Source organism: Helianthus annuus, chromosome 7 (genome assembly GCF_002127325.2).
Source record: "Helianthus annuus cultivar XRQ/B chromosome 7, HanXRQr2.0-SUNRISE, whole genome shotgun sequence".
Taxonomy (NCBI): domain Eukaryota; kingdom Viridiplantae; phylum Streptophyta; class Magnoliopsida; order Asterales; family Asteraceae; genus Helianthus; species Helianthus annuus.
The window spans coordinates 103,434,972-103,507,060 of record NC_035439.2 but is presented as its reverse complement, the minus strand read 5'-3'; the positions used below and the strand labels follow the sequence as shown (position 1 = coordinate 103,507,060).

The window sequence follows — 72,089 nt, the reverse complement described above, 5'->3', positions numbered from 1 at the left end:
ATATTATACCTATCTGCCGCGGACAACGCGGTAGGTGCGGTATTGATAGTGGAGCGGGAGGGGGTTCAAACACCCATCTATTACATCAGCAAGATGCTCAACGACCCAGAAACAAGGTACTCAATAATGGAAAAATTGGTGCTAGCATTGGTGCACGCTTAAAGACGGTTGCGACGCTACTTCGCAAATCACGTGATCACAGTGCTAACCAATTACAGGATCGGCCCGATCCTATCCAAACCTGACATTTCTGGGAGATTAGCAAAATGGGCAATAGAGCTGGGCGCGCACACGTTGAACTACAAACCGCGCCCCGCGATAAAAGGCCAAATCTTAGCTGATTTCGCTGCCAAAGTACCGGTGAATCGCATCCAAGAATGCGAACAAGCACAAAACCCTGCACCAACGCCATCTTCCTCAGAAACTTGGGCACTATTTACCGACGGTGCCTCCAACGAGGAAGGTGCCGGCGCAGGTCTGCGACTCGTCAGCCCTGATGGCCAAGAACTTACATATGCCATCCGCCTCGATTTCAAAAGCACAAATAACGAGGCCGAATATGAAGCCCTACTGGCAGGACTACGTTTAGCAGTCAAACTCGGCGTACAGCATCTGGAAGCACACGTCGACTCTTTGTTGGTTGCAGGACAAATACGCGGCGACTATGCCGCAAAGGGGGATATCATGATCCTCTACCTCGAGCAAGCCCTGCAACTAACATCCAAATTCGCTTCGTTCAATATCCGACATATTAATCGAAGTGAAAACAAGTCCGCGGATGCACTATCAAAACTCGCATCCACCAGCTTCCAGCACTTGGCAAAGGAGATACGCATCGAAATTCTGCAAAATCCTTCGGTACCCCTGCGCCAAGTCAACGTCATTCAATACGGTACAACATCATGGATGACACCTATTATCGCATATCTGCAATCAGGTGTGACCCCCGAAAGCAAATCAGAGGCACGCAAGCTACAATACAAAGCGTGCCATTATCAAATGGGAGACGGTATCTTATACCGCAAATCATACCTAGGGCCACTACTACGATGCGTCAACCCCCAGGATGCCACATACCTCATCCGAGAGATACACGAGGGCATATGTGGCATACATGCTGGACCACGCATGGTAGTGGCCAAAATCATGAATGCCGGGTATTACTGGCCCTGCATGCACCTGGACGCCGTCAAAGAGTTGCGCAAATGCATCGACTGTCAACGTCATGCTCCAAAAACTTTGCGGCCAAAGAACAAATTAGTCCCCGTCACAACCACATGGCCCTTTCAGAAATGGGCAATTGACGTTGTGGGACCTTTCCCTGACGCTCTGGGTGCGGTCAAATTTATCATAGTAGCGGTTTATTACTTCACAAAATGGGTAGAAGCAAAACCGCTCGCCTCAACCACTGCTATGATAACAAGAAAATTCATTTGGGAACACATCATCTGCCGTTTCGGTTTACCAATGTGCATTGTCACCGATAATGGCACCAACTTTGCTGCTGACGAATTTCAAAAATGGCTAAAAGAACTACACGTTGAACATATATTCTCATCCGTGGCACATCCGCAAGGAAACGGCCAAGTTGAGAGTATCAACAAAAGCCTAGTCGAGGGCATCAAAGCAAGGTTGGGAACAGCCAGGCGTGGCTGGGTCGATGAACTCCTAAGTATCTTATGGGCTCACCGTACAAGCCCAAAAACAAGCAATGGGGAAACACCCTTCAGCCTAGTCTACGGTTCAGAAGCGGTGATCCCCGCAGAAGTAGGTCTCCCCTCTCCTAGAATGTTGGCTATTGAAAAACTAGACAACATCACAGAACGCAGGATCGATTTGGACCTCTTGGAAGAAAGGCGCGAAAACGCTGCCATCAACGAGGCCAAATATAAATCTAAACTTGAAAAGTACTACAACACGCGCGTCCGCGTTTGTATTTTCAATCCGGGAGACTACGTCCTACGCGACAACGAAGCATCTAATGTTGAGCGCCCAGGCAAACTTGCCCCCAAGTGGGAAGGACCCTACCTCATCAAAGAGGTTTTAGGGAAAGGCGCATAAAAATTACAAACGTTAGAAGGCGAACCTATCGCACGAACATGGAACGCACAACAGCTTCGACGCTGTTATATGTAAGCCATGTTCCTACATTTTCTATGTAACATACCGGGTCGCAGGCCATTGGCAAATAAATAAATAAGCAATTTTATACATTATTGTTTGTTACTACTATTACAAATGCGTGTTCCACTTTGCGGTATCCCAAAAACAGATCGGCAAAATCTTCATTCGCGATACCTATACAAAGTGGTAACCACACACAAATATTGTAATAGGCCAGCAAAAGGCAAAAAGCCTTGCATATTTATCCGGCCGGATAAACAAGTTTTTGTTAACACTTAACACAATTCCTGAGCCCAAAAAGGCAAACAATGGAATTGACGCGTACTCATACGACAAAGGTATGGAGTATACTCGACCCCATTCACAAATGGGTAGAGTTCCGGATATATAAGTTTTTACAAAGCTTACACAATTCTAAAACCCTAACGGGGTAAATAACAGAATTGACGCGTACTCATACGACAAAAGTATGGAGTATACTTGACCCCATTCACAAATGGGTAAAGTTCCGCATACATACGTTCAAACATGCAAGAATTAAAAACACTTGTACAAACTGAACAAAAAACTTTATATTCAAAAAATTCAAGCACCCACGCGATGCTTAATGGATTTACATAAAGTTCCTAGTATATACAAGAGGAAAACAAAAAGGGGGCACACTTGCCAACCTAAACCCTATTTCGTACCGCTGGTACCCGCGTCATCTCCAGCACCACCAGCGGGATCCTCTTCTTCGGCATCAGCATACAGCATCCGCAGCCGATCAACGTAATCAGCAGCCTCTAAGCAGTCGTCCAACTTCTCCACACAAGAGAGGGACGTATCATAAAAGGAGGCTACGGCCGCATCCAGGCGACCTTCGGTATCCACGTCCCGAAAGCCGGATCGCTCTTCGATAACACCGCCTATAGACATGACGTTCATATGGGAAATGCAGCGGTTATAACCAGCTTTAAAACCAGCGTCACGAGCACGCTGCTTGACCAAGTCCAAGCCAGCTGCGGTTTCAGGAGCATCCATGATGGCCTGAACAATCTGCAACACAAGGATAATAAAGTCAGCATATGGTCAACTTTTGGCACAGATATCACAACATACTTACATTCACGATACCATGCCTCCGCATCCATTCACGGTCAGCCTCCAGTTGGTTAAACGAAGAGGTCAGAGCATCTCTGGCCTCAACGGCAACATTGGCCCGCTCTTCCGCTGCAGCCATGCGGGCTGTGAGGTCAGTGACCGCGACCTCCCGGGTCTGAACCTCAGCCTGTCAAAGAGCAGAAAACAGTTTACTCAGTAAACATTTTCAAAAAGCAGGGAAATATAAAACAAAGGTAACAAGTCATACCTGAAGACTGGCAACAACTTTATCCAAACGAATGCGCTCAGCATTCGCCTCTTCAAGAGCCTTGGAAGAACGGCTCTCCCTCTCTTCGGCCACCTCCAGGGCCTTCGCAGCACGCGCCCCGGCTTCCTTGGCCTCTTCAAACGCCTTTATGGCCCCGGCCTCCGCCTGCTACGCTTTAACCGCAATTACCTCAGCTGCAGCTTTCTCTTTGCCTAAGGCAACGTTCGCTGCCTTGGCGTTCGTCAACTCCTGCCGAGCACGGAACAAATTGTCATTCTGCTTAGCCCAAGATTCATTCCACTTCTTGCGCTCGTTGGACAACTTTTCGTTCCAACTCTTGCGTTCATCAGAAAGGAGTTTGGCAAGAGTACGAACCTGTTTCAGCTGAGCAGTGGCAGCCCACTCCGAGGTCTGCTTCTGCTTCTCAAACGAAGCTCTATCCTTCTCAAGCTGCTCCGCACCCGCACGAGCAGCCTTGATCAACTCTTCCGCTTCGGCCCGCATGCGAGCAGCTTCATCCTCTCTGCGGCCTAACACCTTGTAGTCTTCCAAAATGGCGTTAGCCACTATGGAACTTCCTACTAGCAAGGTGGAGAGTTGATTGATGCGCAACTCACGGGGGGCGGCACGGGCACGTTCCACTTCAAAGGGGGTGCCCAAACCACCCAGAATCTCCTTACACGCAGAAGGGTCGTTGGAAATATCATCCCCCTGCATAACAGTCCAGGGGGGTCGGTGATAAACAGTACTTCGACCCTGGGTATAGGTGCGGTAATAATACTCCAATTCACTCCCCAGGCTGAATTGGAGGCCCATCGTAACCCGCACCACCGGCAGACGAACCGGTACCCTTCTCACCAGCAGAAGACTTCTGCGGCTCAGCATCATGCTGCCGCACCTCAGCATCAGTTTTTTGCGGCTCTGCATCAGACTTTTGCTTCACAGAATCAGAAAACCGCAGACCCAAATTATCACCCTCGTTTGGAGAGATCAGATTGTTGGACGAATCAACGGTATCGAATATCTGGGTCGCGACCTTCTCTGCGGTACCCTCCGTTTGCACGGTCGAATCAGGCACCACCTTGACAAAGGGTGCCGAAGGTTCCTCTGACGCACCCGCACCTGCACTAGTGGCATGCGGGGGTGACAACGGAGCATCAAAAATAGAAGAATCTTTATCTTGAAGCTCTACAAAACAAAGCAAATAGCTATCAAAACACAAGTTTTACTTGACACTTGAGACAAGCTATACAACACTTACCAACAGTACCCGCAGGTTTCTTTGGTGTCGGACCAGTCCTCTTAGACTGCAACCTCCGACGTTTCGGTCCACCGGCACCAGCGGCCGTCTCTTCTACTTGCCTCTTCCCAGCACCAGACTGCGCGCCCGCAGCTGTACCCAAACCCTCAAGGGTATCAGATACTATCACATAATCCAAGTATCTACGGAAAGAAGAGTGAGAGATACCTGCCGCCTGCGGCACCAGATGAGGCACAACGGTGACCTCCGGTATTTTCTTTTGGCGAAAGCGCACGCCTTTCACCGTTTGCCTCTTAGGCACACCCTTCGCATCAGGGTCCCCTAAGGCCCCAAGATCACCTGCATGAAAACCATCCAAGAGGTGAGTCAGTGCAACCATTATTGTTATCACAAGAATAAAGGATTCCTAAACATACCTTTGCCCCGCGGCAACTCAACTGCTAATGCGGCCTCAGTAGGCACCCGGAAGTTATTTCGAATGATAACATTAAACTCCTCCTCGCCATCCGCACAAACAACTGTTTCAACCTGACCCTGGAAATCCGGGGCAAACATCCTCCATAACGGAGCATCCTCTGATAGCAAACGCACAAGTCAGTAACGCATACGGGGATAAGAAAGTTAAACAAATGAAAAGTACGTACCACCACTTTTCTCCCGCACCACGGGCTTTGACTTCTTGTTCCTCCTTGTCAGCATCATGCGCAACACCCACAACTGTGTGTTGCTCAGCTTCACCGACTCAATGGTCTGCAACTGCGGAAACCACTCCACCGACTTCATGCTAGGGACTGCAATGGTCTCTGATATGATCGTCTCAGTCACATTCCGAAACGTCATATTTGCAACAATCGCAGCAGCCTTGATGTAAAAGAACTTCATTTTCCACTTCGTCATCCCCTTGGGAGGAGTCATCAGCTTGGGACTACCCTCTCGTTGACGGAAAGAAAAGAACCCCAAAGACACCGTCATTTGATAAAACCGTCGGAAATCTCCAACGGTAGGCTCGATGCCAAGAGCACGAAAGGTGAATTCAAAATTTCGAATCCGAATCATACCAAACGGACTCAGTTGAGAAATGTGGACCTTGTACCACTCCAAAACCTCAACAACAAAAACAGTCAAAGGTAACCGGAGATTACAGTCACCAAAAAAGTCTGCCCACATGGTCACATAACCGGTCGGAGCATCGGCACCGGTGTCACCATCCGATGGGTAACAGGCCCCATATTCAGGGGGCATTTGGATATCACGAATCAGACGATCAAAGGTCTTCTTGGTCCACTTTAACACCGGTAAACCACCACCGGCGGCTCCCTCCTCTTCTTCCTCCGCCACCACCGGCGATGAAGGCTCCGGGTTTTCACCCTCCACATTGTGTGGACTTGATGGTTCAGCCATCGGAAATTTCGAAGAAACGAAAGAAAGTGAGTAGAAAAACTAAACTCAACCTCACCGGAAGTTCAACAAGTATCGTCGGAGAAGACAAAGAAATGTTCTCTCACCGGCAAATTTTTGAAATTTCGAACAAGTGAGGGGAAACCACGAACGGTTTCCCCTTATATACCCATCGCAATTAATGAGGAGGGAGAAAACGAATCATCACGTTCAAAAAGAACGAATTACGCGACACCACGTGTCAAGCGCCGTTTCCGCTGACGGTTATCACGCGCGCGTGGCCGCCCACGCGCCTGACATAGGAGACGTTTACACTCCTTGCTACAGTGCATTTAATGCCTCGGGCAGTGCAAATGTCCTTTCATTTCAGCACATGCCAGAAAATCTCACCAACTTCCACCAACTCACACGTGCGCTCAGCCACGTATGTAACAAAAAGCGACTACCTTATCCAATTACAAGCGGTATGCGGTTTCTCTGATTCCCGCACCATAACCCATACCGCATATCGTTTTTTTTACATACCCCTAAAAATAGGCAAAAATATATGTCTTCACACTATAAGGGGGTATAATACCTTTCCGCACTACCCACGAGCACACGTGGAATATGCGGAAATGACACACACGAGCCCGTTCAGGTGTGTCAGATACTCAGAACCAGTGTTGTTCTTTGGACTGAACCGCATCTCAGAAATAGGTAAACCGCATTGCCTTCATTCTCTTCAATCTTCAAATCCCTCCTGTCCGGTTCACAACCGCAGAGGGTACATGAACACCTTCTTTAACTTGAAGAAGGAAGGGAATGTACGCGCGCGCACATCAGCAACCCTGACTCCTGAACCTTCAAGAGCCACATCCGAGCAACACACCCGTTTCGAGCGAATATGTGAATGCAAAACCGCAGACACTCATGAGTCACTGCAGACATAACCATAGCTTCCGGAAATGGTTGCTACGGTAGAGCCACAACTAACTCCACATCGAGGGACGAAACTACTCCAAGGAAAACTCCTCGGTATTGGAGCGGGAAGGAAGGTGCCTAAGGAAGAGATGCGGACGAAATCCACAATAATCATACGAGCCCTTGTCGAACAGCAAGCGGTCGAACAAGCGGTAACAAGTCTGCTTATGACTTTGTTACCCTACTTGTACGTTGGATAGAATAAACAATGATGGGCATTACCATGCCTATGATCATGTTTATTTGACCGTTATCCAGAATCACATTATTCGACCAAACATGGCCAACAATGACGCAAGTGCCCAACGTTGCTCCCACAACCGTGGCCAACAATGTCAAGCAACGAGGTAACCGCAAAGGACGTGCGGTTACTTGAGAGCTAATGGGAAGAACATGAACACCCCACGAAAGGAATCATCATTAGATATCCAATCATGGGAACAACATGCTCTCTTCTTCATTCACCACTTCAAAGGTTGGGTCGAAGTTTGTGCACACCTTCAACCACATCTCAAAGATTGGTTCGAAGTTTGTACACTTCCTCTAACTAATTCCTACAGTTGGTTCGGCACACCAACAGGTGGCAACCAGCCAAAGGCTGAGAATTTCGCATCAGACGAAACATTTTCACCGGTACGGAAGAGGCGTCAAATGACCCTTCCAGACCTCCAGCTTGATTTACAAACAGAAAAGACCATCCACATGGTCTAGGATCTTCTCCAGACTCCAAACTACCTTCTAAACACCATAGTCCAGTACTCCTCCCACATACAACTTGTACGTGGCAGCAACACTAGACTGGGGGGACTTGAAGGGGTATGGTCCCAGATCTCGCGTCAGCATCGACCGCGAGTGACCATTACCCTTATCAAAACCCCCACTAGCTAACAACCTACTTGTGCCCATGCGAGAACGCGTCGACACAAGGGTTGAATCCAATCTACCTAGTAACGAAGGAGGACTTACATGGAACATGAGAACGGTAGAGTGATGCGACATAGCATCACATCTGGTGTATGAAAACGGAAGTATTCACAGCGATGCGGCCTCACACCGCGTCCAGTGAACACTTCTATCAATACAAGGAAGCTGGATAACAGCAACAGTCACCACAGGCGACGATGCGGCCAGCGCCGCATCTCGCGTATTTCTTGATCACTAGCAAGAGACGCGATAACATCAGATGTTACCGCAGGCAGCGATGCGGCTAGCACCGCATCCTATACGCTCAACAAGTGGGACTGACACCACAGTGCAAGTGGAACCAATGGCAGTCACCTGTCAGGTCTACGGAAGCGACAGACTGACGTGGCGTCGTCTCCACGGCCGACATGTCTGACACACCTGCAAAAGGTGCAGCATGCCGTCAGTCTATCCATCCACCTCCTCCTTCACTCCTCGGCTATAAATACCAACCCCAAACCAGGTTTGAGGTATCTCTTCACAACTCCCTCACTACTACTACAATCTTACTTTGCTTCCCAAGCAAACTACTGATTCTCACGCCGGAGAGTGGTAACAAGGAGCACCCCCACCCCATCCTCCTTGTTACGAGACACGGTTTGTTTCCTTGTGCAGGAGATCAACCCACCGGTGATCCAGCCAGCGATCCTCGAGAGGAAAGGATTAACCCTTCTTGACGAGACCAGTGAGTTAACCCTGCCCGGTTAACCATTGTTTCATCAGTATGGTTTGTGGGATGCAATACTGAAAATGACCGGCTCATTTTCACACTTACTGGAAATAATCTGCCTGTTTATCTTGAACCCAATCTGTGTGACCCTGTCTTCTTGGCAATTTCTAAAAATGCTTACACGTATACACCCACAAGTAGGGGTGCTAAACTAGTCGGGTTCGCGGGTTCAACCCGACCAAAACCCGAAAATTTTAGACGAACCTAAATCCGACCTGAACCCGAAAATCTTGTCATACATATTAACCCGAACACGACCCGAATATTAGCCGGTTGACCTGAACCTAACCCGTTCAACCTGAATTTTGAATTTTTAAACTTTTTTTTTTCACAAATTAATATGTTAAAATTAATATTTGACTACAAAAAACACAAATATATATATATATATATATATATATATATATATTTGACTACAAAAAACACAAATATATATATATATATATATATATATATAATTGCATTTAGTTATAAAACATTATGTCAATCTCTCTTTTTAAGTTATAATTATACATAAAACACACACCCAAATTGATTTATGACATAAAACATATTATAAAAAAATAAAACATAAAGTGGAAAATTATTCAACGTTAATATGTTAAAATTAATATTTGACTACTAAGGTCATATTCACATATTTTGTTTAATAAAGTGGAAAATTATTCAACGTCATTAGTACGTTTAATTACAAACTCGTAACATAATCCGATATATCTAAATAATACGGCAAATGCTATCTAAACAATTACTAAAACTTATTAAACGGTTGTTCGGTTTCACCAAATAAAATAATAATAATAATAATAATAATAATAATAATAATATATTAGTCGTATAATATTATACGGCCCGTATACATTTGTTAAAAACCCAAAAACCTGATAAAACCTCACAAAAAAAAAAACTCATTAGGTCGTATAACATTACATTGCTTGTATATAATTGTATACGGCTCGTATAATATTATACGGCCCCTATACATGTAAAACAAAAAAAAAACATTCCACTGCATCTATTTCTTTGAAACAAGATTCTATACGGGCCGTATAAGGTTATACGGCCCGTATACACCTACGGATGTGAAAATAAGAAAATAGGGGTGTGAAAATAGTACAAGCCTTATTATATACGATTTTGATGAAAAACATAATGCATAAAAAACAGATCTGAAAAAAACGTGAACTAAAGAAAACCAATTTTACATTAGGGAAATTAATCAAAATTCTTGTTTCTAATTTTGATTCAAGTTTAGGAAAACGAAAAAAATTGATTAATCCTCATCTGCTCTAATATCACATGTTGATCAATTCTTTAATATCAATAGAAAACTAGAATGTAAATCACATGTACCTCATAATCCAGTAACCATAGTGAGGGAAGACGACATGTTCTTGAGGATGATACGGTTCCCGTTTAGGGTGTACGGTTAGAATGGCTAAGGTGGATTGATAACCCACGAGTTTGAGAGGGGGGGGGGGGATGAAAATTATGTTGTTAAAGGTGTTTGATTTCTCTCCAATAATCTTTATATATACATCCAATCAAAAACCTTATTTTGATGATAAAGTTAGTTATGCCCATGAAACCATTATCTATTAATCCATAGGGGTATTTAGGCCAATGAGTATTTTATTAGATAAATGATAACTTAAGCCATATTCAATAAATATCTAATCTTACAATTCGATGATCGAACAATCTTGAAGGCCAAGTTCGACAGTTGTGGAGAGCTAGGTGATGTCTTGCAGCGTAAGATCATTCTTAGATCACTCATCTCGTCATCTGGTGAGCTTAACATCGAAGCTTGAATAGAGGGGGGGGGGTGGGTATTAGTAGACTTAAAGAAGTTAACGAGGCTCTTTTAGTCAAATGGGGGTGGAGGTATAGGGTGGAGAATGAAAATCTGTGGAGGAAAGTGGTGGGAGCCTGTCACTTCAATAGAAATCAATGGAACTTTCTTCCGCTTAATGGTAAAATTTCGGGTTGTTGGAAAAACATTGTTTTGTTGATTTCAAAAAAAAAAAAATTAAATGGGAAGGGTATTAATCGTTTGATTGCCGGTAACGTCGGGAATGGTTTGGACATTCGTTTTTGGGTGGACACTTGGGTGGACGATCTTCCTTTCATGGAAAGATGGCCTGTCCTATTCGATCTAGAGAAGTTTAAATTGTGCAGGGTTGCGGATAGGGTTACTTCGGGGTAGGTTTTCGGCGGTCTGGTTTGGAACTGGCGGAGACTGCCAGGTTTGGATGCGGAGCTTAGGGAGTGGCAGGAGTGTCAAAATGTTCTTGATTCGGTTGCCCTCTCCAGTAACAAGGACTCTTGGTTGTGGAAAGGTGATGAGGCCGGAGGGTTTTTGGTGAAGTCTGTCAGAAGAACGTTAATTGACGATAGAGGGACGAACATTTCCCCTAAATTCGAATGGTGTAAATGAGTTCCTCTTAAATGCAACATAATGGCTTGGAGATGCAATCTTGACAGGTTAGCTACGAGAGTCAATTTAAGAAGGGAAGTGGACATCACATCGATTATGTGTCCGTTCTGCGAAGAATATGAAGAAACGGTGGATCATCTTTTTTCCGCTTGTTTGGTAGCCAATAGGGCTTGGTTGGGTTTTAGTGTTTGGTGCAACCCCTCCTATATTTTCTTTTGATTTCAAAGACATTATGGACATACACAATATCTCTCAAAAGTGAAGAAAATTATTCAAGGCTTGGTGATGATCTCTTATTGGTGTATTTGTAAAGGTAGAAATGAATTGATCTTCAAGCAGATAAACCGAAGTGTTCAAGATATTTTTGGGGGAGATTAAATCGAGGGGTTTCGGGTGGGTTAAAAATAGATCTTCTTGTAAATACATTAGATGGGAGGAATGGTGTAGATATCCTTTGTATATGTTGTAATTTGTTGCCCTTTGTTCGTTTGGGTCGGGAATTTGTTTTATTTGGCCTTTTGCCCTTTTAGGTCTGAGGTGTGTTTTAATGAAGTTTTCTTTAAAAAAAAAAAAAAAAAACTCCCAAGTTTGGTTTGGCTCTTGTTCTTATACCTTGATCAAATTTTGTGTCATCGCATATGAGTAAATTTGTTCAATAAATGACACATGATTCAAGCAACCGAACACTCACATCGGTTGAAGGGACCGTATATCTATAATGCTACCTATTTTTTAAGGCTGACAAAATGAGCGGTGTAGGTAACTGGTTAAAACGGGATGAGGTCAAACTAGTTTCACAACTAACACGTTAACGAAGAATGAACCAGGCTGGAAGTTAGACAGGCAACTTATCGATTTAATGGGACGGATTGACCGACCCAATATGATAGTTGGATGGCCAAGCACTAATACTCTTCGTTTTGACTGGTTATTTTACTAGTTTTCTCCGTTTTTCATTCGTTTTATATGGGTTGCGTTGGTTGTTTTACTAGTTTTTTCCGTTTTTCATCTGTTTTATATGGGTTGCATAAAACCATACAGTTTAAATAAGCACAATTCATATGCACGCAATTAGCGGTTGTTGGTGTGTGGTTGAGTTTAAAATCTCAATAGAGATAGGTTAATGTATAAGTATCGAAAAAAAAAACCATAAGGCTAAATTGTGTGGCTTAACTAGCATTGGTTAGTTAAAGCGTCACACCACTGCCACGTAGGCAATGGGGCTTTAACTAGACCATCTGTTGAGTAACTCGGTGTGGTTTAACTAACGGTTAAAAAAAAACAAAAATAAAGCTAAAGAAAAAAAAAAATATGATTGACTGGATCAAAGGTGGCCCCACACTTGATATGGGTAACTCCCGTTAAGGGCTTGGCGGAGCCTCCTTTGGGGGCCCCTTTAACTAGCATGGGGCGGTGTTGGGCGCGTTAACCAGCTGAGTTCGACAGGGGCGCAAGCAAACACTATTCAGCCTAAATGTATAATACAAATAGTCCAATATGTTGATTAAACATTCTAGTTAATAGGAGTATAAGACACGATCAATAAGTTAAAACGCCCATATCATCTACACTAACATGATCTTCTAAGATCTAATATGCTTCTCTCAGGATAGGACGGCCTTAACTTTTTTGACGGCAAAAAAAAAATCAAAGTTACTACAATATTATCCGTGCTTAGACCGACAATAATAAATTTGGAGGTCTTTAATTGGGGAGATGAAACTTTTTTTTTATTTATATGTTTTCTATGTATATCAAATGTATACATATTTTTTTTTTGAACTGTAACTTTTATAAACAACAGCAAACTCCCAAACACAGGAGCAGCCAAACAGAACTACAACAGAGGAGAAAACATATTACATAACGTCAAAAGAACACCACCTATCCCACGAAATAGATCTTTTCCAAAAAAACCGAGGACTTTCACCTCTTGAATCAGGTTGCCGACCTCCAAACTAGCGCTCAAGAACCTTATATCGTTACGCTTTTTCCACAACACCCAGTACCCTACCACGATTAAACCGTGGAAGATTTCTTTAGCATGTGAAACCAACCCGGAAGACTCGTGCAGCTCCAGCAGATCCTTCGTTGAAAAAGCAAAAATAGGTCTGACCCTGCACCATATCGATAACTGGTTCCATAGGACAGCAGCAGTGTAACAAGCGCAGAACAGGTGATCTGCAGATTCAGGCCCATCGCTGCAAAGAACGCACGTGTCATCACCGTTATAACAATTCCTTCTCGCTAATGCATCCACCGTCGGTATGCGACCCATCGCAGCCCTCCAAACAAGAATATTACATTTTTTTGGAATCCATTTTGGCCAGATAAACACAAAATTGTTCGAAAAATCAATGTCGCTCAACATGAACCTCTTAACCGCGATATAGAAATCGAAGTTACTGTTATCAGTTAATGAAATTAACAAGTAAAAAAGAAACATACTACCTACTACAAAATCTCCACTTCTATTAGCTATGTTTGATAATAAATTCACCAAATCTCAGTGATGTATGCTGAGCAACAAGTGGATGCGTTTCAAATGGTTAAGGACTTGGGCTTGGCGGTGGAGATTTCGTTGGATTATAACCGAATGAACAAGGATCAAAAACTGGTGTCGGCGGAAAAGATTGAGAAGGGGATAAGAGAGGTGATGGATCGCAAAAGCACGGTTCGAGCCATGGTAAAGGAGGAGCACTAAGAGCCGAATGGCAATGGAAGAAGGCGGTTCATCGTTCATGAGTTTGAGGAGGCTTGCTGATGATATTGTGTATCATTAACATGGAACAAAGGGTTAGGTGCAACAGTAAGACTACAAGCCCTTTGGTGATTATTATCTACATCCTCAAACTGCGGTTGGCAATACAACACCCCTTCAAAAGAGCTGTAATTACTCAACTGCAATTGAAATACATGAACTAAACCCTCAAATATTTAAGAAAAACTACATTAGATGAATTAATATATTCATTTTGTTGTTATTTAAAATTAGATACCTACCGAAAACACAGATTATAATCGTCAAACAAATCATTAAAGCCAACAAAAGAACTCTAAGAAATCTTTAACTTTGTTACCTTAAATCAAGAATCAGAACATAACATAGCAAAAAGATTCATTAAATGTAACAAAAAACCTCAAATTGTTACTAGATTTATAACAGACAAACAAACAGATCAATTGTGGTTACTTCAAACCAAGAATCACAGATCATAAACAGCATAAAAAAGAAGATTTATTAACTAAATAAATACACAATCAAATCATCAAGAAACTTTCAACTGACAACCAAAATATCAACTTTAAATCAATAATACAACCAGCACCATAATTCAACAAATACAAACTCTGGTGACTTCAAACAAATAATCACACAAAACCCAGATCAAAAACATCATAAAGAATCTTCTATATGACTCAAGAATCAGATCAAGAAACCAACATCTAATATACTAAACAGCATAATCCAACACATAAAGATGAATTAAAGTTGGATCACAACAAAAAAAAAAAAAAAAAAAAAAAAAAACAGTCAAAAGAATGAGAAAAACCTTAAGGGTGCCCTTGCATCTGAAACAAGCCCTATGAGACCCCCGTAGTGGGGCGTTTTTGTTTTTAAATTCAAAAAAAAACGCCAAAACACGCCCCCCACCCATTACACCCGGGCGTTTTCCGGCGTTTTTTTGACAAAATTGATTCCGGCGTTATAAAAAAAACGCTGAAGTGGTCAACTCAAAATTGCATGTGGCCAATGGGAGTGGTCCAAGTGTAAGTTTCATTTTCTTATTTTTTTTTTATCCTTTTCTCTATAAAAAAATAATCTATACTATATAATAAAAGGAACCTGATTTTGGACACGTGTCATTCATTGAAGATGTCTACATTTGTAATTTCCTACTTTTTCATACTTAATATTATTTACCAAATTGACACATTTTTATTTAGCCTACCTTTATCTCTTATTTTATGAAAAAAAAATAAGCATGGTAATTTTCTACATAAAACAAAATAATATATATTATTCGACAAAAATAAAACAAAGAATATCTTAGATTGATTGTTTTGAATTCGTTTTGCTTATGTTCAACGTTTGACTTTAGGTCACCATGTAATTGGCTATTTCATTGAAAACCAATTCTTTTGGATATTTATATAATTTTTTTTCATAAGTAAGGTTCATGTTCAATTCAATATACTGTGTATAAATGGATATATATATATATGGAGTTATAATTTATGAAGTTGATCTTCTAAATTAAAATTCATGTAAACGAATTAGATGTTATTAAATTGTTTTTTTTAGATGTTGATTGGTATACGAATCTATACTATATAATAAAAGAAACCTGATTTTGGACACGTGTCATTCATTGAAGATGTCTACATTTGTAATTTCCTACCTTTTCATACTTAATATTATTTACCAAATTGACACATTTTTATTTAGCCTACCTTTATCTCTTATTTTATGAAAAAAAAATAAGCATGGTAATTTTCTACATAAAACAAAATAATATATATTATTCGACAAAAATAAAACAAAGAATATCTTAGATTGATTGTTTTGAATTCGTTTTGCTTATGTTCAACGTTTGACTTTAGGTCACCATGTAATTGGCTATTTCATTGAAAACCAATTCTTTTGGATATTTATATAATTTTTTTTCATAAGTAAGGTTCATGTTCAATTCAATATACTGTGTATAAATGGATATATATATATGGAGTTATAATTTATGAAGTTGATCTTCTAAATTAAAATTCATGTAAACGAATTAGATGTTATTAAATTGTTTTTTTTAGATGTTGATTGGTATACGAATCTATACTATATAATAAAAGAAACCTGATTTTGGACACGTGTCATTCATTGAAGATGTCTACATTTGTAATTTCCTACCTTTTCATACTTAATATTATTATTTACCAAACTGACACTTTTTATTTGGTTTACCCTTATCTCTTATTTTATGAAAAAAATATATCGATTATTCTATCTCTTATTTTTATATTTCATTTTTTTTAAATTTAGTTTGTACTTATCTTTTCCGTTCAAATGGGACAGAACTAAAATTATTGGGTTTCACATTTGTAATTAATTATTTTTTTATTAAAATGCTATCGTTCTATTTGCTCATGTTCAAAATGATCAGAAAAAAAAAACTCAGTTATTTTTGTTTCTAGGAAATCATAATCCTTTTATTTGATTCAATCATTCTAGAAGTTTTAAAACTAAAATATAATCTATCATAATCAAATTCACATTTCAAAACCCTCAAAATTCAACCATTCAATAATCACAATTACTTACACGTATAAGCCCATATATAATCTAACCTACTTTTAATAAAGGATTTAATTAATTCTACGTGAAATTCATAAAGACTTTTTGTTATTCACTTAATTTCATATATAATCTAATCTAACTTTTAATAATGTATATATGTGTGGACGCTCGGTGGGCAAAAGTGTCACACCCCCAAAATCCCTCACGCGGAGTACCACCGCTTGGAGGCGTGACATGATCAGGATCAAGCCATCAATCATATCAAACATAGCGTTTAAGTAGGAAATGTATTTCATCGTGACATGACTGATGTTCATAACCAAACATTATTTAAGTAGCGGAAGCATAATAATGAAAACCCAACATAAGTTATAAGTTCAAATATCGTTTACGATCCGTATCTCACAACGACCTGCTCCTCCCTGTGCAAGCTCCATAATGTACCTAAGGTCCTGCAAGGCATGCAGCAGATAATCAACAACTAGTTGAGCGAGTTCACAGAAAATAAGTTCGTAATAGTAATGAGTATGTTCATCTAGTTGGGGGCTTCCCATGCATGTATGTACTAATGGTGGGGGTTTCCCATTGCCTTGTATATATATATTACTAGTGGGGGATTCCCACGTTTATCTTTACTAATGGGGGTTTCCCATTATGGTACTTACTAGACTATTTGCAACCATGTGTTCTTCTTAAACCGAGAACAGGAATACGTACAAGGTCACGTAGGATTTACGTGAGTGCCCTTCCCCGAGGACAGTGGTACGCGTGGGGTTTACGTAGGATTTACGTAAGTGTCCTTCCGACCCGGAAGACAGTAGTGGGTATTAGGTTACGTAGGATTTACGTAAGTGTCCTCCCGACCCGGGAGACAATGGTAGATACTAGTTTACGTAGGTTTTACGTAAGTGTCCTGACTATCCTGAGGACGATGGTCTATAGTCTAGTGATTGCGTATGTACGAGTAATCATTCCATATCAAACATTCTAACCCAATTCCCAACCCGGGAATCCCATGCCTTGGCTGTGTGAACTCACCTTGGTTTGCTCGGCAGATACACAAAAAGGTTCCTTGAACTAAAATGGTCAATCTCGTCCTAACAGGGTTACCACACAAGTCAGGTTTTGACTCAAGTATCGCACATATGTATCACATAGACTAGTAGGTAGCGTGCACGTAATAATCATGACAAACACGTAACATAAGTTAACTGTCATAACATATCCAACTTGTGAAACTAGGAGTCGGTCCAATAACCTCCGGCCCAAATATCATAACAAATCAATAATACAATCTCGGCCCAATAAGATTAAACAGTCCAATAATAAGGTGCCCGTGCTCACAGTCTCGAGTCGAGACCAAGCGGTCTCAAGTTGGGCTGGTTCCGAAGTCTCGAGTCGCAACAAGGATGATCTCGAGTTGTCATGGTCAGGTCGAGACTACACGGTCTCGAGTTGCAACAGGACTCGCAACCGTGGTCTCGGCTTGTGCGGTTTGTGCCGGGAATGTGCGGTCTCGAGTCGAGACAGGGAGTTCTCGACTCGCAACCGTGTCGAGACTAGCAATTTGTAACAACTTTTCCTGATTTCATGCAGATCGGTTACAATTATCCAAGTTTCCAAACTTATCATAACAATCAATCAACAACTAACAGTTTCACAATATGCTAATTCTCGATCAAACAAGGCAACTTATTCTTAAATCCATATGAACCCTAACATCATACATATGAACAAGCTTGAACAACAATTTACCACAACACATATAATCAGATTTAAACTCTATAACCTAGCCATATTATCCGAGTTCAACAATATCCCAGCCGGTTAATTCGAGCATCATATGATTAACAACTCTATATCGATCTATAATGCAGTACATGTGAGCCGATTTCATGTCAAGTAACCACATATCATTCGACAAGATCAATCATGCTAATCAAAAATCCTATATCATCATGCATGACTATTATAAACACACGTCAAAACATTAAGCACAAATAATTAATCGTACCAACCGAATGGAGAAGGAATAAGGATTGATCCGAACAAGAGGATGATTCGAACCCTAAGAGCTTCGATGAGGTGGATGTTTTGGCTGCCTTCGGTTCGTGAGAGAGAGAAAGAAGAGCTAGGGTTGTGTGTGTGTGAGGTAATTGTAACAAATGAAAGACCAAACCCCAATGATGGGTGTTTACACGTTCAAGAGGAGTGGGCCGGCCCATCACGGGCTGCCCCTTTTGGTCCGTGCACACAATACGGCCCAATGGCCTTGTGTGATTGATCCATGTAGTGCGTTCGGGTCATTAAATACATACACACATCACATAACACAAAGCATACAATCTTACATTCAATTAATCATTCAAGTTCATAAAATCACATATCGTGCACATACATCACATCCAAGTAGGTCCGAAATACGAGTTGTCACATTATCCCCCACTAACAAGAAATTTCGTCCCGAAATTTGGTATGCACTCACTGAGGAAGCTAGGTACGTTCAATCGTTCACTGGTTTTTCCTAGGGTGTCACATCCTCCCCCTGTTGATCTGGAATTTCGTCCCGAAATTCCGCAGTAGTAGCTTCAGCCTCAGTAGTGGTTGCATTGGTTCCGAATAACTGGGGGTACTTTTCTGTCATCCTGTCTTCGCGTTCCCAGGTGTACTCTGGGCCACGTTTGGAGTTCCAACGAACTCGAACAAGAGGGATTCTCTTGTGTTTGAGGACCTTCACATCCCGGTCCGTGATTTCTACAGGTTCCTCGACGAACTGCAACCGCTCGTCGATAGTGAGCTCTTTCAATGGAATTATTAGGGTCTCATCTGACAAGCATTTCTTCAAATTCGACACGTGGAAAACATTGTGAACTACCCCGAGTTCAGCTGGTAGGTTTAGCTTGTAGGCCACTTTGCCGATTTTCTCAATGATTTCGAACGGTCCGACGTACCGCGGATTTAGTTTGCCCCGTTTGCCAAAACGAACCACACCCTTCCAGGGTGAGACTTTTAGTAAAACCCGGTCCCCGACCTGAAATTCCAATGGCTTTCTACGCTTGTCCGCGTAGGCTTTCTGACGGTCGCGTGCTGCCGCCATGCGTTGTCGTATCTGTGCTATCTTTTCTGTGGCGTCCACTACAATCTCTGGACCCGTGATCTGACTATCCCCCACCTCTGCCCAACAGAGAGGTGACCGGCATTTACGCCCGTACAATGCCTCGAATGGAGCGGCTTGTATGCTGGTGTGATAACTGTTATTATATGAGAACTCCACCAAAGGGAGGTGCTTTTCCCAGCCGTTGCCGAAATCAATAACGCATGCCCGAAGCATGTCTTCAAGAGTTTGGATCGTTCGCTCAGACTGCCCATCCGTCTGAGGATGATATGCTGTGCTCATGTCTAACACGTGAGCCAAAGGATTTGTGCATCGCTTGCCATAGTTCTGATGTGAATCACGCATCCCGATCCAAAATGATGGAGGTGGGCACCCCGTGCCTCGAAACAACTTCTTTAAGATAAATGTCTGCGAGAGTGGAGAACTTATCCGTTTCCTTTATAGCCAGAAAATGTGCAGACTTGGTGAGTCGATCTACGATCACCCATATAGTATCATTCCCACGCTGAGATCTAGGTAGGCCTGTAACGAAATCCGTGGAAATTTCTTCCCATTTCCATTGCGGTATCTTGGGTTGCTGAAGTAGGCCCGCTGGTTTCTGGTATTCGACCTTGACTCTCGCACAGGTCAAGCATTTGCTGACATAAGTGGCAATGTGGGCCTTCATGCTAGGCCACCAATAAGTAGTTCTGATGTCGTGGTACATTTTATCCGATCCTGGATGTACCGAATAGCGAGACTTGTGCGCTTCGTCCATCACAAGTTCGCGTAGACCGCCATAAAGTGGGACCCAAATACGCCCCGTTACATAGTAGGCGTCGTCTGCCTTCTGTTCTAATCGTTGCCTTGAGCCGCGTAAGGCTTCAGCCCTGACGTTTTCTGGTTTCAATGCTTCTGCCTGAGCATCTCGTATCTGTGCAGGAAGGCTAGACTGAATCGTAAGCTGTAGCGCTCGCACGCGCCGAGGTAAAGTGTCTTTTCGACTGAGGGCGTCAGCCACAACATTGGCTTTGCCTGGATGGTACTTAATAGCGCATTCGTAATCGTTAAGTAGTTCAACCCATCTTCGTTGACGCATGTTCAAATCCTTTTGCTTAAGGATATGCTCGAGACTCCTGTGATCGGTGTAAATTGTGCACTTGGTACCGTACAGGTAGTGTCGCCATATCTTGAGCGCGAAAACAACAGCTCCCAGCTCTAAATCGTGCGTCATGTAGTTCCGTTCGTGAACCTTGAGTTGACGTGAAGCGTAAGCAATAACCTTGTCGCGCTGCATTAACACGCATCCAAGACCCTGAATGGATGCATCACAATAAACCACGAAGTCGTCTGTGCCCTCTGGCAAAGAGAGGATAGGTGCACTGCAAAGTCTATCCTTTAGGTGCTGAAAAGCAGTTTCTTGATTGTTGCCCCAACGGTAGGTGACACCCTTCTGTGTCAGTAGTGTAAGCGGCTGAGCAATCTTTGAAAAGTCTTTAATAAACCGTCTGTAGTAACCCGCCAAACCCAAGAATTGGCGTATTTCCGTTGGCGTACGTGGTGCAGGCCAGTTTCTGATCGAGTCTACCTTGGATGGATCGACATGGATCCCATCCTTGTTCACTACGTGGCCTAGAAAGTGGACTTCACGAAGCCAGAAGTCGCATTTCGAAAACTTAGCGTACAGCTGTTCCTTCCGTAGGAGTTCCAAAATAAGGCGTAGGTGTTGTTCGTGTTCCTCCTGACTCTTGGAGTAGATCAGAATGTCGTCGATGAAAACAATGACAAACTTGTCGAGATAGGGTTTGCACACCCTGTTCATAAGGTCCATAAATACGGCAGGCGCGTTCGTTAACCCGAACGGCATAACAAGAAACTCGTAGTGGCCGTAGCGAGTTCTGAATGCGGTTTTGGAGACGTCCTCATCCCGGACTCTTAGCTGATGATACCCTGACCGTAGGTCTATCTTGGAGTAGTAACACGACCCTTGCAACTGGTCGAATAAATCATCTATGCGTGGAAGTGGATAACGGTTCTTCACCGTCACCTTGTTGAGTTCACGGTAGTCGATGCACATTCTGAACGTACCGTCTTTCTTTTTCACGAATAACATTGGAGCTCCCCAAGGCGAAGAGCTTGGACGAATGAAGCCCTTTTCCAAGAGCTCTTGTAGCTGCTTTGACAGTTCCTCCAATTCTGATGGAGCTAGACGATATGGTGCGCGAGCTATGGGTGCTGTTCCTGTGTCACACCCCCAAATTACCACCTAGGGTATGTCCCTATTGGAGGTGCAACGATCCAACAAAGAGCCACCAATCATATCAAACACAAGTCATAATGTATTGAAATACCCAATTGAAATAAATATAACGTTTGAAAAGTTTAACCAAAACCAAAGTATTGAGCGGAAGCATAAAAGTATAAATGTATAAATGTGTCGAAACCCAATCAATATAAATGTTTATCATGACCATAACCACTCCAGCAGCATCAGACAGCAAGTTCCCAAGTTCCTTCAGTAATTACCTACAAGCATGTAAACAAGTGTGTCAGACTACGCTGGTGAGTTCAAGGTTTTGTTAACAAGTTATGTTACCATATGTATGTTAATGCGATTTAACGCTGCGATACAATGTTGCTCATGCTAGATACCCTAGGGAATGTGCCCATGTGTATCCGGGGAGTGGGTACACCTTAACGACCGTTTGCTATGTTGCCTTTGTTAGATACCCTAGGGAGAGTGCCCATATGTATCCGAGGAGTGTGCCTCTAACAACCATAGCCATACCCAGATAATTAGTTCACGCCCGTCCTTACGGCCCGGTGTGAGGTTTCCCACCTAATAGCGCTATCAACTAAATACCTCCATTGCCCTCCAGGCAATAACCAAAACCGATTAAGTTGTTTACCCAATGTTTCCCTCCCGAATGTTTACCAGTTGTCCCAAACCACCGGGACGCATGCTTAGAGAATTGCAATGAACTCACCTTGATTTGCTCGGCAGAATATTTCACTTGTTAATTTATTCAATACTCGCGACCTAGGAGAGTGTTTGGTAATGATCAGTTTTACAGTTTCTTTACACATAGATCACATCAGTGGTTGTCACGTATGGCATGTATAACAGTTAAGCAACAATTCAAGCAAGAACAATAATTATTCAACATCAGATCAGTGAACTAAATAATCCATATTACATCAACCGGCCCAATATTAAACTCAATCCAACTCATATTCACATTACAAGTTCCTTACGTCTATCCATTTAAAGTGCGGCCCAACTACAGACCATGGTCCAACAACCGGTGGGCAGCCCCAACCGTTATGAATTCCCCCGTCCCCTTACTGTCAGCCCATACTCAAGATTATGAATTACAATAAATATGCGGCCCAATATATAATCAGTCCAGTTTCAGGTGTGTGTGTGTAGCCTAATATCAAAATCCACGCCTAACATGTGTGGGTTAATAACAACTACTTCCCCACCTTAAATGCAAACATTAATTATCATTAACACCAATTCCAACAGAGCTCAATCAACATGCTATTTCTAAAAATTAAGTGTCAGTTCATGCGTTAACTTTCGTTAGTCAAATCAGATCATGCACCGTTGTTTTTATGGTTCGAACATACGATTACTTGATCATAACGTCAGTCAATTAATACATCCCTAGATCTAAATCAGAATTAATATCATGTATAAACAACACCAACCATGAACAGGTCATTCAATCCCTCATCATAATCATCATAGTTAACAACCAACTAAACCATAGTATTCAACCCACTTGGTGTTAATTAAAATTACACATAAACAAGTTCGATCAGTAAAGATTAACAGGATCAATAATCAGCAATTAAAACTAACGTAAACATGCTACTAACCAAAAGGGCTCGACTGAAGAAGCTGAGGTCTTCGAACTACCGAATCACTTCGATGGGGAGGGGGTCTCCTGCCGTGCGTGATCTTGAGAGAGAGAAGGGTAGGGTTTGTTTTGGTTTTTAAACTAATTAGAATTTGATTTAGAATATAATACGTATGCCACATCTAGAAGGATTAGGGGGTTGGGCTTATTAGTCAATCTAAACAAACAACCATGAAAGAGTTGGGCCGGTTCCCTTTCCTCAACAAACCGTACACAAACAATAATTGGGCCGGTCCCCTTTTCTAAACAGCCGATAAGATGCTGGGCCGGTGGGTTTGTTTTGGCGAACAAGATATATGGGCCTAACAAGTTAAAGAGTATACGAAGCTTGCTTAGACTTGCTAAAGCCCATAAGGTCCGATTGTCACATACACAAGTTAAACTTAAGTGGGTCGGGCATGTGAGGTCCAACAAATGATTTCGAGTGCACACTTAATAAATGAATTTGTAGGATCGCGAATCTAAGTCAACTAACCTCAGAATTGCGGGTTGTCACATCATCCCCAACTTGAAGGAAATTTCGTCCCGAAATTGGCAAGCGTCAAATGCGAGAAAAACGAAGTGAGAAATCAGGATTGTTGCGGGTTCTGCTCAGTTGTGGCATCATCCCCAACTTGAAGAGGAATCTCGCCCCGAAATTTAGCAAACAGTCATTGAGGAAGCTAGTTCTGTTAAGCGTTTTCGCGGGGTGTCACATCATCCCCAACTTGAAAGAATTTTCGTCCTGAAAATTGATCTAAAACAATGGTTTGAAGTGAGTTCCGACGAACTCGATCTATAGATACTTTACAACGCCTGGGGGGCTAATCTTGTGATCAGTGGAAATCATGGTATGGTGGTTAGCGTGTTGTTATATCAGTTGCCGATCAAAGAAACAGGGGATTAATGAGGTTCGTACAAAGAATCGAGCGAAACAGGGGTCCATTAAACATCTGAAGGATTTGGCCAGCAAATTTGTTGTCTAGAAATAATTTCCAGTAGTGGTGCATGGCGGCATGGCACAACAGGGAGGTTCGTTACATTGCGGTCGCGCGAGTGTATCATTTGTCCAAAACAGAGTTTGGTGGGTAAAGATTAGTGTTGCAAAACGACAAACGCGTGTAGCTGTGACAGCTTCACTTCTAGCGGCGATGACAAGTGAAAGTGATAAGGTTCGTCTACAGGGATGCGTGGGTATAGTTCTCCTAATCCCGTGTTCGTTCGGAAGTTCCATTTAGCGATGCCATCACATGGTTAGCTCTATTGAAACAAAGGTGCACTGGAGGCCCTTGTTTTCGGTCTAATTGGTGCATTTGGTACCGTCTAAGTAATGCCTCCCACTTAAATCCAACGACCACGGTTTCCACCGGAGATTGTAGGTCGTGCAGTTCCTCTCCGTAACACCATTACGCAATTCATCACTCTCTCGTGTTGCATCGGCGTGTAACTGGGACTCTGAATTAAGCCATCATGGTACATCGCTGGATCATCGGTACTCTCGGATAGAAGTGATGCTCCGCGTGTTGTAGGGTTGGGTTTCAAAAGCTGAAAAGACGTTCCGCGACTTTGTTTTCCTAAGGATTCACAGCTCCCGGCTGTGCTAAGGAGGTTGAAGTTGCGAACCCTTCGAAAATCCTATGATGAAGCTGTGATAGTATCCAGCGAATCCAAGGGATTGCTGTACCCCAGAAGGAAATCAGGATTTGCATAAGGTCAATTCTAAAATTCCACCTAACGATGTGGAGGTAAACCAGGTAACTCTTTGGAAGACATGTCAAAAATTTCACGAATAACATGAAGATACTCGATCTTCCTTTCTTAAAGTGGCGAATCGGTGACAGGAGCTAGTATAACAGAGTAGCCCTTCCGTAGGCACTTCTGGGCTTTCACGACTGTGACAATGCCAACAACGGCACCACTACGATGATCTTAAACGGATAAGGATTCCCCACTGGGGAGAGGGAACGCACGATTTTCTTTTTGCAGGGGATTTCTGCTTGATACATAGATAACCAAGTCCATGTCAACGACCATGTCAAAACTTACAAGAGTATTGGGAAGTAGGTCAATATCGAACACTTGACCCACGAGGTCAAGTTTACAACCAAAAAGAACATGAGAAGCTTCTATCGATTTACTATCAGTTAATTCTACTACATGCTTATTTACAACAAAGGTGGGAGTCAGTCCTAACTGACGACTGAACCCTGAGGCACATAACTCCAATCGAAATGAGGTAAAAGTCGAGTATCACATTGAAATCTACAAACTACCAAGTTTACACACAATAGGGCAGACCCTTCTCACGCTCATTAAGCCTCACTGGGATTTGCATGCACCTCGCGCTATTATTATGTGTGCACCCATAATAATAAGGCGATTTGCATGCTTATCTCAGTGCCTCTTAACTTGCGCTAAAAGGTTCCCCGCATTCAAATAGCAAGCGAGGGGTTTTATGGGATCAAGAATCGCAATAGTCGAAGGGAAGTGTCACACTAGCAGTTCACATAACAGGGGTTGGTAATGTAAGGGCTCATGCTGTTGTGCCAAGTGTGCATTCACGTGTAATGTTATACATAAGTGTACACTAGATATACTATGCAATAGTAAATGAGAAACGAACCTTGCAGTCTGGAGCTGAGTGTCATGGTCATCGTTTGGATCAATTCGGTTATAGTCTGGTTTTATGAAAACATTTTAAAACCGAGTTCTCTATAACCAGTGGCTCTGATACCAAACTGTCACACCCCCAAATTACCACCTAGGGTATGTCCCTATTGGAGGTGCAACGATCCAACAAAGAGCCACCAATCATATCAAACACAAGTCATAATGTATTGAAATACCCAATTGAAATAAATATAACGTTTGAAAAGTTTAACCAAAACCAAAGTATTGAGCGGAAGCATAAAAGTATAAATGTATAAATGTGTCGAAACCCAATCAATATAAATGTTTATCATGACCGTAACCACTCCAGCAGCATCAGACAGCAAGTTCCCAAGTTCCTTCAGTAATTACCTACAAGCATGTAAACAAGTGTGTCAGACTACGCTGGTGAGTTCAAGGTTTTGTTAACAAGTTATGTTACCATATGTATGTTAATGCGATTTAACGCTGCGATACAATGTTGCTCATGCTAGATACCCTAGGGAATGTGCCCATGTGTATCCGGGGAGTGGGTACCCCTTAACGACCGTTTGCTATGTTGCCTTCGTTAGATACCCTAGGGAGAGTGCCCATATGTATCCGAGGAGTGTGCCTCTAACAACCATAGCCATACCCAGATAATTAGTTCACGCCCGTCCTTACGGCCCGGTGTGAGGTTTCCCACCTAATAGCGCTATCAACTAAATACCTCTATTGCCCTCCAGGCAATAACCAAAACCGATTAAGTTGTTTACCCAATGTTTCCCTCCCGAATGTTTACCAGTTGTCCCAAACCACCGGGACGCATGCTTAGAGAATTGCAATGAACTCACCTTGATTTGCTCGGCAGAATATTTCACTTGTTAATTTATTCAATACTCGCGACCTAGGAGAGTGTTTGGTAATGATCAGTTTTACAGTTTGTTTACACATAGATCACATCAGTGGTTGTCACGTATGGCATGTATAACAGTTAAGCAACAATTCAAGCAAGAACAATAATTATTCAACATCAGATCAGTGAACTAAATAATCCATATTACATCAACCGGCCCAATATTAAACTCAATCCAACTCATATTCACATTACAAGTTCCTTACGTCTATCCATTTAAAGTGCGGCCCAACTACCAGACCATGGCCCAACAACCGGTGGGCAGCCCCAACCGTTATGAATTCCCCCGTCCCCTTACTGTCAGCCCATACTCAAGATTATGAATTACAATAAATATGCGGCCCAATATATAATCAGTCCAGTTTCAGGTGTGTGTGTGTAGCCTAATATCAAAATCCACGCCTAACATGTGTGGGTTAATAACAACTACTTCCCCACCTTAAATGCAAACATTAATTATCATTAACACCAATTCCAACAGAGCTCAATCAACATGCTATTTCTAAAAATTAAGTGTCAGTTCATGCGTTAACTTTCGTTAGTCAAATCAGATCATGCACCGTTGTTTTTATGGTTCGAACATACGATTACTTGATCATAACGTCAGTCAATTAATACATCCCTAGATCTAAATCAGAATTAATATCATGTATAAACAACACCAACCATGAACAGGTCATTCAATCCCTCATCATAATCATCATAGTTAACAACCAACTAAACCATAGTATTCAACCCACTTGGTGTTAATTAAAATTACACATAAACAAGTTCGATCAGTAAAGATTAACAGGATCAATAATCAGCAATTAAAACTAACGTAAACATGCTACTAACCAAAAGGGCTCGACTGAAGAAGCTGAGGTCTTCGAACTACCGAATCACTTCGATGGGGAGGGGGTCTCCTGCCGTGCGTGATCTTGAGAGAGAGAAGGGTAGGGTTTGTTTTGGTTTTTAAACTAATTAGAATTTGATTTAGAATATAATACGTATGCCACATCTAGAAGGATTAGGGGGTTGGGCTTATTAGTCAATCTAAACAAACAACCATGAAAGAGTTGGGCCGGTTCCCTTTCCTCAACAAACCGTACACAAACAATAATTGGGCCGGTCCCCTTTTCTAAACAGCCGATAAGATGCTGGGCCGGTGGGTTTGTTTTGGCGAACAAGATATATGGGCCTAACAAGTTAAAGAGTATACGAGGCTTGCTTAGACTTGCTAAAGCCCATAAGGTCCGATTGTCACATACACAAGTTAAACTTAAGTGGGTCGGGCATGTGAGGTCCAACAAATGATTTCGAGTGCACACTTAATAAATGAATTTGTAGGATCGCGAATCTAAGTCAACTAACCTCAGAATTGCGGGTTGTCACATCCTGGAGCGAGCTCGATTTGAAATTCGACCTGACGATGAGGCGGTAATCCAGGTAAATCTTCAGGAAACACCTGAGGGTAGTCGCGTACAACTGGAATATCCTCCAGTTTCTTTTCCTTCACTGATGCATCTGAAACGAGTGCCAAGATTGCGGTGTGACCCTTCCGTAGACATTTCTGAGCCTTCAAGAAAGAGATGATGTCAACCACAGCACCACTCTTGTCGCCTTGGACTTCGAGAGGTTCTTGACCAGTACGGGGAATGCGAATGATCTTCTCACTGCATAAGATTTCTGCCTGATGCTGGGATAACCAATCCATCCCAATAACGATATCAAAACTTCCCAAGACTATGGGAATAAGGTCGATCGAGAATGTTTGACCGGCTAAGACGATACTACAACCCCTGACTATCTGCGTGGCTTCTACACTTTTACCATTTGCTAGTTCTACGACATGTTTGGTGTTTAGGGGTGTTGATGTACGTTTTAACAACTTACTGGCTTTCACAGAAATATAACTTGTATCCGCACCCGAATCAAATAAAACAGTAACATAAATATTGTCAAGGAGAAACATACCCATAACCACATTGGGATCGTTCATTGCGTCTCCTCGTCCTAGCACGAAAGCTCGACCCCTTGCCTCGTTGCCATTGTTGTTGTTGTTTCCCCCGTTGTTGTTGTTGTTCCCGTTGCCCTGGTTATTGTTGTTGCGATTCTGGTTCTGGTTCAGTTGAGGACAATCGCGTTTGAAATGACCTTCAGCCCCACACTGGAAACATCCCCGGTTTCCACGCTGTGGCTGCTGTTGCTGTGGGTTCTGTGGAGCGGGTTGTTGCGGTTGCTGGTTCTGATTTGCAGGCCGTGGGCTCCTACAGTCTTTGGCCTCGTGACCCATCTTGAGACACCTTTGACAACGACCCTTGTTGCACTGGCCGCTGTGATGTCTGTTGCAGTTGTGACACTTGGGGTGAAACCCTTGATACCTTCTCTGTCTATGACCACCAGAGGTTTGCTGACTAGGACTCTGGTAATGGTCAGTCTTCTGCTGCTGAGCTTGAGATTGAACTGTTGCTGAACCTTTGCTAGAATCCCCATCCCACTTTCTCTTGTTGTCACTGGGAGTAGCAGAAGTAGTGACAGCAGTAGTGGTAGCACTGACGTGTTTGGGCAGCTTGTTCTGTTCCACCGTGTAGGATCGTTTGCTGACCCGATGAGTCGATCAGAAGAGGTCTTAGACTAATCCAGAGGCGGAATTCATTGAATTAGTCTTCGTAAAGCTTGATTTCACACTTTAACGTCTCCTTTATTGATTCTATAACAGTTTACAAGCACATGGAGACAATTGGACAGGACTTCGTCTTTACACCTTAGAAAACACACACTTCACTTCTCTATCTCCTGGAACCACCCATATGACACCTATATATAGGAGTCAGGAACCACTCATATGGACATGTCCATATGAGCGAACCTACCAGTTGACATATGGGCGGTCCACTTAAATGTCACAAAAGCGGTCCGACTCATTTACCCTATAAGCGGTCCTAATACTCTAAACACATATACAATACGATCAACCCTGTCCTAAGACTCGAACTAAGATGTAGTCGACAGACAACTGCACCAACAGACTCCCCCTTGAATGTTGACGGAATCTTCAGTGAGAGTCTTTGATCATTTCCAGCACCTCAATCTTGTTCGAACTTCTTCAGGAACTCAGCCTGGAATAATATCTTCTTCAGGAATTCCTTCCTGGAATCATATGCCTGGATCATTCTCTGGCTCTAACTTTCATCAGACTCCCCCTAACATAATGCTGAGATCTCTGTCTGGAAATCGTTATCACCATTGAAATCAACTCCTGGCTTTCTCTGTTTAAGCTCTTCTCTGGTTCTGATGTGTCTCCTGGCTATTCGTAGCAACAGGATCAGAAACCTGCAAAACTCAACCATACTATTACAAACTAATACAATTTGCAATTCAACTTAATGAATCAACAAATCATAAAAGAAGAATTATGAAGATCAAACTGTAGGTTACCATTCAACTTATTCATCAAGTTAATGAACCAAATTTGCATTTCAAATCTTCACAATTTAACATACTCTCTCAAACCATAAGTTCAACATGTTTAGCACTTGAAATGTCAAATATCAGTTCTTCACACTCTGTTGTCGAAAATCCTTTTGTAGTTTTCAAATATCTAATAAACAAACAATATTTTTGGATTTTTGAATTTATAGAAAAACAGAAATGAACACTATTTTTGAGAGATTGTGCAAGAGGATCATATCGGTTTTTGAGACATATCACCAACACCGTTGATCTTGATTAATCAGCAAATGTTAAAAACAAATTTACTTCTGATTGTCAGTATTGTTGTCCACTTAAACCTCTACACAAATTTTCAATTGATTCAAGATACGTATTTAATGTATTAGCACTTAAACTTATTTGAGTGTCCCATCTCTTGAATATACTCCCGTATCCAGATCCCAATATTCTGATCTACAGGTAAGTATAACTACAAATGATATCTGTATATAAATTAGGGGAAAGATGCGAGAACTGAGGGATCTCAGGTCAGAACTTCCGTTCAGCAGAGAGATATCAGCTTCGACTTAGCAGTGGGTCCCCTTTAGAGGATCTTTTCAGCTACAACAACTGATCATCAATTTTATTGTCTAATCAGCTGAGGGCTTTATGCTATATTTCAAGCATATGAAGAAAGTATTAGCCAGGGACTAGGTCAGAACTACCGTTCAGCAGAAGTCCCGGAATAATACCCCAGACATCATTTGAGTACAAGAACCTAGTATTCCAGAATAAGAAACCTTTCAAACGAGATTTCAGGGGTTACCTATATATCCAAGTAGTGTTCCCCACAAAATAAGTAAGTTTTGATTTTATGTTTATATCTCGAATACAATCTACTAACTGTGTGAAGCCTACTGACACATCATTAGTAAGACTTGTTTAAAAACAATTTTGTCTTTACAAATCTCTAGCATGCTGTGATAGTCCACCGATGTACTATCATCTCCTCTTTTTGCAACAAAACTCATTTTCATTTTTCAATTTTTTTAAATTTTTCAAAATTTTCTTACTCCCCCTAAAATCAAAATATGTTTCAATTTTGATTTTCTGAGGAAAAATTGAAAAACAAACTATACAAGAAACTTGACAACACAATGTGAATTACCTCTATTCACCATTCTTGTGCAAAAACAATCAGAACTCCCCCTCACAACAAACTAATTTCCCATTATGATTTCAAAACACTTAAGTTTGTTTCAATCAAAATGGTTTTTCCGGAAAAATTAGTTTGTGTTCCAACCATTTGTAGATTTGGGGTTATCTCATCATCTTGTTTTCTTCAAACCTTTTAAAGATTTATTATTTCCAGTTTGATCATAAACCATCAGTAGAAAATCAAGTACAAATTAATGTCCCTGATTTACCACTTATGAGGCGAAAAATCACCAAAGTGAAATTTCTCAAGAAATGTGCCGATTCATGATCCACGATACCATCTTGGGATCTCCGGCAAGTCAGGTTTTTCTATTTAAACAATTTCACCCAAGCCTGACTGACCTTGGGTGATTTTGAATTCTTGCTCAACAATGGTGGAAAATTTGCATCATCCATTGCTAAACTAGAATTCTCAACTTTTACCTTAACCAATGGCTCCTCTGGTTTTACCATACCAGAATCATTGCCTGCAGGTGGCTTGTCCGACTTTGATTTGTCAGATTCATCGCCGACCTTTTCCTTCTTCTTCTCCTCTTTTGTCCTCAGATTTGTATCTGATGAATTCTTTTTGCTCAACTTTGCAGATGAAGGAGTAGATTCATCAGAACTATTAATCTGTTTGTCCCGTGAACTCGAGGACAAAATCTTCTCGAGATATTCTCTCGCTTTCTTTCTCTTCTTCCTCAGTCGGTCTTTCTGCCCCTGAGAAAGTTTAACTTTCGTCTCTAGAACTTTCGGTTGTTGAACTTTTGGTTCTCGAACTTTTAGTTCTTCGGGCTTGACCTTGACTGGAATTCTTGCCACTTTCTGAGACATAACCCTTGATCTTCCCATTGATCTCCTCGGGCAATCTCGGGCAATGTGACCTTTGATATTGCAGTTATAGCACCTCCTGGTCTCATATCTCCAGTACTGGCAATTAACAGCAATGTGTCCATGATAGCCGCAGCTGTAACACATTCTGTTATCGTACCAGTTATCACCGTTGTACCAAACACTCAAGTCGTAACACTGTTTGACCTGGTGATATGCCTTCCTCAACTTTGCTGGATTTGATGCTTTAGCACTGTGGTCTGACCTGCACCACTTATTACCAACATTTTTTGAGTTTTCATTTTTTATTTTTTGTAAATTTTGTTTTTGATTGGATGATCGATCCGATGAACTTTTATTATCTTTTTGTTTCTGTTCTGCTTTCTTCCTCAAAGGCTTTTGCTTAGAACATTCACCTTTTTCGGTCGATTGCAAAACAGTTTTCTGAAATTTTTCTTTCAAATTTAAAAACGATTTTTGTTTTTCTTTTTTAACATTTTCATCATCGGATGCATCATCACAATCTTCAACTTTGACAGAGTCAAAGTTTGTGACACAGTCACTTATTGGAACTGAATTGATAGGTTTTGGACAAGGAATATTCAACTTGTCAGATTTAGTCGCAAAACTGATCAATTTCTTTTCAAGTTCATCAATCTTGATCCTTGAACACTTAGCTTCGTCTTCAAGCTTAGATATTCTTTCAAGATGAGACTTGATTGAATTTTCATTTTCATTTTTCAAATTTTCAAGAACAGTCTTTTCATTTTCCAAAATTTTTATCTGTTCTTGAAATTTTGATTCACTGGCTTTTAGGTTTTTGTTTTCAAGCTTGATCCAGAAATCCTCATCTTCTGACGATTTCTGTTTGTTTTCAAAAACCTTTATATTTTCTTTCAACTTCCTGTTTTCAAATGTCAAACTGTCCAAACCAACCAACAGTTTGTCATTTTCAACTTTCAACTTTTCACAATTTTCTTGAACCAAAAGAATCTGTTTATCATCAGTTTGCTTCATATCTTTCAACTTCTTGATCTCCAATGCCAAACTTTCCGCATCTTTGATGAGTTTGTCATTATCAGTCTTGAAGCTGTCACATTTTGAACATGCTGATGCTGAACTTGAAGATCCAACTTCTACAGATTCTTCATTCTTTGGAATATCCTTTGTTTCCTTCTTGTATGTACCTGCACAAACAATTTTTACAAAATCAAGAGGTTTTAAATTTTCATCAATATAACATCCTCTTTTATAATCATATCTCATGTTATGTTTTGCACCATAACATATACAGATTCTCTTATCAATCTCAGTAATCACATCCAAATTGATTTTATCTAAATTTCCCAGATTCAGTTTTTCTAGATTCTCTTTTACTCTATTCATCAATATCTTCTTTTCATCGAGATTTTTATAATAACGTTTTTGAAGTTTATTGATGAAATCAGATGGATGCAATTTCGAGAATTTAGGTTTTTGTTTTAACTCCTTTAAAACATCATCCCATTCAGCAGGTAAAGCAGCCTCCAACTTCAATATCTGCTCAGTATCTGTCAAATTTATATCAAATGATTTTAACTTCTCTATCATGTAATCGAATCTTTTTTCCATCTCTTTCAAACTCTCATTCTGTTGACAAGAAAAATTTTCAAGTCGAAGAGTCCAAACATGTTTATTATCTTGATTGAAAAACCTCGTACGATATCTCCCAAAATCATTTATTTTTCCAACAAACTCATTCTCCTTTTCGTCAAATATCATCGTCATTTTTCAAAATATCCAACACGTATTAGTTGACTAATAAGCGAAACAACTGTTGATCAGATAAGCGGACCAAACAAGTTTGTCGAATAAGCGGTCCAAACAAACTTTCCGAATAAGCGGTTCACAATCAACCCAAATAAGTGGTCCAGACTTTGTTTGAATAAGCGGTCTAGACAAAGTCTGTTCGAACGGTTTAAGTTGGTCCGAATAAGTGATTCAAGACGTTGTCTGAATGAGCAATTCCAACCACTAAACCAAATAAGCGGTCCAAGATTCGTCCGTATGAGCGGTTCCAAACATAATTTCGAGCGGTTCCAGACCAAAATTTCGAGCGGTTCCAACAATGTTCAGAAACGCGGTCCTCTTTCAAACATCATTTTGACCCCTAAAAACTTTGAATTTTGATCTGAAACTTTCCAGGGTTTGTCACGGTACTATTTCGCACAATCCCTGAGATTTTGATCAAATTCCGACCGTGAAATCTTTCCGAATCAGAAAAAGAAGGTGTAGAAGTGAGAATTTCGAGCGAAAATCGAGCTAAACAGCAAGAACTCTTCCTCCTGAGCTCTGATACCACATGTAGGATCGTTTGCTGACCCGATGAGTCGATCAGAAGAGGTCTTAGACTAATCCAGAGGCGGAATTCATTGAATTAGTCTTCGTAAAGCTTGATTTCACACTTTAACGTCTCCTTTATTGATTCTATAACAGTTTACAAGCACATGGAGACAATTGGACAGGGCTTCGTCTTTACACCTTAGAAAACACACACTTAACTTCACTATCTCCTGGAACCACCCATATGACACCTATATATAGGAGTCAGGAACCACTCATATGGACATGTCCATATGAGCGAACCTACCAGTTGACATATGGGCGGTCCACTTAAATGTCACAAAAGCGGTCCGACTCATTTACCCTATAAGCGGTCCTAAAACTCTAAACACATATATACAATACGAACAACCCTGTCCTAAGACTCGAACTAAGATGTAGTCGACAGACAACTGCACCAACACACCGCCTGATCCGTAAGGCGATGAGCAAGACGCTGGATGTCTTGGATATTGTCGAGGTTAGCCGACGTAACATGGCTCTGAATTTCTGAGGCTAGACCCTTGAGGTACAGTTCGATACGCTTGATCGGAGGGTCTACCATGGTTGGGCACAAGATGGCCAGTTCGTTCGACCGCTTCGTGTAAGCTTCAATCTCTGACCCCGTCATCTTCAAGTGATAAAACTCATTCTCCAATTTGTGAATATCGTCACGCGTGCAGTATTCTCGCTTAATGAGTTCCTTGAAATCATTCCAGGGTGTGGCGTTAGCAGCTGCCAACCCTAAGATCTGAACTTGGGCGTTCCACCAAGTTAGTGCTATTCCTTCCAGCGTGCCAGTGGCGTATTTCACCCTGCGAGCCTCAGGGCATTCACACATCTCGAACACAGACTCGAGCTTTTCAAACCAGTGGAGGAGTCCCACTGCTCCTTCCGTGCCACTAAATGTGCTGGGACGACAGTCCATGAAGTTCTTAAAAGTGCAGACAGGCTGCTGCGCTGGTTGACCTATTGTGTATGAATAGGACGAGATTAAATACGAGAGTTAATGCAGGATCTAAGGATCCTAGTGTGAGTCTATACTGCAGGGTATACTACCTGCTTGAGCAGCTGCAAGTGCCGCAGCAACTTGAGCTTGAACGAGAGCCTCTAGCTGGGCTTGTGTCATGTTAATTCGTCCAGACATGATCTTCATAGTAAAAGTAGCGTAAGTGAGAATAGTTCGCGAGTAGGGCGATGACAGAAAAGCGTAAGCACGTAGGTATTCTCATGTAATAAAGTCATGTGTATCTAAGCGTACTACGAGCAAAGTTCTATATAGTTCTAGCATGCAGGTAATAAACATAAACCTTATTACCTAGGATGTCGAGTCTTGCACGTGGAGCGAAGCGTCGTTGTGGATCGTTGAGAGCACTGTTCTGGTTATAGTCTGGTTTTAATAAAACGTTTTCCCATATTAAAACCTAGTTCTCTATAACCAATGGCTCTGATACCAATCTGTCACACCCCCAAAATCCCTCACGCGGAGTACCACCGCTTGGAGGCGTGACATGACCAGGATCAAGCCATCAATCATATCAAACATAGCATTTAAGTAGGAAATGTATTTCATCGTGACATGACTGATGTTCATAACCAAACATTATTTAAGTAGCGGAAGCATAATAATGAAAACCCAACATAAGTTATAAGTTCAAATATCGTTCACGATCCGTATCCCACAACGACCTGCTCCTCCCTGTGCAAGCTCCATAATGTACCTAAGGTCCTGCAAGGCATGCAGCAGATAATCAACAACTAGTTGAGCGAGTTCACAGAAAATAAGTTCGTAATAGTAATGAGTATGTTCATCTAGTTGGGGGCTTCCCATGCATGTATGTACTAATGGTGGGGGTTTCCCATTGCCTTGTATATATATATTACTAGTGGGGGATTCCCACGTTTATCTTTACTAATGGGGGTTTCCCATTATGGTACTTACTAGACTATTTGCAACCATGTGTTCTTCTTAAACCGAGAACAGGAATACGTACAAGGTCACGTAGGATTTACGTGAGTGCCCTTCCCCGAGGACAGTGGTACGCGTGGGGTTTACGTAGGATTTACGTAAGTGTCCTTCCGACCCGGAAGACAGTAGTGGGTATTAGGTTACGTAGGATTTACGTAAGTGTCCTCCCGACCCGGGAGACAATGGTAGATACTAGTTTACGTAGGTTTTACGTAAGTGTCCTGACTATCCTGAGGACGATGGTCTATAGTCTAGTGATTGCGTATGTACGAGTAATCATTCCATATCAAACATTCCAACCCAATTCCAAACCCGGGAATCCCATGCCTTGGCTGTGTGAACTCACCTTGGTTTGCTCGGCAGATACACAAAAAGGTTCCTTGAACTAAAATGGTCAATCTCGTCCTAACAGGGTTACCACACAAGTCAGGTTTTGACTCAAGTATCGCACATATGTATCACATAGACTAGTAGGTAACGTGCACGTAATAATCATGACAAACACGTAACATAAGTTAACTGTCATAACATATCCAACTTGTGAAACTAGGAGTCGGTCCAATAACCTCCGGCCCAAATATCATAACAAATCAATAATACAATCTCGGCCCAATAAGATTAAACAGTCCAATAATAAGGTGCCCGTGCTCACAGTCTCGAGTCGAGACCAAGCGGTCTCAAGTTGGGCTGGTTCCGAAGTCTCGAGTCGCAACAAGGATGATCTCGAGTTGTCATGGTCAGGTCGAGACTACACGGTCTCGAGTCGCAACAGGACTCGCAACCGTGGTCTCGGCTTGTGCGGTTTGTGCCGGGAATGTGCGGTCTCGAGTCGAGACAGGGAGTTCTCGACTCGCAACCGTGTCGAGACTAGCAATTTGTAACAACTTTTCTTGATTTCATGCAGATCGGTTACAATTATCCAAGTTTCCAAACTTATCATAACAATCAATCAACAACTAATAGTTTCACAATATGCTAATTCTCGATCAAACAAGGCAACTTATTCTTAAATCCATATGAACCCTAACATCATACATATGAACAAGCTTGAACAACAATTTACCACAACACATATAATCAGATTTAAACTCTATAACCTAGCCATATTATCCGAGTTCAACAATATCCCAGCCGGTTAATTCGAGCATCATATGATTAACAACTCTATATCGATCTATAATGCACTACATGTGAGCCGATTTCATGTCAAGTAACCACATATCATTCGACAAGATCAATCATGCTAATCAAAAATCCTATATCATCATGCATGACTATTATAAACACACATCAAAACATTAAGCACAAATAATTAATCGTACCAACCGAATGGAGAAGGAATAAGGATTGATCCGAACAAGAGGATGATTCGAACCCTAAGAGCTTCGATGAGGTGGATGTTTTGGCTGCCTTCGGTTCGTGAGAGAGAGAAAGAAGAGCTAAGGTTGTGTGTGTGTGAGGTAATTGTAACAAATGAAAGACCAAACCCCAATGATGGGTGTTTACACGTTCAAGAGGAGTGGGCCAGCCCATCACGGGCTGCCCCTTTTGGTCCGTGCACACAATACGGCCCAATGGCCTTGTGTGATTGATCCATGTAGTGCGTTCGGGTCATTAAATACATACACACATCACATAACACAAAGCATACAATCTTACATTCAATTAATCATTCAAGTTCATAAAATCACATATCGTGCACATACATCACATCCAAGTAGGTCCGAAATACGAGTTGTCACAAAAAGTGAAATTGCATTAATTTTAACGTTATTTTACTAAATTTGTGAAAATAACGTTAAAAACGGCGGACGGTTAATCATGCATCATCAGCATGTGGTGGCGTTGATAGCAGAAAGACAAAAGGGAAAATGCACTAATCGGTCTTTGTCCCGATTGCTGAGTGTTATGTGCCTTATGTCCAAATCTTGATGCAAAACTACTATCGAGTCGGGGGGTCTTACTGAAAGGAGCCTCTACATCTTACTCTCCTCAGACCCTACCTTAGCTTGCTATTTGTGGGATTTACTGAGTATGATGATGATGATGATTTAGTATATATAATTGGAAAATTGGTATTTAATAAACCAACCTTTGCCCAGTTGGTAAATAATAATCCAACCTACAGAATTGGTATATAATAATCCTACCTATCAATATGTTGGTACTCAATGAACCTCCGTTAGTTTTTTTTAACTGAAGTTAGTTTTTAAGTTTTATTTATTACATAAACAGTCCCTGTAGTTATAAGTTACTAGTTTTAAGTTTTATTTATTACACAAACAGTCCCTGTAGTTATAAAAAAAAAATCATAAAAATCATAAAAAATCAAAAAAAAATCTTATAAAATCAAAAAAATTATAAAAAATCAAAAAAATTCTAAAAAATCAAAAAAATTCTAAAAAATCAAAAAAAATCAAAAAAATTCTAAAAAATCAAAAAAATCGATTTATAAAATTAACGTGTTTCGCTTTACGGAAATTTTACGAAAAACGGGCAGAGTTTCCTCTGTTTTGGACGACCCCGACAACACAAGTTGTCGATATAATATTCAAAACTCAACGATCAATGAAGCATTAAATATCTATACGATTTATACAAAACTAAAATGAAACTTAAACTAATAAACTCTTACCGAAACCGAGACGACTACGTGACCCAAACTGACCCGACTAGACCCGAAACCAAGTAAACCCAAATAAATTGTAACAAACCGGACCTGAATCGAACCCCATCACCACCACCAATTGTCACCTACCCACCACCATCTAACCCTATCACCACCGCCAATTGCTGCCGCCACCATTACAAATAGATCTGAGCGATTCAAAGCCACCATCACAAACAGATCTGCCGCCAATTGCCGACTACGTGACCAAACTGACCCCGCCACCACCATCTCTCCCTCTTCTAATCGGCAACCACCACCATCCAGCCGCCACTTGCCTGACATCACCACCATCTCGCCATCTCTCTCCCATTCAAAGCCACCATCACTAATACCACCAAGCCGCCGCTGCCACCATCACCCGCCTAAAAACCTGCAAATCGAACCATGGAATCGATTGAAAAACGATTCAATATGTGAGATCCCTTAGAGCAGTGTCGTGCAGATCTGATTATCTGATTTCATATCTGATTTTTGAAAGAGATGTTGGGTTAGAAGAGGGTGTTGACAGGCAACGATGTGGGTGGTGGTGAGGGTTGGGGATGGTCGGCTGGTGGTGAGGGTTGGGGATGGTTACCAATTTTGTGTAAATATTGATCATATGTATTTATATATATTATTTATATTAAATATCAATAAAAAATAGATTTAAGGAATTAATTATGGATTTTTTTGATTTTTTAGAATTTTTATGATTTTTTTGATTTTTTAGAATTTTTTTGATTTTTTAGAATTTTTTTGATTTTTTATAATTTTTTTGATTTTTTAAGATGTTTTTGATTTTTTTAGAATTTTTATGATTTTTTATGATTTTTATGATTTTTTTATAACTACAGGGACTATTTGTGTAATAAATAAAACTTAAAACTAGTAACTTATAACTACAGGGACTGTTCGTGTAATAAATAAAACTTAAAAACTAACTTCAGTTAAAAAAACTAACGGAGGTTCATTGAGTACCAACATATTGATAGGTAGGATTATTATATACCAATTCTGTAGGTTGGATTATTATTTACCAACTGGGCAAAGGTTGGTTTATTAAATACCAATTTTCCTATATAATTAGATTTATTCAACCCGTATAATACACGTGGTTTATAAAGATATAATTTTTTTTTTATTATTTAGTTTATAAAATTAGGTTTATCCAACCCGTGTAATATACAAGGTTACAAAATTACATTTATTTAACCCGTGTAATACACAGTGTTTTTAAAAATATAACTTTTTTTATTATTTAGTATATAGAATTAGATTTATTCAACCTGTACAATACACGGATTTTTATTGTTTGGTATATAAAATTACATTTATTCAGTACAATATATGAGGTTCTTAGAGATATAATTTTTTATTATTTAATATATAAAATTACATTTGTTCAACCCGTGTAATAAACGAGATTTTTAAAGAATAATTGTTTTAATTTAGTATATAAAATTACATTTATTCAACCCGTGTAATACACGGGGTTCTAACCTAGTTGTTTAATGATTGGAATGGGGCGTTATTGGGCATTATTCCCACTACGGCACTTTTGCAATAACCCCCAATAATGACCCATGCTGACTGGACTGCCACGTGTCGCAAAACGCCCCATGGTGGGGACATTATTGAGCTAAACCACTACAGATGGTCGATGGTCTGATAAACCTTATTATCAACAGTGAGTTCATCAACCAAGTACACAGTCTTCTCACAAGCCTTACACTTTTGTGTTGTTCCACCATATGAAGCCATTTTTTATCATCTTTTTGTATGTGATCCTTCAACGATTCAACAAAACTCCACACCCATCGAATCAAGAAACACAGAAATGATCAGAAATATGTGATTGATCAAGAAAAGTAGACTACAAACCCTTTGGTGATTATTACCTACATCTGTTGCACCTAACCCCCCTTTGTTCCATGTTAATGATGGGTTCCTGTTGCGACGTGGCCGCCGATATATGCTGAGCAACAACTGGATGCGTTTCAAATGGTTAGACTTGGCGGTGGAGATTTCTTTGGATTATAACCGAATGAACAAGGATCAACAATTGGTGTCGGCAGAAACGATTGAGAAGGGGATACGAGAAGTGATGGATCGCAATAGTGCTCATCTCCTTCAAACTCGTGAACGATGAAACGCCTTCTTCCGTTGCCACTCGGCTCTTAGTGCTCATCTCCTTCACCATGGCTCGAACCGCGCTTTTGCGATCCATCACCTCTCTTATCCCCTTCTCAATCTTTTCCGCCGACACCAGTTTTTGATCCTTGTTCATTCGGTTATAATCCAACAAAATCCCCACCACCAAGCCCAACCATTTGAAACGCATCCAGTTGTTGCTGGGCAGTCTTGAAACAAATCGGGATCCATAGGGGGGAAATGGATGAATTTGATCTGAGTGTGGTCTGTGAAGGAGTTGGTGTAGTCGGTGCCTATTTGGTCACCGGGGAGCTTGATCACGAGTACTGTGGCAGTGATGTGATCAAAGGTTTTGACAAAGAGTGTGGCTAGCTCGACGAGCTGACCAACATGACCCATGAGTGGTGAAGGGATGAAAAAGAGGTGGATTCTGAGGATACAAGGGTTAAGTTTGGGGATCTTTATATCATCATGGTTCACATGCATGCATACATAAAATAACAAACACTTTTCGAAAAAGACAGGATTCCTAAATTGGCAGAAACATACTTTGGATTAATTTGTTACGTCTCCTATTCTATTGTCCTATATTAAGTATGGTGGAATCAACGCGTGTTGTAAAGGTCGATACTTGATTATTAGCTGTACAATGATCGGCGGCTAGGTGTAGGCTCTGATACCATTAACGAGATTATGGTATCAATATTTTTGTGTGTTTTACATTTCATCTCAAGGATACATATATACACAGACAATCGTAACTAACTTCCCATGATTGTGGAGGTGATTGATTATTTTCTAAATTACAATGATTCTGGAATATGTATAGCTAATCTTGATATGGATGTAAATAACTCAAGCTGTTCGTGAGCTACTCAAAATATGTTCATTCAAGGCTTAACCAAGACGAGCTTAAACAAGTTTGAGCTTAAACTAAAAATAATCTTGTTTAATAAATGAGCCCGAGTCGATTCACGAGCTTAATAAATCATATTATTTATATTTTTTTACTAACATATACATATAATTATTATGATAAATATACCAAAATAATATAATATGCTATATACAAACACTCTCTCTCTATATATATTATTATGGATGTCAATAATTAAAATAATAAATAGTAAACGAGCTGAGATTGATCTTGAAAAGCTACTCATAAGTTGAGTTTGAGCTTGAAACTAGCTGAGCTCGAACTATCATAAGTTCAATGAACCTAGACGAGCTCGATTGGGCTCGTTTACACCCCTAAATTGGTGGACATTGTGGTAGAATTCTGAATAGCTTTAGATGGTGTTTCTGTTAAAAGAGAGAAAAAAGGAAGAAAAAAAATCAAGCTAGGGACGACAAGAAATGAGTCGGAAATAACGTCAACACCACATGAACACCGAGATATAAGTTCATTAGCATGGTAATCAACCTTTAAATGTGGTATAGATATCAAATCACATGTAAATAATAATTAGTTTTTGTGATATATTATAACGTATATAAAAATAAAATATGTTAAAAGTAAAATAATCCGAGCTAAGCTGAGCCGAGCTGGTATGTGAGCCAAACCGAGTCAATCCGGCTCGTTACGAGCCGAACCGAGCCGAGCTAGACTCAATTTCTAACCGAACCGAGCCGGCTCGGCTCACTATCAAACCGAGCCACATCGAGCAAGCTTTTTCCGAATTAAATCTGAGCGAGTTCCGAACCGCGAGCTTTTTGAACAACCCTAATGCTAGTGCACTCACAGTGGAGTCCCTATCTCCTTTCCCATATCCAAATTACAGGATAATGTGAGATTTTGTTTACTTTCAATTAGCATTGAAGTCACCATCCTCATACCTGATAACCCAAATTACGTGTAAAATTAGAATAATCCCTCCTATTTTGGGGTTCACTTTTCATCATGCATCCTATATTTAATTTTGAGTGGTTGTGAATGGGAAAAAAATACTATTTAACTGATTGTGAATATATGAAGAATCGAATGTTGGGGGTTTTTTATAAAGTGAACAAATTTTATTTACGAGTAAATATGTATTTTAGTTAAATTATATGCATCGGGATGAGAATTCCATTGTAAATGCTCTTACAACTTACACTCATAAAACCCATGTCACGTGAGTTTTACCCAATTGATGGAGTGTTCCGAGAGTGCACGGGTTTTCCATTAACAATTCATTTTTCGCTAAATTTCACCGTCATTGGTGATAACATCCCAATCGATTTCAAGAAAAGTATGCATTTCATGCATACATTTAGTCTATTGTAACACAATGTCACTACTTAATATAGAATGTGCAAATCATGATGCATAGTGTACTAAATGGAAAAGTTGGTAGAAATAAAATAGGTAAGATTCCCTTTGCGTGTGTGTTCCAATCTTATTGTAATCCCCCAAAAATCTGAAAATCCGAAAAATGACAACAAATAAAATAATTGTGTAATACTTAAATTGTTAAAGAATATTTGAACATCAAGAATTATATGAAGTGTGATAAACAAGCTCGTTTAATTTACTCTTAAAAGTAATTCATGAAAGTTGAAAGGGTTAGGGGATTAGGGGTGGTTCACTAGTGATAGAATTTATCACTCACAAGCACCAATCAAGTTTCGCCATGTCATTGACCATTTTTCCATCACTCACAACCATTTTTAGTGGGGGTGGTCATCACTCACCATCACACCCAACAATTTCCCCCAACCAACAAATACCCTCACAAAAATAAACCATAACGCGTGATGGAGATAACGAAAATCGGTTTCCGTTAATGTATAACGCGTTGAAGTGTGTAGCGGCGGTCGAGTTCAACGCGTTATGGTTGAGCACGTTATACTAACACGGAATCTTTGGAGACCGCCCCGGGTCCCCTTATGATGGATATTTGATGAAACTTTGTTTTAATGTTTCATGACTTTCAAAGTCACGATAAATCAGAGAGAAGAATGTTAATGTTTCATGACTTTCAAAGTCACGACAAATCAGAAGAAGGAAAGATTTAAAAGGTGGTCCCACATGCATTATTATGTTGACCGAATAACTCAAAATTTTGACTGAATTATTTTTATCTTTGTATTGGGCCATTTGGATTCACCCCTTTAGAGCAGCCCATCTGCCCTTTGTGACCAACAAGATCCGCTAGAAGGCCCGGTTAGAGTTTTTGGTGTTATAATTCAACTAGTTTTTGTCCGGCCCGCTAAGGTTGGCAAATCGTGTCTTAACAGGTTTAACAGGTTTCTGACGGCGCGTACAACATAAGTTTCAAACAAGATTACGACTCGTTTAACTACTTTCTACCTCATGTTTATAAAACAATTTTATGTTTTATGTACAAAGATGAATAAATGATAGATCCTAACATTGTAATTTTAATTATTTTGAAAATTAAAAAAGTCAAAGGGTGTATTTTTCAGTCTTACAGGTCTAATCGTGTCTTAACAGGTACCCAATAGCCGGCCGAATATTTCTCTCTCATAATATGTACGTCTGTGTTTCGGTTACTTATACATACTACTCATGACACAATCTCAAAAAAATTATATCGAGTCAACCAATTAAAATAAAGCATTACTATACTGTTGGTAAAAAAAAAACTAAAACGATGGAAAGACGATAATTTTAAACTGGGAACAAAATTGTAATTTTACTGGACAAATGAGTGTATACTAGGCAGTCGCCTGACACGAATAAAAATTACACCGAGTCAACCAATTAAAACAAAACACTACCATAGTTTTGTAAAAAAAAAAACGATGGCATGACTATAAGTTTACACTATGGACAAAACCGTAATTTAACAGGGAAAACAACAAAAACGATGGCAAAACTGTAAATCTAAACCGAGGGCAAAATCGTATTTTGGCTGAAAGGAAAAAAAAAATCAATAGTAAAACTGTAAATTTAAACATGGCAAAATCGTATTTTCGCAGGACTAATTTATGTTATGTTAAAGAGTTTTAAAAATTTTCAGTATACTAAAACCTATAACTAAGTTTTACAATACACGTGAATTAAAGAAATAGGAAAAAAAAAAAAGTTAAGTCTTTCAGTGGCTGTCCAATTCTACTAGTATTAGGAAAGAACTATTTCCGCTGATATGAATTTTAGATGTAGGTGATTACAATACTGTGTGGATATAAGGCTCGAGGGTGTGGTTGAAGCCCACTAGGGGCTTTATCAAGCCATGTAAGCAATATTTAAGATCCACCTCAGCCATGGGGCTTTATCACGCCCTCGTTTAATTTGCAGGGTGTGGATGAAGCCCCCTATTAAACAAAATAAAAAAATAGATTTGATTGGCTGAGAGTAGGGCTACAAACGAACCAAACGTTTGGCGAACAGTTCGTGAACCGTTCGGGAGCAAAAACACGAGGTGGGACCCCACATTGAGGACGTTAGTGTTTGAGAAGGACCCCACTATTGAATCGAAATATTAATTTAGTCGGGAGCAAAAACACGAGGTGGGACGATTTTTTTTTCGTGGAACCTGTTGGGATCGAGATAATTGAAGCCAGAATACAAGGAAGCCTAGGAACGAGATTTTGAAAGCTTGTGTTTGAAGAACTAGTTCGTAAACGTGTTAGTTCATTTTAATAGGGGTAAATTACACTTTTCGTCCTTTATATTTGTATCAAATTGCAATTGATAACCTTTAACTTCAATAATTACAGTCACAATCATTTATTTGTAAAATACGTTACACTTTACGTCCTTTAAGATTAACAAGGTTAAAATTTAATGTTAAGTCTATTCATACGAGGGTAGTTTTGTAATTTTACCTATTTACTTAAAAAATATATTAAAAAAATGAAAAAAAAACAAGAAAATATATATATATATATATATATATATATATATATATATATAAATGAGATGTGATTGGGCTAGGTGGCATTGGATTTGGGACAATTTTGCTGATGTGGCAACTCATTTTTTTTTAGTTTAGGAGGGAAATCATATTGGACACGGGATCCGAATAGAATTCGGTTCGACCACATGATCCAAATGGATCCTTTATATCCTAATTTCATTCCATCAGAACTCTTCATCTATTCTCTCTAAACCCTAGCCGACAACATCATCTCCTTGTTCAATCGTCTTATTGAATCCTCTTCTTCAATCGTCGTCTGTAAATCAAACCATCAGGTAATCTTTATTTTTGTTTAGTTGCTCTTCTCGATTGGAAGAGATTTTTTATTTTGTAGGCAACTTTATCTTCTGGTGTCACCCAATATGCTTCATCATCATGTTCTTTCGTTTAAGAATCTTTCATCAAAATCCAAAATATGCTTCTTTTGTTCCTTCGATTGATCTTGATAATCACAGGTATGTTGTTCAATCATTCAGTAAGACAAACCCTAATTACACAATCAATAGCACCCTTCAATCTTTCCTTTATCTCTCTTCTTTGCAAATCTATGTTCTAAATTTCATTCATCTATGATTTTTAGTGTTAATCTCTTCCCTTTTCAATCAGGTATTTAAAGATTTTATAATCGAATCTTTTTTGATTTGGGAATTTTTGTTTGGTTTTGGATTCGTGGCAATGATTTACTATGAACAATGCTCGATCGCGGAATCCTTTTGAATCTATTCAACAATGGTAAGTTTGTTTGTTATGATTTTTATTTTTTTTTATTTTGGTATTTAGAATACTGTTGATTCATGTATGGATTTAAAAGGATTAGGGGAAATTATCCCATTAGAATTCAAGTTTTAGCTTCTTTTCCAACTTGTGAACTGTTTGTTTGAAGCTTTAGTGTGAATTAGAGCTTTGGCTATCCATTTAGATCATATGATTTACGTTTTGTTCATGATTTACCATGTTATGAATCTGATTTTATTTTTTTTATTTTTTGTGAGTAATCGATACACCCAATCGCCACTAAATGGGATCCACTAAAATAAAATGTTTCATGGTTAAATTGCATAGTTGATTGTTGATTGTGGATCAATGAAATAGGAATTGATTTGTATTGTCTGGTTTATCGTTTTTTGTTTTTCAAAAAATTGATTGTTTTGGTTTTTTTTTTCATTATTGTGATTGTTATTTGCTTGAAAGTACACCCACAAGTATTTGTTCATTATTGTTGCATTTATGCGTCTTTTTGATTTTTATTAAAATTATAAAATTAGGCTTACTTTCATCAATTAATCTTTTTTACATTAAATAAATTGCAGTGAAACTGAAATGTGATTTTTTTTCATTTTGTTGATTTATGTAAATAAGGATTCATGATGTCATGTCACCGGTTCATGTTTTTTCATGAATGTTACTGATAGGTTTGAGTATAGTTTCAGGTTCGAGATGTATGTCTTATTGTGGATCGTAACTCAATATGCTTGAAATGAGTTGGGTATTTTTTTCTACTATAGAAATAATGATTAGTATCTAAAATTTGGACCTTGCTCCACGATTAGTAATTATTTTGAATTGAAAGTTTTTCATTTTTAAAGCTTTATTCTTATTGTTTCATGTCAGAATCTTTGCTCCACGTTTCTATTGTTTTGTTTGAAGCTTGATTGAATATCATATTTGTTCTTGGAGTTTAATGGTTTGATCCTTGATGTTTGACAATTGAATTTCGGATCATGATAACGGTTCGGTGCTATCCATCCGTTTGTTCAAAAATTATTATTGTTAATTTTTATTTCCTTATTTAGAGGATATATAATAACTTGATTTTAAATTCAAATTTTTTGTTTGGAGTATAATATCGAAGTAAACGATTTGTAGTTAATAACATTAATTGGATTTCCTTTTTAGGTGGGTTCAATGTACCTAGACTAGACCTGGCAAACGGGTCGGGTCGGGTCGGGTTGGGTCATGGGTCAAAACGGGTTCGGGTCAAAACGGGTCAATTAAAAAAAGGGTTGTTTTGGTTCGGGTCAAAACGGGTTCGGGTCGAAACGGGTTCGGGTCAGAACGGGTTCGGGTCGGAAAAGGTCCGGGTCAGAATGGGTTTCGGGTCGGGTCGGATCGGGTCGGGTTGGTTTTAAAAAAATGCTTTTTCCTAAAAAAGAAAGATGCAACAGTTAAGGGTATGACTTGGCAAAACCGTAGGGTCAAACGCCGGGTCTGAACTGATTTATGAGAAATTAGATAAATTTTTCCTAATAAATAAATTTTTAATAAACTTCAAAAGATTCCTGGTTATCTATTTTTCACAAAAAGACAAAATACGAAAAAGTAAAAGCATAGTAGTGTTTTTATAAATTATAAATTAAAGCATAACAGTATTACAATTCTTTATCTCTCACCTACCCCTCAAAAGTCTCAAAGTTCAACCTCTCACACACATAGAAACTGTGAAGAAACATAAACTAAACAAGATATTAATTTTTGCTGCCAATTTGTTCAATAAATACGAAAATCGAGGTTGTATTTAGTTCGATTGGTTTTATCTGGGTCACTCTATTTTCATAATCGATTTCGTGACATTTTTTTGTCTCTCTCGAGTTAAAGGCAGTAGATGATGGTGGTGGAAGACGGTGACGAGGCGACGACCAAGGCGGGTGACATTTTTTGTGGCTTTCTAGAGTTAAAGGCAGTAGACGATGGTGTTGGACGACGACGGTGGACGATGGCGGTGGACGACGACGGTGGACGATGGCGGTGGACGACGACGGTGGACGATGGTGGTGGATGACGGTGGTGTACGACGGCGACGAGGCGACAACCAATGCGGTAGATGAAGATGCTACTGTACCCGCTCTTCAGTCTTCAGAAGAATAATGGAGAACCCGAACTTCACCTGCCTCGACCCGTTCTGACCCGTTTGGTCACATTCCTTGACCCATGCTGACCCGCTCCTCCAAAGCAAGAATTTGTCAGCTATCCATTTTGACCCGTCCTTCACTTTTTACTTACCCAAAGTAACCCAAAGGCATAAAATTTTGACCCATATCTACCCGTAAATGATAGTTTGGGTTGTGATTGCCAGCCCTAACCTAGACATGTTAATGGTTTAAAATTTAGAGTTTTATATATAATTTTGATTAAATTCTTCCAACATATTATAGTAATTTTAAATTTAAATTATATTTGATTTATTTTTAAATAAAGTTACCTGAAATAGAAGTTGACTACATTCATTTTTTATAATTGCTAATTATCCTAATTTTTAATAAACTTTAATCAACAATTATTGGTTTCTATATAGCTAATTAGATTCAAATTATTCAACAATCATATGAAAAATATTTATTGGTTGTTACATATATGTTTTAAATCATTAAAATTAAATTTTAAGCTTATGTGTTTTTTGTTTCGATTCATTGGAAATACCGTATGATTTTGCAAGATTATTTGGCTGATAAATTCCTTATTTAGATGATAGATAATAACTTGATTTAAAATTCAAAATTTTGAATTGGAGGATATTATGAAAGTAAACGATTTTGAGTTAATAACATTAATTGGATTTCCTTTTTAGGTGGGTTCAATGTACAAAGACATGTTAGTGGTTTAAAATTTAAAATTCTATATATAATTTTGATTAAATCTTCCAACATATTGTAGTAATTTTAAATTTAAATTATATTTGACTTATTTTTAAATAAAGTTACCTAAAATAGAAGTTGACTATATTCATTTTTTATAATTGTTAATTATCCTAATTTTTAATAAACTTTAATCAACAATTATTGATTTCTATATAGCTAATTAGATTCAAATTATTCAACAATCATATTAAAAATATTTATTGGTTGTTACATATATGTTTTAAATCATTAAAATTAAATTTTAAGCTTATATGTTTTTTCTTTCGATTCATAGGAAATACCGTATGATTTTGCAACCTTATTGTGACAGAATTGATGGAGTGATATAAGAAGGTTTCTTTGTTAATTGATTATTCTCTTCCGCTTACAGGGGATGGCGCTAAGGTAATTAACATCAAAATTCTATATTTCTATTACTTGAATTCTCTTGCTTTATAATTTCTTTCAATGTATTATTTTGTGTTTTGACTTGGATATAAAACATAATGTGAAGGTATATTTTAAACTTATTTTACTGAGTTTTTTTATTTGGATTGCAGAATAAGTGCTTTGATGAACTAATAGGTGTTTGGATTTTGTGTTTACTTTGCTCTGCATAGGGCTCCTTCAGTTTTTTGTATTCTTTTACTTCGCTCAGTAATTCTTCTATTTTCAAGATAAGAATACAGGCTGCATCTGCATTGGCTACCCTACCAACAATAGTGGGTGAATCGGTAATAACAAAACTATTGAGATAAGTTTTAAAGCTTATTGAGAAATATTGATCGTGTTTCTATAAATACTTTACCGTTTAATTTTGTAAAACACCTTCATATTTCATTTTCAGATATGGATCCCATGAACAACAGTCCTTCATTTTTAAAGCTTATTGAGGAAGATGACCTGATATTTTTGGTACGGTTATTAGTATTCTAAATACTAATCATATTTTTAGTAAACTGATGTTTGTCTTTTTTCTTTTTATTTTGTTTTAAACTCATAGCAAATACCTAATGACTTTGCTTCAATGATTTATGATTTGGGGAGACCAACCACCTTACAAAGATTCAGTTAAGATTGTTGATGGCAACAAGTTATGGTTTGTAAGACTAAAAAAAACTGATGTTGGCCCTGTTCTTGCTGATGGCTTCACCAAAGTTGTTCGGGATAGTTGTATAAGAAAAAATAACTATCTTATGTTTCAGTCATTTGGACAATCATCATTCTTTCTAATGGTGTTTAAATCATTTGTTCATCAATACTGCTTTATATCCAAAATCACACCTGACGAAGACGTTATTGTAAGTAGTATATTATACAATCAGTATGATGAATAATGTTTTCTTTCTGTATATTGGTTTTTAAATTAATTTTTAATTATCACTGCCTATGCAGGTCATGGCTGATGAATTTTGGAGGCAATTTTATGGGAAAATTTTCAAAGGTGGTCAATCAACTCTTTATTTAGGAGATAGATTTTGGAACGTTAAGATGGACGGATTAACTGACAACTGTGTTTTTACTCATAGATGTTCTGAGATGGTAAACGATCTTGCCTTAGACAGGCGATCTATCTTTGTCTTTTCAATGGTTGGAAATAAAATTTTCGAGCTTTCAGTCTTTAATCATCAAACCAGTACTCAAATTCACCCGCGAACTTCGCGGGTCTGAAAATTTAATCTGCATTTGAAAATGCCTCAATCTTAAGCTTCAAGATCTCGAGTAATACAATTTACATTATTTTTTTCCTTTATATTTTATAAATATTACCTAATTTTGTTAATCTGAAATTAATTACCTATATTCTTTTTTTAGAGATGTTGAGGTTGATTTAACTCTTTGGGATGATTATGCGAAGGACATGTGTTCGTACATGCTTAGTCAAGATCTTGAAGCCCATGTTGTCAAATCTGTTCATTTTGGTGTTGTTAAAACCTAAAAAGGTATCTTATTAAGTCTAACATTTAAAAATGTATCTTATTAAATTTCCCATCATAAAAGAACATTCCATTTATAATATCATTTTATATAAATTACAACATACATCTCCATTACATATCAACTTTCATTCTATTCTTTGGTTTCTTCAACCAGGTATTTTGCAAAATTCTTAAGTAATACACAATCTCTTTTTCATGTATCAATACAAACTAATATCATTTATGTTTTATTATACGTTTCCATTTTACTAGGTGTTTCGTATAATGGATCAAATTTCGTTTGATGTTGTGATCATGTTTTGTATCAATACAAACTAATATCATTTATGTTTTATTATACAAAAACAAGTAATTTGGATACAATGTTTTATTTGATCAATAAAGACACATGAATATTTTTTTACACAAACAATTTGAATTTTCAAATTAATTTATTTTTAAAAACAAACAAATTGAATTTAAAACCATCAATAACGTAACCGTGAGTACTTTCTTATATTTTTAAAATCAAAGTAGGTAAAAATTTAAGGTTTCGAATTTGTTAATAAACTAAACATTAATAATTTATATTTTATCTTTATTTTTTCCCGTTTGTTAATATCAATTTATAAAATATTTTGTAAATCAAACAAACTATTGAAATTTGTCTCTGTAATTTTGAGAATGTCGTGTATGTTTACCAATGCATACTCCATAGATAGATTTATTTTATAATTTTGAGGTAATAATTTTGTTTACAAATTGACAATCTATTATTATGAAGTAAGATTTTACCTCATATGTTTAACTTTTAAAGTTTCAAAAACCACTTTTAGTATGTTTTGTAAATAATAATTAATAGGTCAAATATAGTTACGTAAATAATATTATAACAATAATAAATACATTTGAAAACTATGCATTTGAAATTTGGATTACACTAGAGTCAACTTTCAACCTGTTTGGCCTATATGTGTGGTACTCAAACAATGTGATTGTGCATATCAAAAGATATTGTGTTTGTGTGTTTCAAAGGTTAGTGACAATGGTGGTGTTAAAGCCTTGGAGAATTCATTATAGTTTTTTTATTTTTTTATTTTTTGTACATGTTAAGTGTTATAATAAAGAACGGACAAAATATTAATAAAGTTCTAATAATCTGTAATAAATAAAAGTTTTTTTTTTTGTCGTGGGTCTTTCAGTGAGGCAAATTTCTGGCTCCGGTTCTTGCCCAAAGTTTCTGACCTTACTCGCAACCCTAACGACTACAACTTTCAATTCAAAACAATTATAAAACAAGTTTGTTCGCAACCCTAATGACTACAACTTTCAATTCAAAACAATTATAAAACAACTTTCTGACATAGTTTGATTAATATAAAGTAAATTTTCCTACCCGCGAAGTTCGCGGGTGATAACCTAGTTTATTTTATAAACCAAAATGTACACTCTCAACTCTCTCTATCAAACCTGTAACCTAAGATTCTCACCACCACCAGTCCTGCCGTCGACCACCACCTAAAGCCACAACCACTCTGGCCATCAGTCACTCTAAACACTCCCTCACTCCTTGGACACCCAGAAATCTCCACTATATGTGCAACCCCATCGCCAGTCCTGCCGTCAATTTGAACGCAAGTTTTAGCAGTTCTATGAAGCCTAAAACAAACAATAGAACACCATCATCACCGGAAACCACCTTCGACAACCACCATCTCCGACAGTCCGAAAGCCACCACCACTGTCTCGATCTGTTACAGATATGGGATATACTTACCCATATTTGAAGGTCAACCATCAAACTGAATGAGGGAAATCATAAGAACAGATCGGCGAAGGTGAAACTTGTTTGGGATCCGCCGCCTTCGCGTTGTTGCCGTAAACCACCATTACTCTGGTGGTCCATTGGTTTGAAGGTTGAAACCTTAAATGTGTGTGTTTTGGGAGTGATAAGAAGAATGGTGGTTTTCTATGCAGGGATGCTGTGCTCTGGTTAGGATTTCAGATTGCAAAAAAAAAAAAAAAAAAAAAACAGGGATGTAGATTTGGTTGGGGAAGAATGAGTTTAGAGAGGAGAGAGATAGTTGATTGAGAGATCTCAGATTTGGGTTTAAAATGTATATTTTAGTATTATGTTTTTTTTGTTTTTTTTTTTGGTACTAAACTATTTTTAATTAAATTGATAAAAAGACTAAACTATCCTTATGAGATATGACTTAACTGAAAATTTTAACCAAGTTAGTGTCAAACGACCTAGGGTGTAATAGTTTTAGCAAAAAAAAGGATTGTGACTGTAATTATTGAAGTTAAAGGTTATCCATTGCAATCCGATACAAACATAAAGGACGAAAAGTGTAATTTACCCTTTTAATAGCTTTATGTTATTCGAACTCATGATTATAATTGTTATTTATTCCAGATTTGTTTCTTTTTCTTGACTATGGTTATTGGCTAAACTTCTTCACTGCCTAGGGTAGATGAATACACGTTATGTTTGACATTTATTTTATCTGTTTGAAACTTTTATTTTATGGATTTTAATATTCAAGTAAAGATATTTTTTTATGATCTTTCATATATGAGTATTTAATCTTTTTTATTGAATAATTATTATCCCTCATGTTGCTAGTTGAATGTCGATAAAATAATAGTTGCATGCTAGGTCATTTACCGTGTGTTTTTTTTTTACTATGGATGTTTTGCTAGACGTAGTGATCCATAGGGGTATAATTTTAATTTGAATAGGGTTAAGTATTCTACCAATCTCAATAGTTTTGAGGTGAGAGATTGTCGATCTGTTTTTAGTGTTAGATTGCTAGGATTAGAGGCTTCGTGAAAAGATCTACCTAGTTTCCCTTTCACTACTTGCTTATCGAGTCTGATAAGGAATCCGTAGTTACCTGCGACTTTCGCGTTGTGAGGTAGATTGTCTAGATGGTACTTTATTATTAGAGTAGGATAGCATGTGAGGGAGTCCTATAAACCAGTATTAGAACAGCTTAATAGGTTGCCATAGGTGTCTTCTCTAGAAGGGTCGAGAGTCCTGTTCGGTTATCCTTTAAGTTTAGCATCTTAATATCCCGGTTTCCACATTAATTTCAAAACCGATAGAACATGTCTTGTAAGTGTAGGATCCAGACCTAGGTAATGTGTCTTCTCATCATTTGATTACATCGAAATTTTTAGTTCGTGTGTCTAGTCCATTCTAGTTTATTTAGTTAATTTAGTAGTTCGTTAGAAAACCCCCCCAATCAACAAAACAATTAAGTCGAGTCAGTAGATAAGTAATCGAGTCTAATTAACGTAATCAATAAAGTCTCATGGGTCCGATACTCGGACTTCTTAGGCAACGTGTCGGCAGCGTACTCCGACTCTCGCTCCCATGTCGTCTCTAATATGTCTCCCCCCCCCCTCTCTCTCTCTTCTTTAATTTGTCTCTCCCCCTCCCCCCCTCTTTCTCTCACTCTCTCTCTGTAGCAAACCCTCTGTCTCTATGTTCTGGTGTTTGATATCAACAATCAGTGGTGTGGAGGTGAAGAGGGGGAAAACATGTGTAAGATGAAACGTGTCATAAACATGAGATGCCACCATAGAACCACCTATGCGGTCCAATGAATGTTGTCAGGCTGGCTACCACTATTCATTCAAGTTATTCTATTAACAGACAGTAATAATTTTATAATACTTATACACTTATATGAATATACTTCACAACATACACAATATAAATAATATTATCAAATACATATACTAAAAGAAAATTTATTTTTTTCACACATGAACATACTAAAATAAAACCCACTAATAAACAAGTGTTAATGGAAAATAGAAATATAAATTAAAAAATCAGGGTATATGATCGGGTATATAGTTCGGGTATGTGGTTTCGGGTAATCGGGTCGAGTATCACCTAATCTCATACCCGACCCATACCTGCAAAATCTTTTAAAACTGATCTCATACCCGGCCTAATACCTGTCGGGTATCAGGTATACCCATCTCATTTGTGTCGGGTTTCGGGTATACCCGTCCGATTCACTTGCCATCCCTATTAGGTGAGTTGGTGTTACCCCATTACCCGGACCACCCGAGTTACTACGAGGGATAAATTTTGTAGTTTTAACCCAAAAGTTTTTAGTTTTTCCAATTTAACTTCACAACATTTTTACTTTCAACTTTAATCCCCTATGTTTTTCATATTTTGCAAAATTTTTCGTTTTATGTTTAGATATAAATTTTGCGACTTAACACAGCACAATGTGTGTGTGGTTCAACGATTTTACATTTTGTTATACGCTTCGTTCTAAATTTTGCGAGTTAACATGGGGCAACGTACGTGTGTGGTTCAGTGTGATGTTGGATCAGTTCTGTTTAAACATAATGGAAAACATGAAAACATACATGTTACAGCAGACAGTGCTGAGGAGAATCCAGTGAGAGATGATGCCATCGAGTTCGACATGCTTGTCAACGTGATCTGGTTCCTCCTTAGGGTGCTAACTTATGATGGTGATGATGAAACCGAATAGGGGATTCGGTATTGAGAAGAGGCCGATTGTGATGTTATGATTATTAGGTTATGTCTAAGTGTGTAACCTTTTAACCTCCACATAAGTCTCCTTATATAAGCACCCAAGAGGAAACCTAATTAGTTAATAAGGGTAATATGGTCCATCAACAATTACCAACTAATTATTTAATAGGTTAATATATATTTTGATCTGTATAATGTAAATGATTATAATGGCTACTAGATTAAATATTAAACATAATATATTTAATCTTACATTCTCCCACTTAGCCGAGTAATCATTTACTATGAGTATTAGATAAGTCTGATCAGGAGTTAACACTCATTTTAGCCTTAAACAAGTACTATAGCAGAGAAATACAGCCGTTGAATTATTATGCGACTCAGGACCCCATTAGTCAGCCTTAATTTAAAACCTAATCGTCATAATCAAAATACGCATAAGCCCTTTGTTGGATTTGTAACTTTATTTGTCTATATGCCATTATACCGGTTGAACATATTCTAAGAGACATACAAAATCAAACTGAGGAAATTTCATTAATCATAAAACATAAGCTAGTACAATATGCTAAACAAGGTCTTTACTAAATCCCATATTCCGAACATGTTCTTCGTAAACCTTAGGAGGGAGACCTTTAGTCATCGGATCCGCAATCATATCTTTAGTACTTATATACTCGATAAAAAGATTATTTTCCTCAACTCGTTCACGTACGAACAGATATTTTGTATCGAGATATAAACCAGCTCCAGTCGAACTATTACTGTTCGAGAAACTAACGGCAGCTGAGTTATCACAATAAAGCTTCAATGGTCTAGAAATGGAATTGACAATTTTGAGTCCAGTGATCAAATTTCTAAGCAATATTCCATGACAGGTTGCATTATAAACAACAATGTATTCTGCCATCATTGTGGAAGTTGTGGTCAACTGTTGTTTATGACTCTTCCAAGAGATAGGGCCGCCTGCTAACATAAAGATATAGCCCGAAGTGGATTTCTTGTCATCTTTGCATTTGGCAAAGTCAGAATCAGAATAGCCCACCACTTCTAAATGATCACTTCTTCTATAAGTCAGTTTATAGTCTTTCGTCCCTTGCAGATATCGAAGTACCTTCTTAGCTGCTTTCCAGTGATCTAGGCCAGGATTAGTCTGATAACGGCCTAGCATTCCAGCAATATAAGCGATATCTGGGCGAGTACAAACTTGAGCATACATCAGGCTCCCGACTACTGACGCATAAGGTATCTGGCTCATTTGCTCATTCTCAACCTCTGTTGTCGGACACTGGAATGAACCGAAAACATCTCCTTTAACTACTGGAGCGACGGAGGGTTTGCACTGTTGCATGTTGTAACGTGTAAGGACACGATCTATGTAAGCCTTTTGAGACAATCCTAAGATCCCTTTGTGTCTATCTCGGTGAATTTCGATGCCAATGACGTAAGAAGCATCTCCGAGATCCTTCATGTCGAAGTTATGCGAGAGTAACCGCTTCGACTCATGCAACATGTCTAAACTATTACTTGCCAATAGAATATCATCTACGTAAAGGACAAGTATAGTAAAGTTGCTCCCACTCATCTTGAGGTAGGTGCATTGATCCACTTGATTCTTCATAAAACCTTGTTTCTTCATGACTTCATCAAACCTGAGGTACCACTGACGTGATGCTTGTTTTAACCCGTAAATGGATTTCTTCAACTTACAGACTAGATGCTCCTAACCTTCAGGTTTAAAGCCTTCAGGTTGTTTCATGTAAACATCTTCGTCCAAGTTTCCATTTAGAAAAAGGTTTTAACGTCCATCTGATGCAGCTCTAAATCAAAATGAGCTACTAGGGCCATGACGATCCTTAATGAATCTTTACGAGAGACAGGTGAAAACTTCTCTTGATAATCAATTCCCTCTTTCTGAGTGTAGCCCTTTGCAACCAATCTCGCTTTGTAGCGTTCAACGTTCCCATTTGGATCCAGTTTTGTTTTGAACACCCATTTACATCCTACGGGTTTGACACCGTTGGGTAATTCTACCAAATCCCAAACGTCATTTTTCTTCATGGATTCAAGCTCATCAATCATTGCTTTATTCCATTCAGAAGACTGATCACTGCTTATGGCTTCATTGTAAGAGATAGGATCATTGAGCTTTCCGGGATCCATTTCAGTTGGGTAGGTAACATAATCATCCCAATTAGTAGGCCTTCTTTTTCTAGATGACCTCCTAAGTGGATTATCGGGTTCAGCGTTGTCTTGGTGTTGAGCGTTTGATGTGCCTTCATCATGAGGTATAATGAGTTGTGGAGGTGAATTTGGAGTTGGTGCAGTAACTTCAGGTACAATAGTTGCATTGGGTACAAGAGAAGTAATCGGAGTAATGACAAGTGACGAATCTCTCCCCCCGTGTCTTGTACTTCTTGCAATCCTTCGTAAGGGTTAGTACTGCTCCCACTGACCTTGAAATCCTCCAGGAATGCAGCACGCTTGGTTTCAACAATACGGGTGACATGGGAAGGACAATAGAAACGGTAACCCTTTGAGTTATCAGGATACCCGATAAAGAAACAGGTAACTGTTTTAGGGTCAAGTTTCCTTAGGAAAGGATTGTAAAGTTTTGCTTCAGCAATGCAGCCCCATACTTTCATATATTTAAGACTCGGTTTCCTTCCTGTCCAAAGTTCATAAGGAGTTTTAGGGACAGACTTAGAAGGAACTCTATTGAGTATATGAACAACTGCTTTTAACGCTTCAGTCCAGAGGAATAATGGTAAATTAGTGTTGGCTAACATACTGCGCACCATGTTCATAAGGGTACGGTTTCTTCGTTCAGCGACACCGTTCTGCTGAGGTGTACTAGGCATGGTGTATTGGTTCATAATCCCCTGGCCCTTACAAAACTCATAAAATGGACCAGGAGCTTGACCCGCATCAGTATGTCTTCCATAATATTCACCGCCTCTATCTGATCTCACAACTTTAGTCTGACGATCTAATTGCTTTTCAACTTCAGCCTTATAATCTTTAAAAGTTATAAGAGATTCAGACTTTTCCTTAATTAGATACAAGTACATGTAACGAGAATAATCATCAATAAAAGTGATAAATGAAGTATGTCCTGTTATGCCAGCGATTTAGTAGGGACCACTAATGTCAATGTGAATGAGTTCTAATAAATTAGAGCTCCTAGTGGCACCTTTCTTATTCGCTAATGTCATTTTACCTTTAAGACATTTGACACATGTTCCAAAATCAGAGAAATCGAGAGAAGGTAAGACTTCATCCTTTACGAGACGATTTAATCGTTCTCTTGAGATGTGGCCTAAACGTTGATGCCACAACATGGATGAAGTTTCTAAGTCTTGTTTCTCTTTCATCTTTGTGAGTGATTCATTAATGTTATATGACAACAAAGATTTGGAAAAATTATCATCTAGTTCTAATCTATAGAGACCACCATCCAGAATACCAGTACCATAAAGAACAGAATCATAGAGGATAGAGAGTTTGCGATGACCATGGGAAACAATAAATCCGTCCATGTCTAACTTTGGTCCTGATACAAGGTTCCGAGTTACCTCAGGAACATATAAGGTATCATAGAGTTTAATACATAAACCAGTTTTCATAAATAATTGTAATGTTCCAATGGCCTTCACTTCTAATTCTCGATCATCTCCAACCTTAAGCGTTCTTTGGTTTCTTTCCAGCTTCCGGATTGTAAGGAATCCCTGAGTTGAATTGGTAACATGAACCATAGAACCAGAATCAAACCACCAAGAATTAGTAGGAACATTTAAATTATAGGACTCAAGTATCATAAAATAATCGTTACCTTTCTTAGTCAGCCACTCCTTAAAGTCAGGGCATTCCTTCTGCATGTGTCCTGCCTTTTTACAGAACTTGCAGTGGATTCTACCTAAGGAGTTCTTAGAGCTGGAAGGTGCACTTGTATTAGGATTAGGCCTTTGGACTTTTGAAGCATCCTTCCTCTGATGATTGTTCTTCCTTTTCTTAGAGTTGGAGGTGGTGAAGTTAGCAACATCAGTAGTGTGATCCATCCTCATACGCTCTTCCTCCTGTACGCACATAGCAACCAACTCACTCATCGTCCATTTGTCCTTCTGAGTGTTTTAATTGATCTTGAATGCTTCAAAGGACGAAGGAAGCGAAGTAATGATGAAATGAACGAGGAAACCATCACTGATTTCCATTTCCAGCCCCTTCAGCTTATTGGCCATGTCATTCATCATCATGATGTGCTCTCAAATGCCGCTCCTCCTATCATACTTAGTTGTCACAAGTTTGAGGGTAAGGGTACTAGCGTGTGCTTTAGATGTCCCCTTGAATTGCGCCTCCACAGAAGCCAAGTAGGTTTTAGCATCTTTAGAATCAGGAATAGCTCCTCTGATTGCATTGCTGATGGACTGCTTCATAAACATGAGAGACATGCGGTTACACCTAGTCCACTTTTCATGAGTCAACTGCTCAGCAGCAGTACTTTGAGTAGTAAGGTCCGCTGGCTTATTCTCTCTTAAGGCATAATCGAAATCCAGCAGCCCAAGCGTAAGCATGAGAGCATCCTTCCATGCAGCAAAGTTATCACCAGTTAAAGGTGGAATCCCGCAATTGGGTGCTGATAGTGGAAATAAGATGAGCAAGTTATGATACTAAGGAAGAAGTCCTAATGTGATCTAAGGGCATGTTAAACTAAGGCAGGCATAAATAATGACCATTTTACATTATGAAGCTGTGATATTGTCTATTACTAACATCAAAATAATAGACTTAGTTAAAATTCTACTTAAACGAAGACAAATCAGCTTTGGCCAGAAGTGTAATCATTTAAGCATGTGTGCAAAGTGGTTGTGATAAATCAGCTTTGGCCAGAAATGAAACAATCACTTTAGTTATGCACTCGTTAAGTATGCCATCTATGAAGGAATTAAATCAGCTTTGGCCAGATATTAAGACATTCATGTTTATGATGCACACTTAACATAGCTTTCGTAATACTTGAATGATAAGTTGATGTATCAAATCAGTTTTGGCCAGAAATGACACATCAAAAACTCATTCAAGTTAAGCCATTTTGGTTTTGTAAAGCATTATCTGATTCTGATTAATTAACTAAGTATTTACAAAAACCAATTATTTAATAGCAAACCACGTGTTAGCGCGAATCGAACTCCCCGAGCGAAATCTTAGTTCACATTAAACAGCCTAAAATAATGAGGTTTCGAGTGAGATCTCGACTCAGTTATGAGGTCTCGAGTGAGATCTCGAGTCAAGTCTCGACTCATTAAGGTCTCGAGTCGCAACCTCAGTGTCTCGAGTCGTAATCATGGTCTCGACTATTGTGTTTTATGAGATCTCGAGTCGCAACCATGGTCTCGAGTTGTGAAGATTGAAGCCCTTAGTCGAAACATTAGTGGTCTCGAGTCGAAACCTTATGGTCTCGAGTCGAAATCTTTGTCTCGAGTTATAAAGATTTGAGAATACTTATGATTTCGAGTCGAGATCTTGTGGTCTTGGGTCGTTAAAAGTTGATCTCAAAACTCCTGTTACAGCTGTTAATGTAAAAGCATAACTGAAAATTCGAATTCTTAGGGATTTTGAGATTTGGTTTCCTGTTTAGTGATGATCTAATTTTATCAAATATTTCAAAAATTATAATATGTTAATCTTTTAACAGTTTTCGAAAATCTTTAGAGGACAAAAACAGATCAAAAACAGGAAAAACTCTCAATAATCCGAATCATATTCCAAAACATAAAGGAATTTTTGAATTTTCTAAGAACATATGATGAACCCTAAAAATAAAACATAAATTCTGGAACCCGAAACCTGAATTTTAATAGTTTCTAAACAGATCTCGGTCATTAACACAACCCAGTTGATTTCGAGTGAACATATAATTAATCTTTATCCGAAAACAGTGATCTCAAGTGGACCTTTATGACTCGAAACCGGCTGTTAGGTTTATTAAGTTATCAAAATTCCGTTTTCCAGATTTCTATCCCAGAATTGATGGATACGAAAATAGAACTGACTAATCAACATATGCTCTGATACCACATGTTGGATCAGTTCTGTTTAAACATAATGGAAAACATGAAAACATACCTGTTACAGCAGACAGTGCAAAGGAGAATCCAGTGAGAGATGATGCCATCGAGTTCGACATGCTTGTCAATGTGATCTGGTTCCTCCTTAGGGTTCTAACTTATGATGGTGATGATGAAACCGAATAGGGGATTCGGTATGGAGAAGAGGCCGATTGTGATGTTATGATTATTAGGTTATGTCTAAGTGTGTAACCTTTTAACCTCCACATAAGTCTCCTTATATAAGCACCCAAGAGGAAACCTAATTAGTTAATAAGGGTAATATGGTCCATCAACAATTACCAACTAATTATTTAATAGGTTATTATATATTTTGATCTATATAACGTAAATGATTATAATGGCCACTAGATTAAATATTAAACATAATATATTTAATCTTACATTTACGCCATCTATTTTTTCCCATTTAATAAGTTCGTCACAACGCATGAGTCCTAAATCGAGTTAGTTATTATTTTCTATGTTTTATATGTCGGTCTAATGTTTCCACGTCAAAATGCCGCAACTTCAATGTTTGTGGTCTTTGGCTATAGTGTGGCATTGGTGCTATTTGTCAGGGTTTTAGCCCCCACCGCAGCGCGGGGGAGCTTAATACGATAGGTTATTTATATGGATACATGTCATGTAACGTAGTAATTATGATATCATTAATTGTATTGAGCTTATTTATATAAGATGGTAATACAGACTTAAACGACAAAAACATCTTTAACACATTGTAAATGTGAATATGATCAACAGCATGTCAATTTCGTTGGCCACGGCGCAACGCGCGCGGGTCAAACTTCTAGTTAATAATATTATTAATATAATTCATAATACATCTTTAAAAAATGATTACGGTTATTAGTTATAATATTAGATACCCATTATAATTATTGTAGAACTAATTATTATATTTATTATAGAACTAATTATTATATTTATTATATTAATTATATTTCACTAATTATTATTAAATTAAAGGAGATAATGACATATGGTATTCTTTAGAATCCTTTATTAAAATTCGATTAGATGTAAGAATGTAATGCGCACACAAATATTATTTTTATCATCTAATAAAGATATCTATTATATATAATAAATGAAAGTGATTTGGGCCACGTGTCACTTAATTAGGGCATCCTCAATTCTCTTTTCCCACCCAACAGTACCACACTTCCGTCCCTTTTATACTCCTTCCGTCTTCTTTTTTCCTTTTCAAAACCCTAGATCTGAATCTTCTTCTCCTTCTCCTTCTCCTGTATTCTTCTCCCTTCTGAATCAAAGATCAAACCAAATCATCTCATCATGAATCATTCCAAGCGTCACCAGGTAAGCCCTATATCTTCATTTATTTCAGTACAAAGTTTCTAATTAAACCTTAATTTCTACTCCTAATCTCATCATATGGTTCCAAGGTTGTTCTCATCGATTGTCATCAAAGTTGAGATTCGCTTACGTGCGGCTAGATTTCCGCCATGAACTGCTATGTTTGAATATGTTCAGAAAGTAGTTTGTTTTTTTCTTAACTGTGATGATTTCAGTACAACATCTGTTGATTATTGATCTGTGAATATGTTCACCGATTATTCTTTTGAAATTAGGGTTTCATTTGCTTGAGATTTGAATCTTCCGATTGTTCAAGCCTTTGAAGCCGATCCTTTTAAATTTCCAGTTCCCGAGGTATTATCTGTTTGTAACAGCAGTAGTTCAGCATCTACAGTGGATTCAACATCTACAGTGGATTCAACATCAGGTGTTTGGTTAATTTTTGGTCAGGTTTCCTGTTCAGTTTTGATGTTCACTTATCTAATTTTCATTACGCTTCTATATGATTTTGAGGTTGATTGATTGGTCACTTGCTATTATTGTTTGATATTATTTGCTATTATTGTTTGATGTTGTTTGCTTTTGTTGTTTGATGTTGTTTGCTATTATAGTTTGATGTTGTTTGCTATTGTTGTTTGTTATTATTGTTTGATGTTGTTTGCTATTATTGTTTGATGTTGTTTGCTATTGTTGTCAAGTAAGGTAAAAATGGCCATTCTAATTACCTGAATATTGCGTATGATATCCTTTTAATTTTAATCGCCCAACAAGTTTTTTGGTTTGTTTCTTTCATATTTCATTATGATTTGTATGCTTTTAGGGTTTGATTTTATATTGGTCATCACAATAATGGTGAGTACTTAAGAATATTGGATGGTTTACTTAGTTTGATTTTATATTGGTCATCACATTAATGGTGAGTACTCAAGAATATTGGATGGTTTACTTAGTTTTATTTTGGGTATTTTTGGATGATTTCATCCATTTCTTTAGATAGTTCATGATTGAAGATGCAGTTGAAGTTATCATTTGAGTGAAATGAATGTTGATTTATCAGAATATGCAGTTGAAGGTATCTTAAATAAGGTAATAATTGCATTACATCCCTGTTGAAAAATAGAATTGATAAATTTAGGGAAAGTGAGGTTGAAAGATGTCAACCTAACAGTGGAGATCTCATTCTACAGTTTCGATAAATTAAGGGTATTCTCATATAATTCTTCCTAGATGCTTCCAATGAAGCGGCACTTTGGACATCTGTTGTCTTCAAACATCTATTATCTATTATCTATTCTATCTATTATCTATTATATATAATAAATGAAAGTTATTTGTGCCACGTGGACCAAATAACTTTCATTTATTATATATAATAGATAATAGATAATAGATAGAATAGATAATAGATAATAGATAATAGATATTTGAAGAACAACAGATGTCCAAAGTGCTGATTCTTTGGAAGCATCCAGGAACCATTACATGAGAATACCCTTAATTTATCGAAGCTGTAGAATGAGATCCTCCACTGTTGGGTTATCATCTTTCAACTTCACTTTCCCTAAATTTATCAACTCTAATTTTCAACAGGGATGTAATGCAATGACTCCTCTCAATTGAATAGACGGACACTTGCTTCCTCTCAAAGGGTTATGGAGTGGTTATAACAGCTGATCATGCTAAGGACTGTTATAATTAACCACTGCTTCTTATAAAGACTGATTGACTTAAAGACTGATGAGGCCTATCCACTGTTGAAGGCAAAGCCCTGTTAAAGACAAGCACTTATTTACTTAAAGTCTGATCAACGAAAGGAAAACCACTGCTCAGAAGCAGCAGTGGTTCAGCATCTACAGCGGATTCAACTTTAGTATTTATGTATCAGTGTTTCTTATGTAACAGTGTTTAGTGTAGCAGTGGTTCGTTATAGTTTATCTCTCGAGACAAACCCTATACAAACTCAAAGACGAACCACTGCCCAACAACAGTGGTTCAGCATCAACAGCAGATATTCTACCTTTGTTTATGTTAACAGTGTTTATATGTAACAGTATTTATCACATCATTATTTTATAATCTGTTAGATTGTTAGATGTCATATCACTGAGATGTTTATATGTAACAGTACTTATCACATCACCCCAGCATGCTAACTGATCTGTACTATAAATTGATCAGTGGTTTGATCTTTATACTACTAAATAAAAATGAAGTACACTTGGATGATTATTAAGCTCCTCATTTTGATTGTTTGGGGATAGTATTTTTGAAATTGGTCTTTTTTTGCAAACAGATGTTTATGGGCAAACATTTGTTTAAGCTCAAACTTTTATTTAAGGCCAAAAATCTGTTTATGGCCAGACTTCTATTTATGGGCAAACATCTGTTTAAGGTCAAACTTCTGTTTAAGTCCAGAATACTGATATATAAGGCGAAACATCTGTTTAAGCCCCAACATCTGTTTAAAAGCCTGTTACAACCACTGTGTTGGTTGAAACATTTGATTGTTAAAAGTTATCCACTGTTGAAATACAACCTCTGTTTCCTCAATCTTTGTGTTGACCACTGACTGACTAAACATCAGTGTTTAAAAAACTGTTGGGTATCCACTGATAGGAAAAATAGCCACTGCTCACTTTTTTTTTGTTGACATTCATTGATATTGACCATCAGCGCTTTTCCTAAAAAACAGCCACTGCGCACATTTTTATTATTGATGGTGTTAATTGGTGATAGATTGAAATTATCAAATAAAAACTAGAATTACAATGAAATTACCATTTTACCTAATTGTTACACTTTTCGTCCTTTATGTTTGTAGCGGGTTGCAATAGATGACCTTTAACTTTAATAATTACAGTCACAGTCCTTTATTTGCAAAACATGTTACATCTTAGGTCCTTTAACCCTAACCTGGTTAAAACTTTTAGTTAAATGAGGTTATGTACAACCCATATAAGGGCAAAACAGTCATTTAATAAAAAAGAATACTGAAATTAAAACCCTTATATAAAGATTATAAACCTAGATCTAAACCACCACCATCATCATCATCATCTCTCATCTCCTGTACTCTCTCTCTCTCTATTCCCTGTACTCTCTCTCTCTCTACATACCACTTACCATCATCAGGCCACCGTCGACCATCGACATCATCACCATTGACATCCATAGTCCTGTCACCGTCAAGATCCAGCCCCTCGAAAGGGGATTTCTTTGAGAAAATGAGCTTTGGGGATTTTAGAACAGTGAGTGAAGCGATTCGGGCTTTTTTTGGTGATACAGGCTGGTCTCGACTGGCTTTATTCGTACCCACCTGGATTTTACAAACTGCTCGTGTATATAAAAGATACTTATGGAGATCCATTAATTTACATAACTGAAGTGGTATAGAAATTTCTTCCTTGAATATAATTTATCTTTTTGCTTTTATTTGTTTTGAATGCTAACATGGTGTGTACTGTATTTCTCATAGGATGGGACATGGGTTGATAAACAGATGATACAAAATCAATTGAAGAAGCTCGTGTTGATCTTGAGTGGATAGATTATCACAATAAACATCCTCAAAATCTCCGATATGCAATCAGGCAAGTCAATTTAGGTCTCAAAGAAATCCCCTTTCTAGGGATGGATCTTGATGGTGTACTGTACAGGGGAGAGAGAGATTATACGGTAGATGATGAAGATGATGGTTTAGGTTTATAATTTTTATATAAGTTTTTAAATTTTCACATTTTTTATTAAATGACTGTTTTGCCCTCACATGAGTTGCACATGATCTCACTTAACTGAAAGTTTTAACCAGGTTAGGGTCAAAGGACTTAAGATGTAACAGGTTTTGAAAATAAAGGACAGTGACTGCAATTATTAAAGTTAAAGGTCATCCATTGCAACCCGCTACAAACATAAAGGACGAAAAGTGTAATTTATCCTAAAGTTAAATTAAAAAATAAAAAAAAAATTCTTGATGACTATTTGTTGCAAATCAAATCAGTAATTAATGCTAATTTCTTGAGCTTCGGACATTTAAAATATGCAAAATGTGAATTTCAAACTGACGGTTATTATCTCTTAATTAAAGTTAAAATAAAAATTAGAAAAGTCATCAAGACAATTTCTTTCAAATCAGATCAGTAATTACTGATAATATCAGTAATTTTGAAATTCAAAATATGCAAAATGGTAATTTAAAATTGACGTTCTCTCTCTTTTTTTCCTACTTTGCATATCATTTCTAATATTTAATTACTTTAACAAACCAGGATATAAGGATATACACTATTTACCTTTCAGTTCCCAATAAACATCATGACAAGTGCTTTCAAATCAGATCAGTAATTACTGATAATATCAGTAATTTTTGTTAGTGCATACATATGTCATCATCGTCTCGTATCGAGTCTTGTACTAGAAATGTTAGATCAGGGCTTGAGGATGTAATTCCGCTTGAAATGATTTTGTTCACTTTCAAGTGGAATCAGCAAACATGTTATTTCGCTCCAAGCTTTTTCAAGCGGATTCAACAGCTTTCTGATTTCGCTTGTAGTTGTTTCAAGCGAAATCTGATGCCTATAAATAGCATCCAAGCGAAATCATTTATATCGATTGTGAACTTGGATACCGAGGTGCTGCCGGTTTATCCTTTGACTGTAATCGTTGTTAAATCAATCAGAAGAGTGTTTAAAGTGAAGTATAAGCTGTTTCTAAGTCAGTTTCTTAGTTTCCGCCTCTGAAGCTGATCAAAACTCCTCTTAACGACTTGTTCGGGTCACTTACACGATCCTACAAGTGGCATCAGAGCTCAGGAGGAGGAGTTCTGCAGATTACAGCTAGATTTCATTGTGTTTTCTTGCTTCTACACCTTCTTTCTTCATTAGAACAAATTTTCACGGTTAAAATCAGCTCAATTTCTCACAGATTGTGTAAAAGTGTGTTTTAACAAAGCCTTGAAAGAAACAGATTAAAATTCGGCCTAAAAATGGTAAAAATGAACCTTAGCTGTGATTTCGCTTGAACGAGCATTTGTGATTCCGCTCGAGATTGTATTATTCCGCTTGAAAATTTCAAGCGAAATCTGTTATTCCGTTTCAAAACTGGTGATTCCGCTCTAAATTCACTATTCCGCTTGAAAGGTTTCAAGTGAAATCAGTGATTTCGCTCGAATTATCTGATTCCGCTCGAAAAGTCTTATTCCGCTTGAAATTCAAGCGAAATCAGGTTATTTCGCTTTAGCATCTTATTCCACTTGAACTTCTAATCTCACTTGAAGTTGATTTCTCAGATTATTCCGCTTGAGAGTTTGATTTCGCTCGAAAGGATATTTCGCTTGAACTTGTTGGAATCATGAGTGAAAAATTTTACAACGCATTCGCCACATCTTCGATTACTCCGGCTTCCATTGCTCAAAACATGAATTTAGAAAATGAAACTGGAACTACACAAAAACCCCCAAAACTAATGAGCATTGAAGAGTATTATGGATGGAAATATCGGTTTGAAAACTAGGTTCAAGCTAACCATCTAAGATCATGGGAGTGTATTTTAAAGAGATATGTTCTACCACATACTGAACTGCAAACTGAAAAACCAATCTCTGAGTTCAATGACAAAGAACGAGAAATGTACAGAGCTGAAAAAATGATGATCAGTTTACTTCAGCAAGCTATTAAAGAAGACATCTTTGAACTGTTTCAACATGACAAAACTTCAAAATCAATTTGGGATGCTCTTAAAGTCAAGTTTGAGGGAAGTGAGAAGATGATTAAGAGTAAAAAGGCACTTCTTAAGAAAGAATTTGATCTATTCACTAGTTTGCCAGAGGAAGATACAAAGAAGCTGATTGAACGATATTGTCATTTAGTGCGTTCTATGTCGTTGTTAAGCATAACCAAAGAGAGAGAAGAATGGGTAGACAAACTTGCTGATGTGTTACATCAGAAAGAGTGGGGTACATATTTGATGATTTTGAAAAACACCGGAGAATATGATGATTTGACAATTTCTCAGTTCATTGAGAAGATTGAGGGTCAAGATCTTGAACAGCTGAAGATTGCAAGGATGAATAATCCGAGTGATCAACAAGATGTGAAAAAGTATTACAAAAGCAGTGTTCAAGAGGTTGAAAGAAGCCCTAAGATTCAAACTGCTTTTAGTGCTGGAAATTCATCTGAAAATGTTGAACAAAGTCCTAATAGCAGCAGTGGTTTCTCTTCATATCCAAGTGTGAATCCAAAGAGTTCAACATCAAGTTTTCGCTCTCAAAGCTCAAAAACTGGAAATGGTTGTGTGATACAATGCAACATTGCTTTGAATCTTCCTGATGGTCAAAGTTTCTCTGAAGAAGTTGCGAAAGATCACATGGCATTACTTGGTTCCGTGCTACTATCCTGTGAAGGCTTGGTTGCAGGGAGGATCGGGAATCCTATGCTGACAAAAGAGGATTACGATCAGATAGACGTTGAAGAGATGGAGCTCATGGATATCAAATGGTGTTTAGCTAGTGTCCTGAAAAGAGCTGAAAAATTCAAAATGATTACTGGAAGAAATGACTTTCTTGATGCACATGTTTCAACTTTGGGTTTTGATAAATCTAAAGTTACTTGTTTCCGATGCAGGGAGAAAGGTCATTTCAAGAGGGAATGCAAGAACAGAGAAGCTAGTGAAGTAAAGAATCCATTCGAAAAAAGATGATTACTACCGGAAAGCCATATATCAACAAGTTGGTCAACAACAACAACAAGAACCACAAGTGGCTCATGGTAGAAAAGTGATAGAGGATTCAAAGAGAGCATGTTTGGTGAATCAAGATCAAAAAAATTTAACTGGAACAAATACATCTCATCCAACAGCAAAGCTTGCCTAATCAATCAAGATGATGAAAGATTACCTAAAGGTTTTAGCTGGGATATGTTTGTTGATGAAAAGGGAGATTTCAAAGCTTTCATTGCTAAAATTGTGAAAGAACCAGATATGTTTACCGAGTGGATGAAATCTATTGGTGTTAGTATGAAAAATGAAGATGGAAATTTTGTTTCATCAGATGAAAGCTCACAAATTTCAGAAGACGTTCAGAAAGTTTAGAAAAAGCAACCGTTTTTGATCAAACACCATCTGATTCTGATTTTTCAGATGATAATTCTGACAAGTCAATTGAGTTTGATCAATCACCAACTGATGACAGTGGTGATGATGAAGAAGAAAGACATATTAATATTGCAAAAACTCGTCTATCTCCGGAAAGCTTTCATTTATATTTTGCAGATCGCTTGGAGAAGCTGAAGGAGAGAAGAGCAACAAAAGAACAAAAGCAGGAGAAGTCTGAAAGTGTTGCTAAACAAGATGAGATTGTTCAAAACGAAGAAGTTAAAATTATTGTTGAGGAAATTGATGTAACAGAAAAGGTGACTGAAGCTGAAAGAGTTGTTGAAGTTGAGAAAATCATCGAAGTAGAAAAGATTGTTGAAGTTATCAAGCCTTGCTCAAAGTGTCTTGAATCTTGCAAAGAGTGTGAAGCTAAAGATGAGAAGCTGGTTGAGTTTGAGAAGATGAAAGATCAATTGCTGTTCAATCTCAATTACGTGAAGGAATCTTATGATGTTTTGAATAGAACAGTAACTGGTCTACAAAAGACAAATTCTGAGAGAGAAGACGCTTTGATAATGATGAATGCAACGATGATGACAAAGCAAAAAGCAATCAATCATTACATTGAAGAATGTGCCAAGCTGAAACAAGAGTTGGAGTCTGAGAAAATTGAGAATGAGAGAATCAGACGATTATTACAGAGTTACTCTAGTTCTGATTATCTTATTGATCGAATTTATCCAACTGTTGCAGGTTTCGAAGCATTTCCGGATGAGAAGCCAAAGAAGAAGGATACTGGTAAGAAACCGACTGTTAGCTATAACAAGTGTCCGCCTCCGATCTGGGAAGGTTATTCTCCCAGAAAACCAAATGAGGAGCAAGTCAAAAAGGCAGTCAATATAAAGTTAAAAACCGACACAACTGATGAATTACCAGAAAACATTGACGTTACTTTCACATCGTCTGACACTGATCATGAGTCTGAGTTAATTA

At 38.4% G+C, this 72,089-nt stretch overlaps 2 long non-coding RNA genes across 2 annotated transcripts; both read left to right on the top strand.

Annotated features, from left to right (window-relative positions):
- The first annotated feature begins 50,327 nt into the window (after window positions 1–50,327).
- LOC110938433 lies at window positions 50,328–51,831 on the top strand. Its single transcript, XR_002591392.2, has 5 exons — window positions 50,328–50,520; window positions 50,676–50,849; window positions 50,963–51,030; window positions 51,119–51,416; window positions 51,511–51,831. It is a non-coding gene; the product is annotated as an uncharacterized LOC110938433 (long non-coding RNA).
- A 12,087-nt stretch (window positions 51,832–63,918) lies between these two features.
- On the top strand, window positions 63,919–65,091 carry LOC110938432. Its single transcript, XR_002591391.2, has 3 exons — window positions 63,919–64,013; window positions 64,286–64,437; window positions 65,004–65,091. It is a non-coding gene; the product is annotated as an uncharacterized LOC110938432 (long non-coding RNA).
- Window positions 65,092–72,089: the final 6,998 nt, after the last annotated feature.